General features: G+C 36.8%; 1 protein-coding gene, 1 long non-coding RNA gene and 1 pseudogene across 2 annotated transcripts; 1 reads left to right on the forward strand and 2 right to left on the reverse strand.

Annotated features, from left to right (window-relative positions):
• Positions 1–3,610: 3,610 nt before the first annotated feature.
• Positions 3,611–7,620, reverse strand: LOC105233668 (membrane-bound alkaline phosphatase). Its single transcript, XM_049450945.1, has 3 exons — positions 7,460–7,620; positions 4,153–5,339; positions 3,611–4,081 (listed from the first exon to the last, which is right to left on the reverse strand). Exons 1-3 carry the CDS (start codon positions 7,530–7,532, stop codon positions 3,752–3,754), a joined length of 1,590 nt encoding a protein of 529 aa, XP_049306902.1. The 5' UTR covers positions 7,533–7,620; the 3' UTR covers positions 3,611–3,751.
• Positions 7,621–45,474: 37,854 nt separating this feature from the next.
• On the reverse strand, positions 45,475–46,096 carry LOC125777077 (uncharacterized). Its single transcript, XR_007422085.1, has 2 exons — positions 45,892–46,096; positions 45,475–45,795 (listed from the first exon to the last, which is right to left on the reverse strand). It is a non-coding gene; the product is annotated as an uncharacterized LOC125777077 (long non-coding RNA).
• Positions 46,097–53,811: 7,715 nt separating this feature from the next.
• On the forward strand, positions 53,812–54,809 carry LOC125777069 (tigger transposable element-derived protein 6-like; annotated as a pseudogene).
• The last annotated feature ends 17,280 nt before the right edge of the window (positions 54,810–72,089 follow it).

A 72,089-nucleotide genomic window follows, 5' to 3' on the forward strand; every position in this document is an offset into this window, starting at 1 on the left:
AATTGACAGATCAAAATCAAGATAATGATTTTTTATACCCTTTTATGGTATAAAAGAGAGAAGATAGAGCTCATGCCCTTATGGGATGATTGTGTTTAAACAATCCATCGGAGCAAGTAAGATGGGCATAAGTTCGTTTGGAGGAGGGTGTTTTATATCCAGTGAATTTTGATGAAAATGTCCAAAACTTTAACAACTAAAGCCTGAGAGATAGAGTTGAAAGAATGGTAAGCTAATTTTTAAAGGTATTAAGTGGGGTTGTGTTCTAATTTGTGAGGAAAAAACAGTGAGAAAAGTTATAATACCATGTGCAACAAGTTGCACTGACCTATAAAATACATACACGGAGCTGGAGCACATTCAGCATACTCGTAGAGCTGATATGTCTACCATACTATACATTACTATACACTTGTGGCACACTGTATGAGCGTATATGTATGAACTCGTATGAAATATCATCCGTTGGAGCTTCTGGCATATTTGTGCTTGATTCTACATTATTTATGTTGGCTCCAACTGGTCAAGGATACATACATATGTATGTTACATACTCGTATGTGTTGACGCTGCAGCTAACGATGTTTTCATAATCTGCTGAATTGACATTTAATTAGATTGAGTTGGCAATTTTGCTACTCCTATGACCCATTGCAGGCCATTATACGGTCACAGTTGATGGATAGCGAAGGCATGTGGGCGTGTTAGATATACATACATACATCCATATGTATATGCATAGATATTTATTTACGTAGCAAATATTATACATATGCATGTGTTCAGTGGGACTGTGTTGCTGCAGCTACTCGAATTCTGTGTTGTTTTGAAAATGTCGCACAGACTCGTACATTAGTTATACAATATATTGTTGGTTTGTATGTATGTATTTTAAAATCTATTTATAGAGTTGAGTATTTGATATGACGGAAAATTAAAAGAAAATATATGTATGTATTTTAATTTAATTATTGCATTCCTTGATATCCTGACATTGCATTTCAACGTAATCTCATCAAAATTATGTATAGTTATATATTTAACGTATTTATACAATCAAAGAATGAGTGTAGGTCGATGACATTATCTTTTGGACATCTTTTCTGAAGACGTCATGATATTTTTTGTAAGAATTATATCAAAATTAGTTAATATTTTATGACCTCATTTATAGAGATTTGAAGGTGCTTTCAATACCTCATAAATCAAGTTAAGAATGGATCTCATTTTTATAGAGCTACATACATACAATTTATTGAGTATATTTGAAATCAATAAAACTGAAGTTAACATCGGTCACAAATTATTCTTCAAAAATCTAAATTATCTTAATCCATTCTTCGATGTGTTTTTATATTATTTTTCTGTTGAGTAGAGTGAGTGCTTTAGTAGAGTATTTCATGACAAAGAAAGTGATTGGAAAATCGTGGTTATTTCAACATATTTTGGTGAGTTGTCTGGATTTTGGTATGCCATACTTTCGCTAATAAAGTTTGTTCTTCTAAGACTAAATTGACGAGCTTTTTCATCTTTTTGCATCTTTATTTTTTCTGTGTAATTTTAAATTAAGGCCTTATCAATACACGATGGACTAGAACTAAAACTTATGCTAGTTCACAATCACAGCTGAGTATAGAAAGGTGATAGGCTTATGGCAAATTCAAAATTTTCTCTTAAAGTCCATTAGATTTAGAATGATGAATATATATACATATATAGTTTTTCATACAAAGATTGATGGTGATTTTGGCCGTAATGGAGTCGATGTCAATAATGAAATAAAAAGTCTTGGCAGTTACTTAAAACAGGTTCCTAAGTATGAACGGTATAGCATATATAGGTATACATAGTAGTAAAAAAAAATAATAAGACTTTGTTCATAATCTTAAAATTCTTTATTTATTCGTCAAAATCTATAACGTTCTCCTCAAAGTAATATCCCTCAGCCCCAATGTACTTCTTCTTCTTACCGTTTACGCGGTTATAGTCGGGTTTACAACAGCACGTCAATCGTTCTTCCTTCCCGCTGTTTAGCGTCAATTGAAGATTTCAAGTGTAGCTGGTCACCGAAATGGAAGTCTTTTCCTGCCCGCGGGTACTGCTTTGAATACTTTCAAAACTGGAGTGTTTTCATCCATTCCGACAAAAAATACCTAGCCAGCGTAGAACTATGTCAATGCCGTCTTATATCTCGTACAGCTTATCGTTCCATCGAATACGATATTCACCGTTGCCAATGCGCAAAGGACCATAAATCTTCTGCATACCTTTTCTCTTGAAAAATCGAAACGTCGACTCTTCAAATGTTGTCACCGTCCATGCCTCAGCACCGTTCAGCAGAACGGGGAAGATGAGTAACTTATAGAATTTGGTCTTCACTTCTCAATTGCCTACTCATTTCGAGGTAGTACCTGTTGGCAAGGGTTATTCTGCGTTAAATTTTGGGGCTGATATTGTTGTTGGTGTTAATAGTGGTTCCAAGATAGACGAAATTATCTGCGACTTCGAAGTTATGACTGCTAACAGTGACGTGGGAGCCAAATTGCGAGTGCGACGACTGTTTGCTTGATGATAGGAGATATTTCGTCTTGCCCTCGTTCACTACCAGACCCATTTGCTTCGCTACCTTATCAATTCTGGAGAAAGCAGAACTAACGGTGCGGTTGTTAAAGCCAATGATATCAATATCACCGATTTAGCTCCGCAGCCCTGATTATTTTCTCCGGGACTAGATTGAAGAAGTCACACGATAGGGAATCGTCTTGTCTAGAACCCGCTTTGGTATCAAACGGCTCGGAGAGGTTCTTCCCGATCCTGACGGAGCTTTTGGTGTTGCTCAATGTCAGCATAGAGGAAGTTCCTTTGCGTGCTGCCGATTGCGGCTTTAAAATAAGCGAAGAGATGGTGTCTTAAATCTACCCTAATACACTTATGCCAACGTTTTTTCCAATCCTCGAAACAGAAGGATTGAAAACGGTTTCCCCTGAGCGGTCGTTTGAGCTTACTGAATAGCCAGAAATCACGCGGAGCTAAAACAGGTGAATGCGATGGCGATGCGACGCTAAAGACGCATAACACTCAAATAGTATTCCTTGTTGACAGTGTGGCCGGTCGGAAGGAATTCGGAGTGCACTTCATCTCGATAATCGAAGAAAACTGCCAACATAATCTTATTTTTTGAATTGCTTTGATGTGGTTTTTTCGTCTTCGGCCCTCCTTAGCCACGATATTCGACCGATTGATCATTTCTTTCTAGGTCGTTGGCATCCAAGACTCATCGGCAATAATAACACGTTTCGGAAAGCATAGTTACACAGATGTTAACCCGACGTGGTTTTTTCGAAAAAATGTTTTCACTTTTCTTAGACCCAAATTATCTTTCAATATGGTTTTCATAAATTTAAATTAAATAGTCTTACTGCTGATTTAAGGAACCTCTGGTTATCTTCGATTAGCGAAATGAATTAGCAAACACTACCGATCCTCCGAGCAATCAAATGATATATGTATGTATGTAAGTACAATTTTCTGAAGTTTTTTTCATGCTGTCATAATTGAAAAATCCGTTAGTTATCTCAGGATGTGCTAACAATCTAAGCTGAACAGTCAATTCTGGTGCTTGATCCTACAATTCAGGAAAGGAATGACTTCTTTATTTTTTTATGGTTCAAAAAAGTTCAATTTTTTTATAAATACTTTGTGGTACACAAATGAAGTAATTGCAGTAAAATATTCATTTTAGACTTATAGTTTACAGATTAGCAAAAGGCCCAATATTGAGAGCGCGTGCCATCATAGCGGGTATATTTGATTGTTCATAGTTGCCGGTAAAATACTGAGCAAACGGCCCAGAAGCGAAAACACCCACATCATCACCACCATGAGTCTCCGAGTCCAAAGGCACTGTAGCCAAGTATTCAAAATTGACATTTTCGGTCTCTTCAGCGGTGATTTCGCTGCGGCCTGTCTTGTCATTGTAGGTGGTGCTGAAACCAGGTCCATTGGCATAGGATAAAATAGTGTATGGTAAACCATCATCGGCAAGCGCGTTGGACAAGCCAGTGATTGGTAGATCGCGATACTGCAAAGACACATAAATGAAGTGATAGCATTTTAACGGTATTACTAATATGTAATTGATTATACACTTACCGGGTAGCCATTTATGGTCATAGTGTGCGAATGATCCGACGTGACGACGATAAGTGTATCCTCCTCCGAAGTCATTGCACGTGCACGCTCAATGGCACGTGAAAATTCCACAGTATCCTCCAAAGATTTACGGGCACGTGTATCGTGATGTGCCATATCGATGCGCGCACCTTCAACAAAGAGGAAATAGCCATTCTGATTCTTTTGTAACACTTTAATAGCAGCCTCAGTCATTTCGGTTAACGATGGTTTGACCAGCTTGTAGTTGCTACGCTCTAAATCACCATTGTACGGGCAATGCGAGTTCGCAAACAAACCCATCAGATATTCAGTTTTATCCAAATCCACCAAACTCAAACCCTTCTTGCTCCACACATAAGCCGCTTGCTGATTGTTCGCTTCTTTATCCTTCAACCAATCCTGTATGAGATTGCGTCCATCTGTACGTAGACCAGGCAAGCCTTCCTCATCATTGACTGTTGTGTTAATGAAGTTGCGTCGCCCACCGCCCATAACAACCTTCAACTTTTTGCCCACATCCCATTCGACCAGCTGACGTGCAATATCCACATTATCCGTGGCGCTGCAGCCGTTCGCGACAACCTTGGCATCATTCTCCCAATCACGATTGGCCGTATGCGCATACACGCCAGCTGGTGAGGCATGTGTTACACGTGCCGTTGTCACTAGGCCCGCATCCTTGCCGGCATCTTGTGCCCACTTGGCAATACTCTCCACATAATTGGCTGGATTTTGACCGTCAATGCAATTGTAACGTTTCACTTTAGCATTCACACCAATCGTACCGTAGTTGGCCTTCACACCACCCAAATAAGCGGTGGCTGTGCATGCGGAATCGGCTACTTGACGATCAATGCAGTATGTCTTCGACAAGCCAAGGTAGGGGAATTGCTCGAAGGACAACTGATTTGAGCTGTCACCCATTAAATTGCGCGCAGCCGTGACTGTGTGCACCGACATGCCATCGCCCAGGAACATTATAACATTCTTAGCGACATTAGCCGTATCAGCCGTATTTAGCTTCGCTGCTTGCTGGATCTTGTCTTTGAGCGTGTCCTGTGCAAATTCATTCCAATAGCTGGCATCACGTTCAGCTTGATTAGTGATGTGCGATGCGGCGCCGAGTCGTGCTGTACTGCTGCGGGGTTGTACTCTGCGGGGATGTGCTGTGTGTGGCGTGCAGATAAATAATTAGTTATAAATTCTGTATACATGTACTATAATAATAAATGTTTAATTAATGGCGTTATGAAGTCTAAAGTAGAAGCATTGTTGAGTAGTCTGTTGATAAGCGTTGTGGCGTCTCAAGTAGTATTCCAACGTAATGATTAAATAAAATTTATTGTTATACAGGTTATATTTATATTTCCAGCTTTTTCTAATCACATTACACATATGCTGTGCTGTTTAACAAAGATCGGAATTGCAGGTAAAATAAATTAAACGCGGAAAGTTTCAACTGTTAGATAAGATGACAGCTCTAACTATAATTATTTATTAGCCTAGTTAACCAACAAAACTATCTAGTAAAGTAACTCGGTAAATAACAACACGCGAATTGACTAGAAAAGATAGGAAAACTTTTTAATATGAAGTCTGTTCCAAGCAGCATTGTATAGAAAGATCCTAAATTAGATTTTGATCGTTCGGTTTGTATGGCAACTATAGTGATATAATGATCGCATATAAACAATAATTTAAGAGAGTTTAGCGATGCATTAGATAATAGTCTATGCCAAATTTTGTGAAGATACTTTGTCATATAAAAAAGTTTACTATACAAAGATTTGAGCGTGTTCGGACTGTTTGTATGGCAGTTATATGCCATAGTGGTTCGATGGCGGTGGTACCGTCAACGGAGCAGCTTCTTGGCGAAAAGGAAGTGCGAAATTTCAGATTGATATCGCAAAAAACTAAGGGACTAGTTTACTTATATACAGACACTTAGACGGAAAGGCGGATATGGCTAAATGGTCTCAGCTCGTCATACTGATCATTTTTACACGATATACAGTTTATAGGGTCTCCGATGTTCAATTTCGGATCCTTCTAACATTGTGCCACATTTGATATATCTTGTTCAGGGAATATATATTGTGGCAAGTATAATTTAAGATCTTAATTCACCTTTCATGATACAACTGGGAGATCAATTTCCTTTTGGGTGTTACTAGTCCAATTTCGAGAACTCTGTAAGATTTAAACGATCTCTTTGTGACTAGATATGAATATTCCACTTTCGAAATCAACTACTAGCTTCTTCTAAACATTATTAGTTGAATTACCATATACTAAGACGGTCTATGTACATATTTAGCAAGTACCATCTTTCTTACAACCTTTATGAAAATTAAACTACCAAGAAAGTCTTTCGGAGATGAGTTTTTGCCTCACCGACTGTCTCTGATCACTAATAGCGCATATAGATGGTCTAGATTTGCATAGGAGATAGTTTATAGGTTACGAATATTTTCTATAAATAAGAGTAATTATAAGTGCTATCTGAATTTAAGGTGACTACTAATTTATATAAACACAAGGGTGTCCTTTTAAGTAGAAGGAAGCAACGAAAGAAGGAGTGCGAAACTTTAATCCGCTAAACCTAATCTACCTCAAACTCAAGACTCTCACTCCCATGAAACAACCTGATTAAGCATTACTTCGTAGGAGAGTAAGTTTTAAGTCTCCGCAATGGTACGGACTGATGGAGTTCGACACCCTGGATGTTAATGGGCGGCATACTGCCTTTTACTTTAGCAGGCTCGTTCGATATTGTTTGGCTATACTTACTTTTTTCTGAAAAAAGCCGCTCATTTGTCGGAAACATCAATATCGTATCACTATAGTATATAGCTGTCATATCAACAGAAGCATCAAAACGCAGTCTTTATACAACTTTCCTTTTTTTCTTAGTAAAAATTATATCAATCGAAATGGCCACCAGCGAACAAGCAATTTTTGTAGACTTTTATAATCTGATATATTTGCTCCAACACTTCTAGCACAAGTTCCAGAGGATTATTTTAAACATCGACGGCGTTATATTTTATATAGTTTATAGTTCCCTGACACATGAGTGTTCAGAATAATCCTTTAATAGATATTTAGCCAAAACTTCTTTTCTTCGCTCTAAATCCATGATGGATGCTTCTTCACCTAAATTTTGGGTTCATGATTGCATCTCCAAAAACTTACTTTCAAAAACCAAGAATTACAATTTTCGCAATTTCATACTTGCAACAACACAACTATCCGCTATTCCCGTTTAAAATCGTGCAATTCTCACCTCTGTCGCTTGACAATACCACATCCACGAAGACAGCCGTCAAGGCTAAGGCAAAGAGAAATGTTATGCGCATTTCTATAAAACACTTTCCACAACTTTGACGTTAAGACTGCGAATTTTGTGTTATTTGAGATCAACTTATGGAATTGAACTGAATGGTCAAATCGCAATAATGGCCAATACCACAGTTTTTTTTACTGTTCAGTCTTAATCTTATCGCACACGTGAAGAACATGATGTTAATAAATCAATATCTGAGACCATAAAATCGGTTTCTTAAATAATTGTATTAAACGCTCCTTTTCTATGTATTTATGATATAGAAACACAATGTTTTTTTATTAGCTTGATAACTACAATCAACGTAAAGTTGTAATGTTTTCGAGTTGTATGTTTGTCAACTTGACTGACGATTTTCAATTAGCAATTAATTTCTTATTTGAATACTATTTATTGCGATTAGGTGTTATCGCTAATCTGATTGGAAGTCTGAAGTAAAGAGCTTGATTTTGGTAGGTGAATTGTTATGACAGCTGCTGTATAGGAAGGCTGAACCGCCTTTCAGTGTACAACCTAATCTGGGTGCCGCATATATAGTAAAAGGATAGCCGGCAATTAGCTGGCCGACGAAATAGCCTGGCAGTGTCCAGGAGGCTGGGACCAGAACAATACATTGCAGTGGGGTCCCACATTATAAAGGAACTGCTCCGTGCGGAGGAGAGAGTGTTGAGAACACAGCATTGGCGGCAGCATCAGGAATGCGTCATGCCCAGCACTTTCTAAGAGGGTACAACGTTGCAAGGTTTAAGGAAATGGTTAATCTCCCCCGAGACAAATTCCGCGTCCTTCTTGCGCACTATAGGGGGCATTGCAGGCTCAGGAAGCACTTGTATGTATAACATCCGCATAGTCTCTCGAGCAAACTGCCGGTTCTGTAACATAGAACAAGAAACTCTAGAACAAGTGATTCTGGATTGCCCAGCAAGTTTGCAGTAGCAGGTTTAGAGAACCTCGGTTCCATGTACGTGGACAAAGATCACATCACCTCTGTCGCGCCCAGTAGGCCTCTGGAATTGTTCAGTGTGCTGAAGCTTTGTGACCATATGTGATATAGAGGAAGGAATAGACCATATCGCTCATTTGCAGCAAGACCGGCATAAGTCAAAAAAATCGATTCGCCAGAAAACGCGTTTAAAGTTTTCTACTTACTCCAACTTACACGGAAAACAGGAAATATATTCTCTTCTCAAGCGGAGCATATAAGAGGTATTCATATGAATTTTTCACTCAACATGAAGTATGATATAACGAACAATTCTGCAGCATTAACTCAAAAATCACGTTTTTTGATTTATGCCGGTCTAGCAGCAAATGAGCGATATGTCGCCGTGCAAAGCCGCAATTTTCATATCTATCTACATATCTGTAACAGCTGCTTGCTTTAGTAACCCGATCTAAATTTTGTAAAGATATCTTGTCAAATAAGGAAAGTTGTATGAAGACTTGATTTTGATCGTTCTGTTGGTATGACAGCTATATACTATAGTGATCCGATATCGGTGTTTCCGATAAATGAGCGGCTTTTTTCAGATGAAAAGGATCTGCGCAAAATTTCAGATCGATATCTCAAAAACTAAGTTACTTGTTGTCGTACTTATATGCAGACTAACGGATTTTGGTAAATTGACTCAGGTCGTCATTTGTATATATATTTTATAGGATATCCGATGTTTACGTCTGGGTGACACAAGCTTCGTGTTAAAATAATAAAAAAATAATAATCCGTCCAGACCAAACACTGACTTGACGTACCTCTACATAAAAGTGTATCGACCCCACTTAACGGCCCATTCTCAGGCCAAATGTCTTAACCCTTTGTGACCGTATTATTTTTATATACAAGTGTGGGTGTCATGTTGGTCGGAATTAATTTTCGTTGAAAAAACAGTAACAGGAAGTATGCAAGATTCACAATTCAAAAAAGTAAAATTTATTAATTATTTTCCAAACTTAAGATACTACATGTAATATGTATCATTTGTTTAAATTTATATAAAATCTATATTTTATAGTTCTTCATCGTGTGGTTTCTTTCAAAGCAGTCTCCGATATGAAGCTCTGGTTTTTGAGAACATGTGTCACAAAAATAGTTAGTTTGGTGTGGTTTCGCCTGAAATTTTTCTGTTTAAACATACGGACAATATTTACTTTTCACATCTTCATAGTGCCGCAATATATGGAGTTTGCCATTTAGTCTTTCCTCTGTATCTGAGAACGATGGTCTTCCGGGTTTTGAAAATATTTCATCACGAGAATCATCTACAAGTTGTTCTACCAATTTACGGACTAATATAGAATGTGACATAGGCGTCTTCTTTTCTCTTGTTGCTGGCTCCTTATATAATATGTATGCATCGATTGCGCTTATCTCTAATCCCCAGAAAAACATTTTTCTTCACCATATTATATACTCGTAATATAAAATCATTATGATTGCGCTTAAATCATGATACGTTTTGCTGTAAAGTCCTTACGGCCAGTTCCACAAGCGGATTAAAACTATGAGATCGTTTTGGCTTTTGACAGCTGGCGTTAATGAGAAGAGAAAATATGATTTCTCCTGAAATAGTGACGCTTTCGAGCGGTGAGTCTAAGTATTTATACCACTGCCCTCGTAGATAGGAAAATAAGAAAGTGCAAAGAAATACATATTGACATTTTATTGCTAATATTATAGGCATCCCTACTTTTATAGTCTCCTAAGCCCCTCATATACGAGTAGTTGCATAGTTTGATCCGTGATAACTTCTGTTTCAAAACTGTCTTACTTGCCAATTCATGTGCAACGTGTACAATGTGGCTTCCACAAACACATGTAGAAGCTTTGCAAACAGTTGTGTGGCACTGTCAGCATTACGGCTACACGTCCTACATGCGTGGGAAGTGCCATTGAAAATGGCGTTCATGCGGAAATAATGTCGCACATCCGTTGCAGCGCTTATGCTTATGACCTGTTTCTGCCAACTGCCAGCAGCTGCCATCAAAAAGACATTTTAATGCGTGAGTGTGTAGGTGACATGTGTGCTCTGCAGCTGACAAAAACATCAAAAGTTGAAGATGATGCCGTCGCCTAGTAAAAAGAGCCATTTGTGGGGGCAAAACATATGTACAATTATTCTGTGTGTGTGTGGAAGAGTGTGCCAAGAAAACGAGCATATGACAATATTATATGAATATGCGGTAACCGCAAGTGTCTGTTCAAATTTCACGAAGAAATTGGGGATTTGGTTGCCATTAAAATTTGTACACCTCTCGAAAGGCGGAGGACGCTGATTTTACAGCGAGGTGTGCGCTCAATATTCGAATGCAAATTGCTAACTGCAAGAGCTTGAATGTAAACTTAATAGGAGCGATTATTGCAGCTTTAGCTTGCATTAGCTCGTTGATATGCCGGAATATTAAAAAGAGCTTGAACTTTTCGTATATTAGACTTCAGGTACGAGTCCTTTTGATTTTACACTCCTATTTAAGCATTTTATAAAATTTTGTGTGCCTGATTTTGAGCGCAATCTATTAGACTTAAAAAGGTTAAAATCAAAAAATAATGAGAATAAGAATTTACATTCGGACTTTATGAAGCATTGACATTTTGTTACAAATTGGCGGCTAATGGCTTAATCTTCGGTAGAAGCTTTGTCAATGGGTTTTCTGCTGGCGATGGTCATATAGAGAACTCGACTTTTCAGATAAAAATTGAAGATCACTGATCTTAACTTACACAAAACTTGCTAGTAATGTACGGACAGGTTTAGCTTTATAACAAGTTTTCGCGAAATGACAGACTTGTTCTAAATAGTTTCAATGGCTGCCTGAAGTAATAATGAATTGTACATCGTTTAGTAGATAATGTGAATTTTCTGCAGATAATCTTTAAAGCGGATATGTGCAATAGTCGTGCTATTTAAAAAATGCAGTTTCTAAAAAAAATTTCCTAAAGTACATATATACTGTTAGACCTGAAGTCTTCGAAATGGCATATATTGAACGAAGAGAAACAATTTCGGAACTCTACCAAATTAGTAGTATCCTACTTTAAGTGAAACAAAAACATATTTTAATTTCCTAAAACATTAAGAACAATCCTCACTTTTCTTAAAATATTTTCCATATTCCCCCTCATTCGTTATACAGAAGTTGAAGGGAGATAAAAATCGAATTCGAGTATTTTTGGACAAGCGTTACCACATATCAGGATCACTATTTAAGCAAAGTTGTCTAGGAAAATATGTTTACTCAATTTCAAACTCTGAACATAATGAGAAGACAGGAATACCCATTGCCAATTTTTAAACGCTGAAAGAGGTCTACAGTTTGCTACGATGTTTGTAATACCCTAAAGGAAATGGCGAAGGTCCTATAAAGTCTGGTACATATATACGTATGTATGTATACAGAAGATCAGTATATAAATAATCAGCGTGATGAGGTGAGTAGGCTTAGTCATGTCCTTAAGTCTGTCCATCTGTATATAAGTGATACCAAGAAGCTCCTAAATTGTTGGACCAGCAATTTTGGGCAACTAACGGGTGATACAAGTAGAGGTACTATTTTCAATAGCCTTTTTTTGACAGACACAAGTGAGTCTTTCAGTTTTGTTTGGCATTTCATCATGGAAAAACTTACGTCTGAACAACGTTTACAAATCGTTCAACTTTATTATGAAAATGAATAGAACATGCCCAGCATTCAGTGAAAAAAATATAGCAATCGTAGCTGAGAGTGCACTCGAAGACCATGGAGAGTCGATTAGGCGTCGTTCGCAGCAACTCGGACTGACTTCCGGAACGATTTGGGCTTAACGGATGAACCATCTAAGACGTAGCAGCGACTAACATTTTAAAGAGATAATCTTCAAAAAATAAATGCCAAAGAATGTTCTTTCGATTGATAATAAATATTCTCCATTAAATATGAAGTTTCCGTGTTTTTCTTTAAAAAAGTAGGTAACCTCGAAATGGCCCACCCTAATGCACATACATGATTTAATATAGCACAGAATGAACGCCCATTGCTCGGATTATATTGCAGTTGAATTAACCCAAATTCTATTTACATGTCGTTATCCGTCATCCAAATTAAAAAAGGAGGAAAGCTAAAATAAAGAAGTCGAAAAATACTCGAGCGTTGTAAACATCATCAAATTTATTTAGCGCTCATTTACATAACTACGAATACATATAAATGGAACTATAAATAATACTTTAATATGTATGTGTGTGTAAGTAAGAGCTGATGCCAACGTTTCTGCGCCAACGTTGTTATTGTAAAGTAACCAAATAAAAATGAAAATTTTGCTTTTCTTCCTAATGGATGCCGACCACTTTCCAACCATGGAAAGACGAACAAAAGTGAAATGGAGTCGAATTATGTTAGTTCGGCAACAAAACGAACACGAAAATATGCAAAAATTCTCAAAAACACGAATTCATGTTGTTTTTGTATATGTGACGTGTATAAAATATTATATGAAAGCATTTCGTGAGGTGGTTTTTGGGACGAAAAAGTTGCAGAGTTGTTAGAAATTGGTAATAAAACACGTGCAAAGGTGTAGCCGGAAGGGCAAAAGGATCTGAATGCAGTGGGTTAATGGCTGAAAAATGTAAATTTTGTATATAAACTCACACATACCTTTATATACACGCTTATACCTACTTTTATCTGTAGGTGTGATGTTTATTAGTACGTGCTCCAAAGCTTGTGCGAGTTTTGGTACTTCGTAATTCAATTTTGCTTTGAACTTCTCTTTTGTCATGGGTGTTTTATTTTAGCGTGTAAATTATATTACAACAGTATAATCGCATAACCATAGTTACTCGCATATGTATGCGAAAATTTGGGATCCGAAAAAAGTACTAAAAATGTTGTAAAAGGATTTCTCTATGGACTTCACTGTTGATAGAATGAAAACAAAATTATTTTCGTATACTACTGTGGGCAAAAACTAGTAAGACTTTTTAATTTAAACTTCGCGCGAAATATCATTCGTCGAAATATTTTTTTTTTAGGTTGGTTGACTATCACTGACATCTGTGTCAAATGTCACATCAAAATCATTAGTGTTTAGTATACGCTTGTCTTTCTGAGGTACATAAAGTGCATTCGGCGTTGACAGAAGCAGACGATCAATTGACCGATTACTGTGGCGAAGGTGAGCCGAAACCGAAATCATAAATCAAAAATCAAGGTTATGTTGACAGGTTTCTTCGATTATCGACATGTGGTGCACTCCGAATCCTTTCCGACCGGCCATACTGTTAACAACGAACACTATTTTAGGCCGGAAATTGTGAGCTGACAACTCTTGGTTTCTACACCAAGATAATGCATCGTCGCATGCTGAATTGATTCTTCGTGAGAAGAAAATCCACAGTCTCCGTAAATGACAATTATTTGACAAAAAACTTGACATATTTGCACAACCAAAAGTATATGACACAGAAATTTCGTCGCTAATGTGGGAACGCAGTTTCTTTTTCGAATGCTTTCGTTAAGTTTATCAAAATCTATCACCACTAACTGTTGGAGCCATCCATTGAAATAACTATATTCCAATTTGAAGAACCAAAATGAAAACACTACAGAACCCACATAAAGATGATTGGCCTTATGGCTGAATGTTTGATGTCTGGAGCTCGAGACCAGCCATATTTCATTTCCATACAAGAACGTCCACTTCATTATTCTGAGTTTTGTGTTTCTGGAGATTTACGATCTTGCCATCTGTTGGAGTGAATGACTCTCATGAACTTTGTTTTTGCAATGCTTATCTCAGTATCCAGCTTTGACTTTTTCTTGCATGGCTGATAGTTTGAAGTTCAAATCGTCGAGTTGTCGTATTAGACACCATTCGATGCCTGCGTGCTTGTGTGAGCCTCATGACGTCGTTTATAACGACAGCGAAGTGATGAGGAGAAATAGAGCCGTATTCTGGTGTCTGTGGTGAATGGATTATTAATGTTTCCATTGTGCAGTCCTGACAATGTCGAGTCGTTCGAAGAAGCTTATGTCGGATTATCTTGTGGTGGGTTCCCTTTCTACTTAGTGTCAGCCAGATGGAGCTTGTGTACAACGTATACTATAAAACCAGCAGCGCCATTCCAGCAACTCCTCGACTAAGATGCGAAACGAGGTGGCTTGGTCAACACGGGTGGGGTTCAAAATCCAACGACGTTGTTGGGTAAAATTCGAAAATTTTATAAAAAAATCTTTCCTTCGATCATTCCTGAACCGACATATCAACTCTCACTTCTCAATTCTTCCAAGATAGATTATTGCAAATATTGAATCTATGTTTAATTTAAAATGTAACTTTTTTCTTATGTAACACTGGTTTTCATACAGATATGTAGGCGGAAATGTACCCACTATAGTTGATTAGTTGGTTGAAAAGATAGGCACGTAAGCTCCAGACCGTAGGCGGCTGCACAATATCTCTAAAGTTGGAATATTGAAAGCCGAGGAATATAAATATATCTTCTCATTCGGCTGCAGGCTGGGCATTCGCATAGGTAATATTCCAGCGTCTCATCATTCTCCGCGCACATCCTGAATTCCGCTGAATCGCCCTTTTTCCATTTTCTGAAGGTAGAATATTAAGGGCAGGTATCCTGTGATGACTCCTACAATGCTGCTAACCTCCCTCTTTCCAATGAGTAGCAGTTTTTTGGTCTGTCAACCATCAACACCCAAAGTAACTTTGTGGAATGCCCTATGTTCCTTCTGATCCAAGACCTAGGGTCCAGAATTTCAAACAACTCTTGAAGGAGCTGTGTTTCCAGCTGCCCCCGAGTGGGGCAGCTCGGCTACCTTTTCATCTCCTTCTATTCCAATATAACCGGGTACCCACATGATATAAACTGAGTTGCCTACTAAAGATCTAGCAATTGGCTGCTTGCATAACCTAACGTTTAGTTCCTCGTGGGTTTCTCCGCCGCATTGACATCTTAAATATTGTCGTGAACATTTTCTCATATCTTGAATGCCGGATGTCGAAGAGACCTCCTTTGTTGAAGTGGTTTTAATTACGCTTGTAATCCCCAGCAAACCGGCCCGTTCTCTTCTATAGTGGCAATACGCCACTATAGGGGTGGTAAACCCTACTTTGTGGCAATGGTTCTTCTGCAGGAATTCCATTAGAAGGGCTTTGGAAGCCCTGCTCTCAATGTATTTTCTTCAGCATAGTTTTTTATTTGGAATAACTTCGAGATATTTGAATAAGCTCTAGAGTGCAATAGTTTAATTAAAGTATCGTCCTTCTTGTGAAAACACAGATTTCTGTTTTCTCCGGATTAATAGTGAGTCCATGATCCTCAAGGGCCCTTTCTTTATGCCGGGATAAGCGATTAAGACTCAATCCTAAGCAGACGACAGTGAAGCCATCAGCTTGACAAATAACCTTGAAGTTCTCCCTGTCGAGGAGAAGTTATAATTCGTTTATCAAGGTGTCCAAAAGCAAGGCGGATAGGATGCCCTCTCGTAGTGTGCTTACGCTCACTATAATAGCAGAACAAATTTCGAGGTTTTGAAAAAATTTAATAAATTTGCACATATTTTTTTATATCAATTAATCTAATTACTTCGTTGAGCTGTTAAGTGCATACCCTTTTAATAAATTAACAACAAAATTAAATTTAAATCCAATTGACTTAAAAAATTTTTAAATAAATAATTTAAGTAACCTACAGTTAAAACGGTAATTACTTCACTCAGCTTAATTAAATATGTCCAAATAATTGAACAGAAGCCAATACCATTATCGGCGTGTGAATTGAAATGGGGGTCTGGTCTCGTGCGGTTTCAAATGTACGCGCCGACACAGTTTCCATAATTTTACCGTAATATGCATGTATATGGTACTCGTATGTGATTGTTTTGTGTGAAAATGTAAATTTAATTTAACTGATTTGTTTACTATTAGCTCGGTACATTTATTTACATTCGTAATCATTGTTATTGTTTTCATTGTTCGCATGTTCATTTGAATTCGAGTACAAAAATAACATTGCAGCAACAAAAGCGTGTCTGAGCGACATACGAGGGTTCTCCAATAAGACGATGAGTTTTTGAAAAAAAAAAGATGTTTAATGTCAGGAATGAGTTTTAAAATTGTGCTACCCTTTTTTGAAAAAAAAAACGCTTGCTAAGATAGTAATAACTCCTCAATTTAAAAGTCCACGACCTGACATAGTAAAACTATTTTTTTGGCAAAATTGGTTTTATTTTTATTCAACTAATTGTAGTTCCCTTTAAGGGTAATACACTGATTATAGTGACCCTCCAACTTTTCGTTACCATTTTTGTAGTACGATTTGTCCTCTGCTCCAAAACAAGTCTTAGTTTCGGCGACCACTTCTTCATTCGACGAAAATTTATTCCAGGTTTGCATTTTTGAGATCTGAGAACAGACAATGATCGCTGGGAACCAGAACTTTAGAATACGGTGGATGCGGAAGCAATTCGAAGCCCAATTCATGATTTTTTGGCATCGTTTTCACTGACTCTGACACGGTGCATTATCCTCTTTTTCTGCAAATAATTCCGTTTCGTCCTTCCAACAGTTTCGGCGATTTCGTCCTTAAAAGTTGCTATTGATGGTCCTTCTTTTTTCACGGTAGTCAATAAAAAAAAATTTATTCTATGCGCATCTCAAAATACAGACGCCAGAACCATGCCTGCCGACTGTTACCTTTTCCAAGTTCTGGAGCGGGTCACTCTAATGACTGTCGTTTGGACTTCGAAGCGAAGTGAAGGAGCCATGTTTCATCCATTGTCACATATCTACGCAAAAATTTGGGTTTACTAGGCTTGAACATCTCCAAAAAATGCTCCGAATCATCAACTCGTCGCGAGTTCCCGCGGCACCCAGTTTGCAAAGAACTTTTTCATACCCAAATATTCGTGAAGGATGCCTCAGCTCTCTCGAACAAATTCTCTTTACGGGTATCCGAAATTATTTGTGGGAATATTTTTTAATGTTTTTGTCGGTAACAACCTCTTTCGGGTGTCCACTGTCTTCCTCGGTGCTCATTTCGCTCGCTAAAACTTAGCAAACCACTTTTAAACGGTTGATTTCTCTGGTGTAGAATCCAAATAATGTTGTTCAATCTAAATCTTGGCCAGTATTTTTTCCCCAAAAAGCAATTCTTTATTAACTAACGGAAATCCTTTTGTTCCCTATTTTGTAAATTAACAATAGATTATAGCTAACAAAATATCATATAGATTTAATTTTTCTTTTCAATCGACCTGGCATCATGCATTCTTCGTTTAAATCCCATAGCATCATGCTAATAAATTTTGTAAGTTTCGATAAACATATTATTAGAGTTCAGAATCGATAAAATATTTTTGAGCCTGACTCACTTGGGATTTTTACATCATCGAGTGTCTTGGAAACTTTCTTCCGTACGTTCAATAAATCTGAATTAATTGCATGTTTTTTTCTGACTTAACGGCCCTGGAGAGTATTGATGACATGATAACTTTGGACGACAATTTTTTTATGAAATATCTTTAACAAATGGAATTCGGCTTACTTCGAAATATACCTTCCATTTCCTCTTCTCGCTTTCATTCGTTTCTGAATGTTTGATTACCGTTTAAAGTGTTGCTAGAAACTGCCAGTAAACACTTAATAACTCAATATTGACAACGAAGTAGATGGACAACCCACTGTTGGACACATCTGCACCGCTGGAATACCTTCAACCTTGGACACCGGGAACCTTTCGCTGGTTGGTCGTCTGATATCATTTTACTAATGTTTCAGTCCATTATGCTTAACCTTGTTTAGTTTTCTGTTTCTGGCTATTTACACTAAGTAGAATGAGAAGAAAGTTTCATTGTTAAAGAGTCCAGCCTCTGCCTCATCAAGCCAGCCTCGTATTATGGTACATTTCGTAATGAAATTACTAAACCAAAATGTAAATGCAAGCATAAATTGGCGATATTAACAATGAGTAAATTAACATAAAATTTGCAAATCCGTACACACATAAATTTTTTTATTTAATTTTATTTGATATTCAAATCGTTTATGATATATAGCTAATTAGCATATACATACATATGTAAATATAACTAAAGTCTATTTTGTGCAAATATTTCATAGCAAACTAAAAAAAATGCGAACAGCCTCCTTATACATGAATCTAAATGATAGAACTTCTTCCATCGAAGTGCTACCAGCAGATCACGCTTTTTCCATTTTTTGCCAGCTCAAATATGAGTTAAAAAATATATTCTCTTTCAAATGCTAGAAAAGTCACCATCGTCATCTTTTGGTGCTATAGCTCTTTGTGAGCTTCGGCCTCTGTTGTTGCTCATGTGCTCTCTAAACATCTCGGTAATTTGCTGTTTCATTATTTATTTTTTTGAGTTCGTCAATCGGGATATTTCCCTTGTTTTAGTGTTGTGGCACCTACAATTTTCTTCTGCGCTCTCCTGTTGGCTACTCTCGTTATATGAGCGAGCCATCTTGGTCGCTGCCCTTGAATAAAGCGTGTGGCATTTTTACTGCTTCAACGACTTTTCTTAGGATCTTTCTTTCGCAGACCTGCTGTTTAGTTTTGTCCTTTTCGTGTAGTATCCATTATTCTGCTCTATAGCATATGAGTAAAACTGGTCGAATGATGGTTTTGTGTAGGGCAAGCTTACATTGCCTATTTAGTAGTTTTAAGCTGTTTCATTAAGCCTGCGTATGACCTACGAGTACATATTGCCGGTTTGTATTCTACAAGTATCATCGATAATCAGGCTTGTTGAGTTATCGCTACTACATATAGTTGCAATTGCGTATTGGTAAGTCAGGTAACTACGTAAATCGCCTCCGCTTCAACTAAGTATCCTAGTTCGCCGAAGATAAGACTGCTGAGATAATTCAACCTCAGTAATCCAAAGCCTATAACAATGGAGGATAAAGTGCCTACATATTTCTACCTCATCCTCCTGTACCACATCGGTTATGTAGTGGCTAGTGATCCCGTTGTAACCAGGCACCCAAAGGTGTCTAATAATCTAGTAGCTTAATACTATTTCTAGTGGAAACAGACACTCCTTAACTACCTATAAGCGCACTATTACCAAGTTCGACACCAGTATTGCCGCTCTGCTGTCGAAGTGAATACCCACCTTCCTGTTAGAGACTGTCGAAGTGAATAATCCGCGTACCTGATAGAGGCTGCACTTCGAAGTAGTATATCTACCGACATCTTCATATAATAGCCACTTTTGTCTGAAAAACACTACAGTGGTCCGGTAGCCTAATACTAAAATTTACAGAGTGCTTCTTACAGAAAACTGACTCACCAATCTTCCATACCAGCCTAGACCTATCTGCGAAAAACTATTGCGTCTTTTTTCTAGTACCTCCTCCTTTTCGCGCGACTGGTTTCTGTGAGTGGTTCAAGCCGAAAACGCAGCGTTCGTTAGAGCAGAGGTGCGCGATTAAATTCTGTGTGAAAATCGATAAATCTGCTATAGAGACGCTTGATATGATAAAGCAGGCTTACCCAAATATTGCTTTGGCAAGAATAGATGTGTTTCGGTAGCACTAGGCCTTTTTGGAGGGCCGGGATGATGTCGCTTATGAAGACCGTGCTGGGAGACCTGCGATTTCGACAAACACTGACTCGTGTGCGCAAAGTTTTGAACTCAGACCATCGACTAAGTATTCGTTTAATTACCCAGATGTTAAATTTATAAAAATCTGTGGTTCATGATGAAAGTGCCCACTGACGACCAGATATTGCGGCGAGTGGAAGTGTGCAAAGAAAATTTGATCATGTGTGGAAGTGACCCCCAATTTTTGAATAAGTATGCACAGGTTACGAGTACTGTGTCTTTGAGTATGATTTCGCGACAAAGAGGCAATCTTCCGAGTGACACACGCCGGCAGAGGGGATCCAAGCAGCATGCATCTCGACTGTCATGGCTATTCCGGTGAATGCATTCCGTGACGCCTTCAATGCTTGGAAATCGCTGAACTACGAGTATGTCGTCATATATTTCGTACAGCTCATCGTTCCATCGGCTGCCGTATTCGCCATTCCGCAGAACATTCTCTCGAAAACTCATAACGCCGACTCTTCTGATGATGACGGACTTGTAGAGTTTGGTCTTTGTTCGTCGATGTGGACTTGACTTCTCAATTGACTACTCAATCCGAAATAGTTCTATTGGCAAGAGTTATTCTACGTTGTATCTCGAGACTGACGTTGTTGTTAGCGTTAATGTTGCTTCCAAGATAGACGAAAATATCTACGACTTCGAAGTTATGACTGTTAGATTCTTTCGACAAAATGGTTTTGTAATCCATCTTTTGCGTTTTTTTTTAGTTTCTTTAGAACATTTTCGAAATGCTAAGCAAACCAGATTTAAATTTTATATACGATTGTGTATTTAGGTTATTGACCACAGAACCTTGTCAACCCATCGAATTACGGTAAAGACTTTTTATAAAATATGTACACATGTGTATTTGTGTGTATGCACGGGACGTTCGATGTGGACACAATTATGCTTCAATCAAAATGCGAAACAATAAATTAATGCAATAATATATGAATTATTCACGCGCAAAGGTGTGGCACAAACATGTCCACATGTACATACAAGTAAATGTATTCCGAGGTAGAGAAACCAATAACAAATAGTTGTCTACAAATTCAGAGATATATGTATAGGTACATATACATATAAATGTCTGTATCTACTTTGCCCATATTGACTGCCATTGTCATATAGCAACCGGGTGAATCATTCTTCTTCCCACTATTTCGCATAAATTTTACATGAATCGGTAAATAACAATACCGAAGTGAGGCCGTGTCTCTATAGTCAAGTGAGGATATGGCTTTCAGCGCTTCGTACTTCAGGCAAATGCGTAGCTGTATGTTCCATTTACCATCCCAAATTAACAATTCAAATTGCAAAGAAGTAGGTCAGCGCGAAATAACAATAACAGACAGAATTGCAGAAACGTTTGATAAATACAATATATAGTAAGTCAGTAGCTTCCACCCAATATTTGCTAGATAGGCTGGGAGCTACTGAACTTCGCAACAGCTGCGGGTGCGTTCATGAAACTGGAAGAGAACGGTTTGTTGTTTTTTCATCTTATATAATTGCACCTTAATTGAAGCAATTGAAGGTAATTTCTTAGACAGCATTTGAATTATTTAAAAAAGGAAGGACAATACAAAATCTCTCTCTGATGAGTGGGCAAAGGAAGATACAATTGGCTTGTAAATAAAAAATAATAACTTCGAGTTCCCTACCTTTTTAAAGAAAAAACACATAAGCTTCAAACTTAATGGGAAGTGTTTATTATCATTTGAAAGAACATTTCTTGGCATTTATTTTTTGAAGATTTTCTCTATCAAATTTGGCCGCAGCTACGTCTCAGATGGTCCATTTTCGAATTTTCGATCACTCGTTCCAGCATTTCGACTAACTTACTGACGAATGACACGCGTGATTTTTTGTTCTAAAGCCTAAATCGAATCGGAATTATCTGCATAGACTTTCGATTTTCGCCGATCCATATTGATGGATATGTTCTCACAATTTTTGAAGAAATATAACAAAGCACACCAAACCGTGGATTTTTCTGAATAAAATGGCAGCTTTTGAATGCCTTCAGGCTGGTCTTCGTTCCAAATGCGGCAATTTTGCTTGTTTACATACCCATTTAGCCAGAAATGAGCCTCATCGCCGAAAAATTTTTTTTTCGAACTTTTCAAGTGCCCATAGAGCAAAGCGATGTCGCTTGGAAAGGTCGAGGCACTTCAGTTCTTGCATGAGTGTAAAATGCGCCAAGTCGTTATATACGTCGTCCCATATGTCAGTCCGAGTTGCCGTGAATGGCGCCGAAACGACTCTCCACGGTCTTCATGCACACTCTCAGCTACGGCTGATATATTTTCTTCACTGCGTGCTGGACGTGATCTATTTATTCGAATATTATTCAATAATGCATGCTGGGTCTCAAGTTGGGTGATAGTGTTGCGAACAGTATGCTCAGTAGGCTAATTATGTTGACAATAAGTTAGGCGAAGGACGCGAAACACCCTCTTTACAGAACGTGAATTTTCGTAATATTGTTGAACTATTTGTAAAAGTTGTTCAGGCGTTAGCGTGATCAGCCAAAAAAAGGCTTTTTAAAAATTACTTCTACTACGATCAACCGTTAATTGTTTTTCTCAGGTTTTAAAAAAATTATTTTGTCTTATCGAAAGTGAAGTTATTGGATTACCGCAGTATATATCGCTCATTTGCTGCAAGACCGGCATAATTCAAAAAACGTGATTTTGGAGTTAATGCTGCAGAATTGTTCGTTATATCATACTTCATGTTGAGTGAAAAATTCATATGAATACCTCTTATATGCTCCGCTTAAGAAGAGGTGTAAGGTTGGAGTCACCGTGTAAGGTTGTAGTAAGTTGAAAACTTTAAACGCGTTTTCTGGCGAATCGATTTTTTTGACTTATGGCGGTCTTGCAGCAAATGAGCGATATGTACTGCTGTGATCAATTTGAAAGGTGAATTTTCAGTTTCTACTTCGCGTGTTTTTCAAATCGATAATTTTTTTTTTTTGTAAATTGATAGTACTATTTTTATTATTTATTTTATTTTTATTATTTCACGTCAAAATATTCATCAGTATTTGAGATACGCGTCGTTTTGTGAGGCTCTAAAAGTAAATTGTTCGAATTTTATCTGAATTTATTGAACAAAGAAGTGCTATAATGCTCCATTTCATACTACATTGGTTTTCAACTAATATCGTGCCGCAACCATCGCATTCGCCTGATTTACCTTCGTGTATTTTCAGGCTATTCAGCAAATACGCATGACCACTCCGAGAACACCGTTTTGACTCAATTGAGGATTTAAAAAGCTGAATCGAAGAAAGCTCTAATGGCCATCACGACGGAGGATTTTTCCAAGTGCTATGATGGCTGGAATATTCGTTTGCATAAATGTATTGCAGCGGGAGGGGATTAATTTGAAGGAGAAGAAATGGACAAAATTCACCTTTCAATTTGATCACAGTAGTATTTCTAAAAGGACATTGGATTATCCAAGCACATACAAGTAGGTATTATTGTCCTGAATAAGTTAAAATATCAGAACTTCGCACTTCATATTATCTCATTATTAATTCCTCACAATTCCCATCCGAACTCTATATATACATATATATATGAATAAATCAAACTTCTCTACTAAATACTTCAGGTTTTCATCTCTAAATTTTGGTATAGTGAAAGAGATTTCACAATTTTATTAGTTAGAACAAATATTTTATGTAATTTATTTAAGATTTTACATCTATCGGATTTAATATGTATTATAAATTATATGGTATATGTACAAATTATGGATGCATTGTACAAGCGAACATACAGCACATACATACATTTGTAGATACATAAGTAATATAATTAATATGCACGATGGGGATATTAATCGGTCTTTCTTTAATTGGCAGCTCATCGATTTTATTGCGGGTTAAAAGTAATAAAGCTAGACAGCGTAAGGCAAAAATCGATTGCACTCAATCATTTTGGCATGAAAACTTGCATGCGAGCGCTTCTTTGTAAGTGTGAACGCAAATGTTTGCGAAAATTAATTACACACTTTACTTTATTTGCCCACATTCGTGACTTAATTCGACTGAATGCTATACCAAGTAAAAGAATTGAGTACAAGGGGCCAGCTTGTATGAAGAATTCAAAAACACAGTTATATACATAAGTACATAAATATGTGTAATAGACATTGTCTCTATATATATATATACTTATCTATAGGTTTACAGCTCTAGGTTGCGACCAAAATACAAATTTTATCCAAGCGGGATGTGAATGATAATACAAGGGTTCTCACAACGACTGCAGAATTTTTGGAATTATATTTTAAGGTACATTTTCTATAAAAGATTTCCCTCTGAATCCGACGACGATTGTAGTGGTCTTAAAAATAGTAAAAATCCTCACATGGAAACAAATTTGAGAGATATAAGTACATCACAAATATCGAGATAAAAGTGACCAATGTATCATATGTAACGGGTGATTTTTTTGAGGTTAGGATTTTCATGCATTAGTATTTGACAGATCACGTGGGATTTCAGACATGGTGTCAAAGAGAAAGATGCTCAGTATGCTTTGACATTTCATCATGAATAGACTTACTAACGAGCAACGCTTGCAAATCATTGAATTTTATTACCAAAATCAGTGTTCGGTTCGAAATGTGAAAATCCGCTTTTTTATCGACAAATTTTGTTCAGCGATGAGGCTCATTTCTGGTTGAATGGCTACGTAAATAAGCAAAATTGCCGCATTTGGGGTGAAGAGCAACCAGAAGCCGTTCAAGAACTGCCCATGCATCCCGAAAAATGCACTGTTTGGTGTGGTTTGTACGCTGGTGGAATCATTGGACCGTATTTTTTCAAAGATGCTGTTGGACGCAACGTTACGGTGAATGGCGATCGCTATCGTTCGATGCTAACAAACTTTTTGTTGCCAAAAATGGAAGAACTGAACTTGGTTGACATGTGGTTTCAACAAGATGGCGCTACATGCCACACAGCTCGCGATTCTATAGCCATTTTGAGGGTAAACTTCGGACAACAATTCATCTCAAGAAATGGACCCGTAAGTTGGCCACCAAGATCATGCGATTTAACGCCTTTAGACTATTTTTTGTGGGGCTACGTCAAGTCTAAAGTCTACAGAAATAAGCCAGCAACTATTCCAGCTTTGGAAGACAACATTTCCGAAGAAATTCGGGCTATTCCGGCCGAAATGCTCGAAAAAGTTGCCCAAAATTGGACTTTCCGAATGGACCACCTAAGACGCAGCCGCGGTCAACATTTAAATGAAATTATCTTCAAAAAGTAAATGTCATGAACCAATCTAACGTTTCAAATAAAGAACCGATGAGATTTTGCAAATTTTATGCGTTTTTTTTTTAAAAAAAGTTATCAAGCTCTTAAAAAATCACCCTATATATACACAGCCAATTGTATTGTTGTTATGCGTATTACAGCAATTGATAAATCCCTGCACAATTCAAGGTAAATTTTAGAAAATAATGCCCAACATGTGTCAAATATCCATTCGAACGACTTTAAACTAAAGACGATTGAGCTGGATTAGTCTGCATGTGTGCATATTGTAAAATGAAATCTAAATAACGTATACCCTGCAGAAAATTTTAACATTTAGGTAATCGTCCGTCCGTGTGCAGGTTTACACGCAAATTAGTACCTCTGCTTTTGAGATATCATTCTGAAACATTGCGCAAGTCTCTTCTCTCCAATAATCTGCTCATTTCTCATTTCTTCCTGGAAATCCCCGCTTTCAGACCACTATATCTTACTACTATGAGCAAAAAATAGTAGGACTGTGTTCATACTTTTAAAATTCTTAATTTACTTGTATTCTTCAAAATCTATGTCGTCCCTCTCAAACAGTATTCCTTGTTGACAGTTTGACCGGTCGGAAGAAACTCCAAGTGCATCACACCTCAATAATCGGAGAAAACTGTCAACATAGCCTTGATTTTTGACGTGCTTTGACGTGTTTTTTCCCAGTTTCGGTTCACCTTTGCCGCGATGATCGTCAGTTTCCTGGTTATAAGCATATATCCAAGACTCACCGCCATTAATAATACGATTCCTGACATCCTGGTAATCGGAAAGCATTGTTCACGCCGTTTTTCGAAAAAAATGAGTGAATTTGGCAATCATGCTTTCGCTTTTCTTAGGCCCAAATGATCTTTCAAAATGGTTTTCACAGATCCTTCTGATATTTCAACGTTGCCAGTAAGATCTCTGATCAAATCATCGATTCTCAAAGATCAATTCCGTTATTTTAATGGCCGTCCTATACTAAACACTAATGATTATTTTGATGCGAAATTTGGCACAGATCTCACTAACAGTCATACCAACCTAGAAATAATTATTTCAACGAATGGGGTTTCGCCCGAAATTTAAATTGAAAATCTTATAATTTTTTGCCCACAGTTACCATACAAACCGATTGAACAAAATCATGTCTATGAATTGAAAACTTTTTATTTGATAAATTAATTTCGCGAAATTTGGCATAAAATATTATTTGAAGCAACAATACAATGCTGAGACAATTTTTCAGATTGGATCACTATGGCATACAGATATATCTGCCATACCACCTGAACAATCAAAATAAATTCCTTGTATAGAAAACTTTTTTATTTGATTATTGTCTAAGGCAACACTACATTCTTTGAACGGATTGTTCAGATCGGACCACTATAAAATATAGCTGACATTCACAGTGATCTCCCCATTTCTACTATTTTATGCTATAAGAAATGCAGCTGTTAAGGGCATAAACGCGAAGTTAACGTTGTTTGTTTCTGAAGGGTTCGCTAGAGCAACCCGAACATATCGCCCAAGAAATTCAAAACTTTTTAAATTTAATTGACAACTTAAAAACTATAGAATGAACCACTCAATCGAAAATGGAACAAAGTACCAGTACCAGTACTGGACTCAATGATTTAGATTTTCCTTGCAGGTTACCTATAAAAAGCTTACATTTGACCCCATAAATATATGCCTTTTCATACTATGTACATATGTACACACTATGTATATAAAAATCTTCATACTCATATACAGTCACGTAGGTATTAACACATATTTCATGTATCTGCATTGACATGGTGATTTTATCGTTCAACTTAATCCTATTTGCCGCTACCGTTAGTTACATGCACGCAATGGTCAATCGATTGCATTTAATATACACACTTCTATATACACATGTATTTGTATGTCTATATACATACCTGTCGATATGTTAGCGCACTAAGTTATCACGTCTTTATTTGCTATTGACAAATTTCGTGCATATCTGTGACAAATGGCTGACCATTTCATGGGTCGTGCAACAAAGCAATCGAAATTCAACGTCCGTCCGGTCGAAGCCGCTCAATTGTCCACAAAAGTTGACTCGTTTTTCATTCAATCGTTAGACCTAGATTTCGATTATTTTTCTATTTTTTTCTTTGCATTCTTTTTTCTTTTAATCAATCATACACTCATTTCGGTCGTTTGTACCAATTTTACGTTTTTAAGACGATTTGCGTTGGATTTGGCAATTTACATTTCGTGCAACACACATTTATACATATATCCGATATATGTATGTACTACATATGTATGGATATGGTGAATTTGTATCACCAGCAGTGTAATCAATCTCAGTGGTCAGTGTTGAAGTGGGCGTATGTAGGCGTTGGACTTGACAGAAAACAACCGTAAAATTGCCTACAATTGTCCCACAGCCTTACAAATTTGTTAACTATACGATTGTCATTTGGCTTCATGGCCTGCTAAATGAAAATTTATTGATACATTTTCCATCAATGGGTATTTCGTATGCGTGTATACCTATACGAATGTGATTTCATTAGTTTTTAAGTAAAAAATAAATTTGTGTTTGGGTCTTAGTTTTCGGAGCGATTTACAAAGAGATAGAAAGGAGGATTTATTTGACTTAAAATTTGATGATAAAAGTTTGAACTTTTATAAATTATTATGTGAGCATAGTAGTTACATTCTAACGGTTATTATAGCAGCTTTAAGTCAACGAGAGAGATACAGGGTTATTTATGATGCAAACTATACATATGTACCATCTGATCTATATACAAACTAGTCCATTTAAACTTCTCGCTTATACCGAATCGATACAATTTTTGAATTGGTACAAACTTCGTTATAAGTCCGTGAAAAGTTGGTTAATATCAATTAGTGTGTGTTTGGCAGCTGTTTCTTTATGACCTACAAGGATTTTCTAGCAAGTTTTTACTTGAAAAAGAACGAGCAATGAGTTTGCTTTAAATTTTGTGTTTCCAAAGGAATTTTCGTTGAATCGTTGAAAATACTGCAGAAGTGTTTTCGTGAGTCTACTTAGGCACGAACATAATTATTTTACAGTAGACTTGCCTCTTGCGAGTCGGCCATGCGTCTATGTTAAGGGATACCAACATGTCTAGAAATTTGAAAAAAATATAAATTTTTGTTTTATAATAAATTAGTTTAGAATCTAAACTTCAGTTATTCAAAAATATTACCCTAAAAGCATTTCTCAAAAATTCAAATTATTTCGGAAGTCAGTGTCGTTTTAGTGTCGTGGCAACTAGTTTAGCGACTAGGACGACTGCAACAAAAGGCGACTGTAGGCCCGTCGCGTTTTCCTCTACACCACGTTTTTTTAATGTAGTCGCCAACATATGAAGTTCTAATCAGCTGAATTACTTGAAATATAGCATGAATTTCAGCGGTCCAAATTTCTCAAAAATGATGACGCCGAAAACGTAACCGTCAATGGCGACCGTTATTCTGTCATTATAACCGATGAATTGATACCTTAAATTGAAGCTGTAATCTCGGTGATATTTCCCACACATCGCATCAATCAATTCATTTAATGAGCGATCACTTCGGTGAGCAGATAATTTCACATTTTCGGTCGGTCGGTTAGACTTTTTCATGTGCGGATATGTAAAGTCTAAAGTCGGACAATCGCGTATCGCTTCAGGCCTTAGAGCAAAAAATAACGAATGTCATTCGCCAGTTACCAGTCGAAATGCTCGAACTATTCATCGAAAATTGGACTCAACAAATTGAAAGAGATAATCTCCAAAAACTAAATGCCGAAGAATGTTCTTTCGAATGATAGTAAACATTCCCCATTAAATTTGAAATTTCTGTGTTTTTTCTTTACAGAAGTAGAGAACCTCGAAATGAATCGCGCTTTATAACCTGATATCTACCTCCATTAGCTTTAGGTGGTACATGCAACCGTTAGGTGAACAAAATACTCTGTAACATGTTGCAAGAGTATGAAAATTCAATTGATAAAGAAAATGCCGGCTTCTACATTAGAATATCCCTTTAATGCCGAAAACTTCGAATAACCTACAGAACCAGTTCTTTAAAATCATAATGTTGGCATCAGAGAGATAACGGAGATCTCAACATCTCTTATGGACGGATATATGTTGGATAATGCTCTGGGTGAAGTGCGTCAATTCTAAACTCGTAGCAAAATACCTGAATCTTTTGCAAAAACGTCGTCGAATAGATATCTTGAAGGAGATGCTTGACAACGTAGCTGAGAACATTACATTCATCAAACTCATCATTACTGGTGACGAGATGCGAGTTTATGAATATGACGTCGAAACTTTTCGACAACCTAACGAATGGCGCTCCAACCAGGAACCGAAACCTAACAAATAATTTGTTGAAGGCCATTCTGGCCGAGCCTTATAACAAGAGTGTGTATGTTTATATGTTTTTACACTACCTCTCTCCATCTCTTACTCTCTATTTTACATCAAATGTTTTTCAAGTTATACTAACTTGTCAGTATCTACAGGTATATCTCTCTCTATCTAATTTCTAACTTTCGTAGAGCATTGCGGACATTTATTCACAACTTTCTGTATAATGAAGGGATTTTCAAACAAGTTAAATTGTTTACATTATAAATGAAATTATACTAAACCACCCAGCGGGATATGGTAGACATTGGTAAGCGAGCAAGGTAAACGATGCAGCATGATTGTATCGCTTACCCCGACCGATGAAAATTAACACGGCGATGTCCTACGAAAAGTAACAGATCACCTCTTTCGCTTACCATAGGGACGAAGAATTCTTCGATGCCAAAGTAAACGAAGAATTCTTCGATGCCATAGTTCACGAAGAATTCTTTGATGCCAAGGTCAATAGGAAAAATTGCATATTCGTATGAAAATAAGTAATATGTGTACAAAAACTCACCTTATAGGCCACTCACACTTTTTGTTAAAAAGAAAAATGCACTAGATTCAATACAATCGTTATAAAGGTTTTATTTTATGCGAAATACACTTAAAAATTGTTATAACAAAATGTGTTTAACTGAACTGAATTATTACAAATTGAAATAGGTTAAAAACGTTAACTACATATTATATATGTATGAATATATAAAATGATCAAAGGTTGAAAACAGCAGGTTTTAAAAAACGTTAAATATACATACTCGTATATACAGACGGGTAACTAGCGGAAAGAACCGGGATGCTGCCAAAGCGGAGATGTTGGTCACTACTCATTTAGCCATTATGGTTTTCTTTTATTTTTGTGGCTGAGTCTCTTTTCTTTTTTTTTCCAAGCAACGAGACTTGAAGAGACGGCCTTTGGCGAGCTTGATACTCTTTTGAATTTGGTGAATATACTCCGATTCGGTGAAGCCTTTAACTTTCACACATTCTACAAAAAAATTTGAAAGAGTATGTTTATAAATTTGAAGCATGTCCTTCAATGTTAAAAACAGGAAAAACTTACCAAAGAGTAACCAACTTTTTGCTTGATGATTTGACGAAATAATGAAAACATTTACTTATAAATTTTATTCCATCAATTTGTATTTGTCGTTTTTCACGTACTTACTTGACTTGTAAATATGAACACAGTAGAATTTAGCCGCATAGCTTACTTTTATGCATTACCTGGTATCGAAGAATTCTACATAGAATTTTCTTCGAAGTATTCTTCAAAGAAAAATGTAAGCGGGGAACCATTATTCCGCATATCTTACTTTTATGCATTACCTGGTATCGAAGAATTCTTCATAGAATTTTCTTCGAGGCATTCTTCAAAGAAAAATGTAAGCAGTGAACCATTATCCCGCTGGGCACTTGCTTTGTGAGAGAACTGTCAATTGTGAATTTTTTATGACTGTGAAACTTTGAGAAAACTTTTATTTAAAGAAAATATAAATTTGTTCGGGCTTAATTGTATCAACTGTGACGGAAAAGGTGTTTAAGATCTATTACAACGGTGAGTTAATGCATTTAGCCTCGGCATTGTGTCACCAAAAGTTTACAATAGCTATAAACAATAATATTGTCTAAGAAAATCCCATAAAATAATATATATTCAGAGAATTACAATCACAAAATAAAAAGTTTAAATTATGAGTTTAATCTGAGCTAAGAATACTTTTCTACAGTGTAGAATTTTATGACTAGTAAATTCGTTGTTGTTTATTGCATTAGCATGTTTGTATATTTATATTTGTATAATGATATTTTATTGTGTTTATTTTTACAAAGTCAGCAAAGGAAAGAGCTTTAGATTATTTAATATTTTTGCGATCTTATCAGCAAGCCAGCAAATTAAAAATATACTTTATTTAATATGCTTATGTACATATTTCAGTCTGTTGATTTTAGATAACAGTAAATGGTAATTTTTGATATGCCCAGTTTGTTTCCAAAGTTATATTGCCCTGCTAGTGGCAACATCTACTTGCGAGTATATATACTTTCTAATGTATTTAAAATGAAAATTGGAATAGAAAAAAAATTTAGGTCTGAAACTGAGTAATTAATACTAATAACTGTAATTTTTGCATTAGGTGTCTTAAAATCGTATTAGACAGACAATGCATTAAATAAGGTTTCTTCGGTTTTCAAACCTTACAACTTACCGAGGCATTAAAGATAAAACAGTCCAAGGAAATAGGCCTACCTATAAAAATATTTCGTAAAAAGGAATTCCGAGAACCTTCTGTCTATGGATTACTTCTTCTTTATAGGGTAGACACCACTTACGCGGTTATAGACGAGTTTACAACAGCGCGGCAGTTGTGCTTCCTTTTCTCTGTTTGGCCAAAATTAGAGATTCTAGTGTAACCATGTTCTCCTCCTCCTGATCTTTCCAACTTAGTGGAGGTCTTCCTCTACTTCCTACGGCGGGTACTGCGTCAAATACTCTCAAAGCTGTAATGTTTCCATCCTTTCGAACGAACTATGTCAATGCCGTCGTATATCTCGTACAGCTCATCATTCCATCGACTGCGGAAAGCAGAAGTAACGACGTGGTTCATGAGGCCAATAATCTCAATATCATCGGCGTACGCCAACAGCTGATAGAAAATTATACCTTCTCTATGTAGTTCTATAGCTCGAATTATTTTCTCCAAGGGTAGGTTGAAGAAGTCGTACCTTAGGGAGTCTCCTTGTCTGAAACCTTGTTTGGCATTGCAACTTTAATATCGGCGAAGAGTTGATGTGTGTCGATCCTCTTTTCACAGGTATTTTCCCAAAATGGTGAATATCTGGTTTTCCAAACCTAAAACCACACTGAAAATGACCAATGAGTTTGTTGACGGTCGGTTAATGTTCCACACAATCCACGCGATAGAACCTAATTTGCAATGTTGAGTAGGCTTATCCCGCGATAGTTGGCGCAAATTGTAGGGTCTCCCAGTTTATTGGTTGGGCAGAGCACACTTAAATTCCAGTCGTCCGATCATATTCAACAAAGAAGCTGATGCATGCTGCTTATCAGTTCTTCGCCGCCGTGTTTGAATAGCTCGACAGGCAATTCATTTTTCATAATTTGAGCGTCAATCATTTTTAAATCTCTACAGTTTCATATTCAAATTGTTACAGTTTACTTTTACCATCTAGTTTATTGAATTTACTTTTTAACCTGCAACGTTGTTGCTCGAGAACAAATATTTTTAGTTTAAAGCTGTTCTAAACATTTTCTGTTACTAGAGTTTCTACGTAGTACATAGGTTAGGTTAGTCTGGTAGGTCATTGAGCAATGCATAGACCAGTTTTGATCCTTTGCGATACCAGATGGAGTTCAGTTATTAGGTCCATGAGGAGTAGTCATCATCGCTTAACGCGAATTTCGACAGACTCTGCGGCCTCATTATCGATACTTCTTTTAGTATACCATACCGTGGAGACCGCAGAAGCTTACAGCGTTGTCTGGCCAATGTGGGACGACTGCACAATAGTTTCTCAATTGTTTCCCACCAGATATTGACCAGTTGGTATTCCGGTCAATTTGTGTACTTCCGATCGTTCGATCGGGTTATGATTTACTTTACCATGCTTCTGTCCAGATCGTTGTATAGACAATGCATGAGTTTCCCAATGTTGTTCACATTTTCGGGTGTCATCAATCTTGGCAATCTCGTCCGCTATTTTATTACCCTCGTTGGTTTTGTGATCTGGCATTTAGTAGAAGTGAAGTTGCTTGCTTCTGGCAACACTTTCCAATGCTGCACTTCTTACCAAGACACTTCTGGCCGATATGCGATACGAGGTTACTATCTTCATTGCTACTTGCCTGCCTACGTAGATGTTGCCTCTGAATTTACTTACAGGCTCATTAAAGGCCCGCTCCAGAGCTTTCGCAATAGCAAAGACCTCAGCTTGAAATATACTGATGTGAAAAATTATTGTTCCATTCGATGCCGTCATCACTTAAAGCTCATTATACACCAAACGCCGCGGAATTTGAATGTCTCCACGGTTTTCTTGCTGTCGCTCGATTATATAAAAAATATAGTAAAGAAATTTTGTTTAAATTTTAGTTTCACTAATCGCTGATTTCGACTGAGCACAGGTTTGCAATGAACCAAGCGAAAAATCAATACTTCAATACATTCAAAAATCACAAAATTTTCTTCGTCCAGTTTTTTTTTTGCTTTGCTTCTTCGATTGTTGTTTACTATTGTTAGTATGAAAGTTTTATATCCCAAAGGTGCGATAAAAAAATCTTCTGCCGCCCACTCAGTCACCACTTCACGAGATCAGTTGGTGAAAGAAAAATAATAATATTATTAAACTCGATTTCTTGCAATGAAAAACTTGCAGTGTCACGAATATGTTTCAATTTTATTTACCATTATAATTATTTATTTACATACATACTTACAAACAAACATAAAAACGGGCAACCCAACGTAACGCCTTCATAAATTATGTATGTATGTTTGCCAGGGATGTGTGCGCAGTGGACACTTTGCCATGTTCATCATACGCCCTGTCCACTCAAATTTGCATAACTACACGTGCGCACTTTTCTTATATTTCCTGCAACGTTGTTCGTCACATATGTTTATACTTTATTTATATGTTCATATTTATGAATGCATGTATTGTTTTTTTTTCACCGCCAGGAAGCTCACACACAACTGCAGATGCACCTACGTATGTGTTTACACAGGTGTTTAAATGGCATCTATATTGCTTGCCAACGACGCCGTCCATCAGCCACAGCTAATGGAACTATAAATATTGATAAAGTGCTGAGTAACCATGTTATGACAACACCCTCAAATCCCATATCTCCATAAAGCTGTCAGTGAATTATGAATGAGTTTTGTGTATACCCACACACACACACACACAAACCGAATTATTTTAATATCCTGCGCGTGAAAGTATAATGCTCCAAGGAGCCGCATAAAAAATTTATTTATACCTCATATATGCATACATTTGTACGTGTGTATTGTCACGCAATGCTCGATATTTTAGCGATATGCTTGTTGGTATTATTATAAATTGTTAAGAAAATTCTGTAGACTATTTTTCACAAATTCATTTAATAACTGCAGATAGTACTAAGTGCCTCAAGAAATGGCTGAGCATTTTAATACCACTCAAGTGTTCACTTATATATTGTTTAAATATATAAATATATGAGTGCTTACACGTGCACACACACACACATACATACAGTATTGCATTCTCCATAAATGCATGCAAGCAATTTACACATGCGTCTTAATGCACTTCTCAAGTGGAAATTTCACTTAGCAATTAATGGCGCAAGAATATTGCTATACACATACATACATACTTGCATTTATTTACATATAAACATACATGACGTAACCGCTCGTAGGTGTGCATATACTCCTTCTGTGGTTATGTAAGTGCTCTTGTGTGCGAGTGATTTAATTTTGTGTTGACCTACTTTATGCTGTGCCACTCTGTTAACTTAATGGATCAAAAATATGAGGAGCATGCATTACCGTTTTTTCCAATAAAACATATTGAATAACCGTAAGACAGGTATAGAAGTATTTTAAGCTCGCGAATTGGCATGAATATGCTGAAAATGAAAACAATAAGTAAGAAAGAGACAATTAGAATAACGGCAAGAGAAAACGTTAACTCCGGTTGCACCATGGCTAGAATACCCTACACAAATAATTAAGTTTCTCTTCAATAACTTGATTTTAATCAGTCGGTTTGTATGGTGCGAATTTGTTCGTTCAGTTTGTATGGCAGATATATAATAAAGTGATCTGATATCGGCGATTCCGACAAATTAGGTACATTTTTGGTGAGGCCTATATTAGAGTTAGCTTCTGTGGTTTGCAGTCCATTCGGAGAAGTTAGAGTCCGTTCAAAACCAATTTTTACTTTTTGCCTTAAAACATTTGCATTGGAATTCCAGTTTAAATCTATATAAACTTACTTTAATCCAATTCTTAATTTTGGCTTAAGATCGCAACGGTTAAAACTCTCTTACCTTTTATGCCTCGGCTAATTCTATTATTAAAAAAAATGTGTGAAAAATTTTAGATCATTATCTCAAAAATTGTGGCACTAATTCGCGTAGTAATGGCCCAAAAGTATTCCTCCTGGCCGTCCGACGCCTACTGGTGAAACACTGCGACGTTTAGCCGCTCGCCTCGAAGAGACTGGCACAACGCGAGATGCTGCCAGGCGTGGCAGACCCCAGAGTAGCCTTTCTGCAGAGAATATTGCTTCTGTTGCCGAGGATGCCATGGAAGCGCCGTCGACATCGATCAGACGACGTGCCACGCAAATGGGTATCAGTCGACGGTGTTTACAGCGAATTTTGGGACAAGATTAGAAGATGTTTCCGTACAAAGTCCAGATGGTGCATCAGCTGTTAGCTGCTGACCGCCAATCGCGTCCAACAAACGCTCAAGCCATCCTTCATCACCATCAAGAGGAGATGATTTTTCATCAAAAATAGTCGAGAGTGATGAGGCCCATTTCCATCTTAGCGGGTACGTAAATAAGCAAGGCTCACCCACGAAGAGCCTTTACACCTTCTTAAAGTCACTGTATGGTGTGCTGTTTTCGCTGGAGGAGTCATCGGACCTTTTTTCTTCGAAAACGTCGCGGGCCAAACGGTTACTGTGAGTGGTGAGCGCTACAGAGCACTGATCAACGAGTTGTTTTTACCGCAAATTCATGAATTGGGATGGAAAAACATGTGGTTCCAACAGGACGGTGCAATGGCACACACTGCATGTGCCACAACCGATATGCTGAAGGATGCATTTCCCGGGCGCCTAATCTCCCGTTTTAGCGATTTGCACTGGTCAGCAAGTTCGTCTGATTTGACCGCTTCAGACTTCTTTTTGTGAGGCTTTTTGAAGTCGCGGGTTTATGTTCCTATCGCCGGAAGTTCTAGCCAAATTGATGGAAAATGTCATAAAAAGGGCTCAAATGACAATCAACTGTGGTGGCGGCATTTACATGATATCATATTCTCGACTTGATGTAAAAAAATTTAAAAGACCAAATAAAAGTAATCCACAAGCAGAATCAACATTTTTCATTTTTTTTAAATTACACCCAAAAAACATCGGAAGGTTATTTTTACGCCACCTTGTACATAGAGACGGACCTGGCTAAGTTGAATCAGTTTGGCACGCTGATCGTTTAGATATAAAGGGTGATCCATTTCAAGATTCCCTACTTTTTTTAAAGAAAAAACACAGAAACTTCAAATTTAATGCCATCATTTTTGCGTAAATGTGCAGCAGAGATTCCACTGGCTCACAAACCACAATGTGGCAATTTTGTTTGTTTACATGTTTACATACCCATTGAGCCAAAAATAGGGCTCATCGCTGAACAAAATTTGCCTCGAAAACGTCGCATTTTTCAAGAGCCAATAGAGTGAAGCGAGGTCGCTGGGGAAATTTGAGCGACTTCAGTTCTTGTACATTTTCAACTACCTGGTATATTTTCTTCACTGCGTGCTGTACGTGATCTATTTGGTTGAGTATTATTCAATAATGAATGCTGGCTCTCAAGATAGGTGATGGGTTTGTGAATAGTATACTCAGTAGGCCGATTATGTTGACCATAAATTGAGCGAAGCTCGCGAAAGACATTCTTTACAGAACGGAAATTTTCGTAATAAAGTTGAATGATTTGAAAACGTTGTTCAGGCGTAAGTCTTTACATTATGTAATGCCAACCAATACTGAACAAAAATAACATGACAGCTGGACGCGACTCAGGCGTGATCTGTAAAAACAAGGTATTGAAAAAAAGTACCTTTACTTGGATCACCCGTTAAATTTTATAGGGTTCCGACGTTTCCTTCTGGGTGTTAGAGATTGCACATTACTTTATATACCCTGTTCAGGTTAATGAAATATGAAAGTATAATATTTAGCTTAAGGGTTACATAGGTCTTTCAATAATCTAATTTTCAGTTTTTGTTTTTCCTTTGTCAAAGTTCTAAGTTAGGGTTTTAACTAAAACACGTATTTTTTCACTTTAGATGATCCTGTAAGGAGTTATCCTGCCAACGCGGCAGTTTCTTTTATCCGAGGGGTCACTGAAAATGGTGTCGCAATGACTGAGTTAAAATATTTTTTCCCAAAAATTTCAAAATTTCATTGTTAATAGTGTATGTTTGTAACAATAAAAAATTCTAATAAAATATTTAATTTTTTTTATGAAAAAAAAAATTTTTGAATATAGGCTGTTATTTACCCGAGGAAACCCATGTAACCCCTTAAAAGCAGTCGTTACCACACCTATTGTCTAATTTTAACTCGTTTCAAATGTAAAGTTATCTTACAATCTTTACTATGAAATTTTATTAGGGTATTGGTCCTGGTTATTTTCGGATTTTAACCACTTTTAATAAAAGTTTTGGCGATGACCACTCTTCAAAAAATGTAAAGCACAGATGTCACTTCATACAGTGACTTTTGTTGCTTCATTTGCCGCTTAGTTGCGATATTTTATATATTTTCTTATTTAATAATACCAAATTTTATTAAAATATCTCCACTTTTGCTGAAGTATTCGTTTTCATGGATAGTCACATGTACAGCTGGACAGACACATTCGTGATTCAACTAGCTTCATAATTCGGATATCTTTGATCTTTCTATCCTTATTTATTTTAAGTGCAACAAACAACTATGGCAACTTAACTGTACCCTATACAACACACAGACTATAAAATTAAATCTTATGATTATGACATGAGAGCATAGGTTGAATTTATCCAGCATAATATTGGTGAGCAGTATATGGTGCCTGAACCATCTACACACCTAGCATTTTTAATCGATTTTATACATTATTGTCAATGTAACAAATATAGAAAATCTGAATTCTAAACTCACCTCACCCGAAATGCTCTGACGTCAATTGATCGTTAGTGAGTTGCGTCAGCAAAAAGTTGCTCACCACATCAAAGCCTAGAAAACATATTTTCTCCATGATCACCACTGCCACTCGAACCATCATCATCATAAGCATAAATAAATTTGAAATGGTTCATTAAAATGTCTTTTATTTTGTTTTATTATAATTTTTCATTTTTAACTGACAGTAGGTGATCTACCTACACACACATATACGCATGCGTATAATAAACATGTTTGTATATACATTTCTGTGATTTTTATGCTAAATTGATGCACATAAATTTCATTTATGTGCAAATAATCCACATAGTCTGCATGTGTGGCACGAAATCGGTGCGCATCAATGCAAGTGGCACGAATAATAAAACTACCATGCCACCATCACCTAAACCCCTCCTCTAGTGCTGACTAGAAAAATATCGCCATACAAAGTGTCAATATTTCACAAATACAATATAACAGGACAATTGATAAGTTCCCGGCCTCACAACAAAGATGGCGCTACTAGAATTCATTTTTAGTTAGCTATAACCTTAAAAAGGAATTTCGCGTTTATAAAATATTACTTTTTGAGGGAAAAACTTGGCTTGATAGCGAGTTTTCGGACACTGCCGCAGGAAATCAACCTTCTAGGATTGGTATGATAAGTTTAGACGTGGTGAAATGAGCAGCGAACGCAGAGGTTGTTACCGACGAAAACGTCAAACAGTCCAAAAAATAATTTTGGATGACCATAAAGTGAAGTTGTTCGAGATAGCAGGCCGCATTTGAAGAAAAAGAGAGTACTATTTCATCGAGAAAATTTAGCGTGTCACAAATCAGTGAAAACAATTGAAAAAATCCATGAACTGAGCTTCAAATTGTTTCCACGTGCACCGTATTCTCCATATCTGGTCCCTAGCGATTGCTTCCTGTTCTCAAATCTCAAAAGAACGCTCGAGGGAAGGAAGAAATTTTCGACGAATGAAGAGGCAAAGAACAAGTGGTACTATAAAAATGGTATCGAAAAGTTGGAGGGTCGCTGTAAGAGGTGTATCACCCTTCAAGATAACTAACTACTTACTATGTTTAATAAAAAAAACGAATATTGCCCAAAATATATTTTACTTTGGAAGAACGGGTACTTTACAATCGACCTCTTAGGCATATAATAGTTGTTTTATATATAATATACAAGGTGTGTTCCAAAGTAAACAGGACTTAAAAAAAAAACAGAACAAATGGTTTTTTGGGCAAAATAAATTTATTTTATTCAAAATAGTCTCCTTCTGCTTCAATACAGCTTTTTGCACGGTCCAAAAGCATGTCGAACGAGTGTTTTAGCTCGTTGGCCGGTATGGTCGCCAGTATGCCGGTGCAAGCCTTTTGAATGGCCTCTACGTCTGCATAACGCTTTCCTTTCATGAGCAAATGCATTTTTCCGAAAAGAAAGAAGTCGCACGGTGCCATATCAGATGAATACGGGAAGTAGTTAATGGTTAAAATGTGATTTTTGATCAAATAATCGTCCTTCGAATATTGGATTCTGAGCAATTTTTGGTCGTCAGTCAATTTGTGCGGAACAAACCGTGCACACACCTTTCGTAAGCTCAAATGTTCAGTCAAAATGCGAGAGATCAATGTTTTGGAGATGTTCAATTCCATTTCCATGAATTTTAATGATGGCTTCGGCTGATTTTAGATGAATTCACGCACAGTTTTGATGGAATTTTCGGTGATCACGGACTTTAATTGGCCCACATGTTGATCGTCATATATGACCGCTTTGAAAACGTTGAAACCACTCGTACACTCTGCTACGGTAGAGGCAGGATCGCCATAAACTTGTATCACCAATTAAAACGTTTCGGTAAAAGTTTTACCAAATTAAAACAAAATGTTGGTTCTTTGATCGAGCTCATTTTCGCACCGATAACACAAACATATTGACACTTAAAACGCAACAACTTCACTTCCAATCTATGAAATGCCATGAAATTCTCACTGGACAATCGATAAAGATAGCAGATTCTACCGCATCAGTCGACATATAGATGACCAGGGGCGCTAGCTTCAAAAAGTCCTGTTTACTTTGGAACACACGTTGTATGTGTTTGGATATGCAAATTCGCCAATTCACACATTTATAATATACTCGTATGTGTGTATGTACATAAAAACCCATGTAATCGCACTTTGAGCGTGCGTGCCTAATCTCGCCGCAAACTTATCACAATCTCATCTGACATTTGCAAATTGTCGTTGACACACATATTCTAATTCTTGTCAATTTGCCAAGCGTTACCAGTTTGCCAACGGCACGTAAGTACATATATATACACATACAAATATATCATTTGACGACGATTTCTAAATGCAAAAAAAACGTTTTTCGGTTCGGCTTCTGGCTGTCCAACCGAATGGTTGCTGTTCCACGCGTGGTCGCCTCCAATTGCACTTGTACGTTGCATGTTGCCATTTGCCCCAGCGATCAATTATAAATGTGGACATATCTATGCCACAGCAAGTCCTAATATTTTAAGTTTCGATGAATATGCATTTCGGAAATATATTTTAACTTTTTGTTAAATAAAAAAATGAAGCAAAAGTGTGAAAAGTTGAAAATATTGTGGATACACCCTAAATAAATGATCCAAGTAGAGGTACTTTTTTCAATAGCTCTTTATGGCAGATTACGCATGAGTGTTTGTTCAGTATTGTTTGGCATTTTATCATGGAAAGACTTACGCCTGAACAACGTTTATAAATCGTTGAACTTTATTACGAGAATTCATAATCGGCCTACTGTGCGTATGGAACGTCTTGGCGCATTTTATGTCAAGCTCTTAAATGGGAAGCGTACAAACTACAGCGCATGAACTGAAGCCGCTCGACCTTCCCAAGCGATATCGCTTCGCTTTATGGGCTCTTGAAAAGTTCCAAGAAGATCCGACGTTTTCGAACAACATTTTGTTCAGCGATGAGGCTCAGTTCTGGCTTAATGAATATGTAAACATGTAAAGTTGCCGCATTTGGAACGTAGACAACCTCAAGAAATTCAAGAGCTGCCATTTCATACAGAGAAACCAACAGGTTGGTGTGGTCATCGGTCCATATTTCTTCAAAAATTATGCCGGTAAAAACGATACCGTTAACAGCGAGCTTTACAGTCAGTACAGTAAATCGTTATACAAGGACCATGAACTATATAACTTCACTTCCAGTCCTTAAGATAGTCTCCAGGCATAAGTTCTTCAAGCAAGAATTTTTACATAATAATCTATAAAAACGGGAAAGACGTGGAGCATCATAAACGCAAATATAAAAAAACTTCAGACTATTATTTCCTCGCTATTATAAGCGTGATTGAGTTCTTAGAAACATATACTTAGCGGTTCAAGGTTTGAGTTCAAAGATGAGCACAACACTTTATAATTATAATTGCGATCTCAGAATACCATATATGTGTATATATGTATATGTATATTTATAGAGGAATATGTAAATATTATGTTATTTTTTCAATTTTCGCTTAGTCACTATTCGCCGCCTCGCGTTTGATGTCGCCAATGTGTTACAGTGTGCCACTTTGGCCGCCGACTTTTCTAGACTTGCTCTTAGCTAGTCGCATAATTTTTGTTGTTATTAATTTTCATTAGTTGCAATTTTTCTGTGCGAATGATAATCGTGTTGACAATTCCACTGCACAAAGCATAATGAATGATTTTTGTAGCACTTTGCGGGAGGCACCGTGATCGTTCATTCACTGCTGTGTGGAGCACATTGAGTGACTAGACGCTAGAGTGTACGACGGAATAGTGCGTGGGTGTATACACGATGTGAGAAATATGAAAATTAAATATGAAAATTAAATATGAAAATTTGTCGAATTTCATCAAAAGTATAAAACAGAAAAGGCGAAAAATATGATAACATGTACGTAACATATGTAATTGCAGGGAATTAATTTGTGCAGAGTCAATCACTATTGATATTAAAGAAATAGAACATAATTTTAATATATACATATATATATTTATATATGTATATTCATGTACAGTTACGAGACGAAATAATAGGAGCACAAAATCTAAAGAATATTTGTGCATACTTCAAGACTTGGTATCTAGTCTTTTTATAGCCTCTTGATTAACATGCCGTCTAAGCCTCAGTTCGTTAGATTTGCAATTTTTATACTCTTGCAACCAGTTGCTACAGAGTATTATAGTTTTGTTCAGATTTCGGGTTATATACCCTGTCAAGAAAGTATCGGGAATTTATAAATAAAACGAAGATTTTTCAATCATCATCCATATTTATTTTATCGCCTTCAAAGTAAGATCCATTTGAAGCGATACACATGTGCCAACGCTTCTTCCAATCGTCAAAACAATTTTTATAGACACATTCCGAGAAGGCCTTCAGCTCTCGCGTCGAATTTGTTTTGATGTCTTCAATTAACTCAAAACGGTTTCCCCGGTGTATACTCGTATATAAATGATCAGTATGACGAGAACAATTGAAATCCGGTTGACTGTCTATATGTCTCTCTGTCCGTTCGTGTAAACTGTAGCTTCAGTAAAAAAGAGATGTCTTGATGAAACTTGGTATGCGCATTTCATGGGAAAAATTAATAACTAATTTGGCCAGAAGCATTAAATTTTATTTGGTATAAGAAGGCTTCATGAGAGTCGGGGTGAAAATGAGACGATAGGCGTGGCATCGCCAACTTTTTGGTGAAATCCCATGTCTCGGGATCCGACCGAACGATGAATAAATTTGGCATGTAGTATTCTTCTCATATTCCCTTGTCACAGTGTGAAAATTGATGAAATCGGACTACATTCACACCTACTTCCCATATAACATGATTTTAAATTCCTTCTGTTTCTTTAAATTTCCAGTAGCAATTAATATTACGGGAAAAAACTTTGCACATATGTATAATGTACGAGGTGTGTTCAAAAAGTATCGCGCATTTTGTGTTTTTTCAAAAATTATTTATTTATTCATGAATATCTATTTTGTCCCCTTCCAAATAATCCCCATGAGATATTATACACTTGTGCCAACGGTTTTTTCAATCTTCGAAGCACTTCAAAAAATCATTTTTTTTTTATCTTCTTCAGCTCCTCCCTCGATGCCGTCTTTATCTCGTCAAGAGAAGCGTAACGTCGTCCTTTCATGGGTCTCTTCAGTTTAGGAAACAAGAAAAGTCACAGGGGGCCAGATCTGGGAAATACGGTGGCTGCGGCATCATTAGTGTGTTGTTTTTGGCCAAAAAGTCGCGCACAAGCAACGATGTGTGACCAGGGGCGTTATCGTGGTGCAAAAGCCAATTTTTGTTCTTCCACAAATCCGGGCGTTTCTGGCGGATTGCTTCGCGCAAATTGCGCATAACTTGCAGGTAATATTCCTTATTGACCGTTCTTCGATGTGGCAAGAACTCATGATGCACCACGCAATCGAAGAAAACTGTCAGCAAAACTTTCGCGATACTTTTTGAGCACACCTCGTACACAAACCAAGAAGCAATTAATATTAATTAAATAATGTATTCAATGTATGGCACCTTACGACCAAAAATAGTCTAACAAAATCTGTTCAAGCTCCTAGGTACCGCATATTTGGACCATGGTGACTTTTGACCAAAAATATCGGTCAATATGTGAGATATAGTTACAACTAAAATGCTGACAAAATCCTTTCCTGCGTCGAATCGAGTCAATACTTCCACGAGCCCCCATATACCTAAATAAAGATTTTCGAACTTCCAGGTGACTTTATGCTGGATATATCGGCTGATATTTGAATTAAATCCCACGAAAAAGAGAAAGCTTCTTTTATTTATAACAGTGTCTCTTTCTGCCTAATAGATAAATTTGACCGAAAACTTGACCTAGCCCCTATATGACTAATATCAAAATTTTCGATCATTCTGCTGACTTTACTCTATATGTTTGATTTTTTTAGTTTATGGCATGTTAATAGTAGTATGTGGTATTATAGAAAATAGATGAAATCGGGTCGATACTGCACCCACCTCCCATATATGTAATACAATATAATCAATTCGTTTTTCTAAAAAAACTTGTGCCGAATATGTCGGTTACTGTATGAGTTATATCTAGTGTATGTATAGTATATATCTTAAGATGCTTGGATTCCGAATATATCGGTTAATTTGATATTGTAAAATGAAAAAAAAATTAAAATACAACCCTCTGCGTTATCTTGTAAATTATTAATAGAAACAAAAACTTCAAAATGATCGAAGCAGTAGTTTTGATATTATTAGATTCGTCGACTGTAAAAAGGTTATGCATTCAGCCCTATTCTGCATTTCGATTACGTTCCCGCTCTACGTTCCGTCTGAATCGAAAGTAGGTATTCTGATTTACGATTGGATTGAAAGAAGAAGAGGAAGTGCTGTAGCTCTTTCGAAGTCATCTGTTTGCCTTGAAACGTGTGAAAATGAAACATAACAAAGCAAAAATACACAAATTAAGAAGAACAAAGCAATGACCCCAATTATGCTTCCATAGCAAACCGTATTAGAGACAACATACTTTCTGCTTTTTAAATTAAAATATTTTATATTCATTTTTTATTTTATTCAAAATATGCTCTAGATTACTCTATTAAATAAAAACAATTGCATTCAGTGCATTTTACAGCTCCTATTTTAAAAAAGTAAATGCTTTTATTTCATTTCACAGCTCGTTATATAAATGAATAATAGTAAAATAAATAAAAGGCTAACAATTAAAAAATGACTACTTTGAATCCGGCTTATAATTTGGATCTAATCTTAGCATTTGCATTTTTATTTCTACTTTTTCCTTCACCAGCCTAACAACCTCCTCCCAAAACTCCTGTACTTCTTCCTTCGGTCGCTTTTGGAAGCCCTGCGCAATATCTCTTTTCGTGGCCATCATATCACACAATTTTTCGTATTGCTCTGCCGTTGTTACTTTTGACCTGCAAACATATCAAAAAATATCATTTAAGCACAAACAACCAAGGACACCACCATTATGTCTTTTACAACTACTATAATCATAAAGTTTTACTTACATATTTGAGGAAATTATTTTATCCAAGTGCACGAAAATGAATATATAACGGCTTTCCGCCAACAAAACTTCAACGTACAAAAACGTAATTACGATCGGAATGCAGAATACATAGAATTGGAATTTTCGAAGTTGAATCGAAACGCAGAATACCAAAGTTCCCAATCGGAGAAAATTACGATTCGAGTAGAAATGCAGAATAGGGGTGATTAATTTTAGAAAAAAAATGAGAAACCCTACCCTCTTCTTCAAATATTTTAAAAGCAAATTTGAAATCTTTATTTTTTTTATAAAAAAAACGGTGTTATAAATCTATTCTATTCTAAATATATAACATATTTCACCTTTTTTTTAAATTTACTAAATTGATATGAAAGTTACTCATACGCAGTGTAGCACTATCTTTACATAGGCTTCTTAAAAACAAAAAAAAATTAATCTAAGTTAATATTACTCCTATGCCTTTTTATTGTAAAACACTAATTAATTTATTATGCTTATTCAATTTTTGATCTCTGCAGCCAAAAACTGTTGCAAGTGGTTTTTCACGTCCTGATTTGAGGTGAAGGTTGTCCCCTCCAAAAAATCCCATAAGGACCGTAAGTTCCTTTTTTGATAGTAAAATAATAAAATATATCAAAGATGCTGTTTTCGAATAAAGCACCAAACCAAAACTACAAATCTTACTATACAAGTATAAGAAGTTCAAATATATAACGACATGTATTAAGTCTGAAGTTGGATGTGAAAGAATTTTTGGTCAAAAATCGATTTTTTTTTATTATGAGAAACCGCCATTTTGTCAAAAAAATTTAATTCGTGTTTTCTGCTTTCTAACTATATTTAACTCCATAATCGGCCCACTGAGCGTACTTTTCGCCATCACCCCTGTTGAGAACAAACATTCATTATTGGATAATATTCGACCGAATAGACCATGCTCAGAAAATATAGTAGCCACAGCTGAGAGTGTGTACATGAAGGTTATGGCGAGTCGATTCGGTGCCGTTCGCAACAACTCGGACCGAAAAACTTATAATTTTCACCGATGCACATTTAATATTCAACAACACACTTTAATTTTTTTCTAATAATTTAAAAATGGGTAAATTGTAATATTATATTTTCATCTGAGGTTTTTGGACAATTTATACTGCTTAAATTGTTATGAAACCATATCCCTCAATTTTTCACTAAAATTTTTTAATCTTCTCTTTCTCAAAGCATAATTTTTGTCACATAAAACCTCTTTGTGTGAAAAACTCGTAACCATCCTTTGAGGTACTGTTGAGGTTTCAGAGGTGTTTTTAGGCTCAACTTGGGCTTTAACTCAAACTTAAATGTTCATTGGACGAGGTAAATCAGATTATTTTTGCTTACAGAGTATACTGCAAAAACATTTGGTAAATAAAAGTTGAGTTCAATTCGTAAAAGCAAGAAGAAAAAAACGATGTAAAAAATTAAATTCAATTTACATAAGAAAATGGTAGCTTTATAAAGCTAAAACCACTATCTTGCTACCTTTACGCTTGCAGATGAACATGACAGTGGGTCGATTTATTTAATATTTTTTTTTTTTTTTGGAAAATGTTTTACAGATCATTCTGAAAAACTTTGCCTGGGCGAATAAGAGTCCAAAAACCGGTTTGGCGCCAGCGATTTTTAAGGCGAAGTTCAAAAAACTTGAACATTTGGATGTAAGGGAGATATATGTCCGATCTGACCTAGTCCATTCCGACTAATGATCAACAGAATATCAAAATGTACTTACTTATTAAATTTCATTCGGATATCTCAAAAGCGGACGAGCAAATTTTTATGATCACTAAAAAGCTTCGCCTTAAAACTCGCTGTCTCAACGCCAGTTTTAGACGCATAGTATTTTAGGCAAGGTTGTGCAAAATGATCCGTTGAACATTACCCGCATACGCGATTATTCCACTTTTGACTCCTGTAAATCGACCCATTCTAATGTAACAACTCAATAGTCTACAAATTTGCGGTTACAAACTGAAGTACACAAAATCCGTTATTGAACCGTTACCCAAACCAGACAAGGCTTTACATTTTCCTTATTAAGCTATAAGCTATTTGTGATATCCTTCGTCAAGATATCGCTTGAAACGAGCATAAATTCCTGCCACGAAACCGTCATATTGCTTTCTTGTCTATTGTATCATCAATGCCTAAGGTATTCAAGGCTTGTACGATGTAAAAGATAAAAGCGATATGAAACCAACTGCAGCTACTCACCGCCAACACCCGTGACGTTGCGAAGCGTGTGAAATGTTCATTTGCCTAATGGCAGCTTGTAATGTAAACCCGTTGCCATTTTATATGCCACAAACAAACTTCTATATACACACATGTGTATGTTTGTGTGTGTGTGGCACAAAAACATTTGCCACATTTTCCCATAATGGCAGCTGTCAGTATATATGCGTGGCGCCACAAAGCTCACTCGTTCGCCAACACTTGTATTGTGTGCCCATGCGTTGTTAGCAGCTGAAAACCTGCCATGCCATGCCATACCATGCCACGCTTGCCATTCCACGTTCAGTTAAGTAGGACAAAAACATTCATTATCATGTGGCCTGAATTTGGTGCAGCAGCGGGCGTGTGCTCCACCGAGCAGCAATGTTGGCCAAGTGTCGACCGTTGTGCTGTTGGCTGACTGGTGCCTGGTGCCCGATGCCCGTTGTCGTTTGACAGGTGTCGCTTGGCCTAGTGATGATCCTATTTCCATTACATTGGAGACACATTGGCGCTTGTTAGTGTGTCAGTGTCGCCGCGAAGCACTAGTTGGAGCGCTAATGTAGTACGACTAGCTGGCACTGACGAAATGCCTGTGGCGTAGAACTATCAAAGGCACTCCTTAAACGATTTCGCATACCAAAAAATAAAACAACCGGAAGACGGTGACTTCGTAATCCAGTTAAGAACGTTTATACTTACATACACATATATAGGGTGATTCATTTAGAGTTTTTGAACATGTATTACTTTTTCAAATGACAAAAGCTAAAAGTTTGCAGGTAAAACTGGATAGAGATCAAAATGACAACGAATGAACGAAACGAACTGCCAAACTTTCCTAGTAGGTGAACAGAGGAAGTATTTTTGTCGAGTACTTTCGTTCATGATGTCAGCGGCTAATGTATATTTGTGTAGCGAATTTGTTAAGTGTTATTCTAGCTTGGCTCATTGTACCGTAGTTACCGATGATGTTTCCTATTGACAAGAGAGAATAACTAAACTTTGAAACGTCAGCTCACCACCCAGCTCAATAGTTAGAATTAAATTCGACACAATCAGTGCCGAGAACTTTTTAATTTTGCTATTGAATAGAAATACCTCACTTTGCTTTCGTATTTCGAAGTAAAGCTAGAAACAGAAAGTCTCGAAAATCAAAACATAGGATGTTTTTACTCAGAAAGTGACAGATCGGCACGAGATCGAAGCTGTAGGCATATTTGAGCTTTTTTCCCTTTTAGGGAGAAATGCTAGGCTTTTTTACGAATTGGTTAAGCCGACTGTCATGGAACTTCTGGTCTAAAGGCGGCCTGTACAGGCGTCCACGCATGAGGCGGAACAGAGTGCATTTACCTATTTACGCAATGCACGTATTTACGTTCAGCTCGGCTTTCAACGTCCACTTTGCAGGCACCCTTAGTAATACCAAATGCTTAGGTTAAGTTATGCTGGCCTGCTATCACGCCATACATAGATCTACTGGTCCCCTATAATGCAAGATGGAGGTTCAGCTTAATTTGAGGTGAAATATTAGTCATACACGACGTCAACCCTTTTTGCGAACTTTAAAAGAGAGAAAAGAAGATCTACGTTTGATACTTTGTCTAGTCCCTCGAACTCTGAAGCTCCTAGATAGCATGTGTTCTAGCGTTTTTCTCATGTCAACATCTCTGTACTTTCTGCATGTATCGTCAATAATTATAAATATACCCATCCGGCTGGCATGGGATGCCAGAGGGTTGTGAACTGTCAAGAGGCCAACGGCCGTTCGGTACTCTTTTCGAAACTGTGTGAGCAAGCGAGTTTTTCGAAGGGGCTCTTGCGCATGATTGCCAGATGACGAACTTGAAGAGCGTCCATTATGATACTTTATTAGGTCTTAACACTGCGAAGCCCCTAATTATTTAAGACGAGTCCTAGATATTGCTGAAAAGAAGTATAAGAGGTGTTCCAACATATGGCTACCCGGTTCATATTCAATGCCAGTAGATTGTGATCTGTTATTAGGCTAACAACAGATCTGCAGTTTTTTCAAGACCCCGTGAGTATCATTCGTTTAGTCCTTCGGTCCTTTTCATATAATTTAAGCGATCCTGCCTGTCCTTAAAGCATTCCATTTCGCCTGGAGCCGTTCGTCAGCTCTATCGGAAATTCCATTGTATACAGTTTTCAGCGACTTCGGTAATTCATGTATTGGTCGTGAGATAAATGACACTTTTGACAATCTCAGCAGAATTTTTTTATGGCCTGGAACTAAGTACAAATGCAGCCGCTTTCCGGCAGCTTCTTCACCTCTTGCTTCTAAGGACATTCTCTAACGTAATGCGAAGTGAGATTATTGTCTCACTTGTCGACTTATATATTGATTTTCTTTATGTTGTTTCCTGCGTTGTTAGCTATCTCAGCCGCTTTTCTGATCGCAAAGACTTCTCTCTAGAAGATAGTGCAGCATTCCGGAAGCTTAAGGGGTTACCTCTGTTGTTAGTTTCAGCTGAAAAGCTAGTCATGTCGCAAATTTCGTATTTCTATTTACTGGATTATCTTCGAAGAAAGCGCCTCGAAGCTGCGCTTTGACTCCATTCAACTTTTTGGGAGAGACGTGGACGAAAAATCAATTTTATTTGATAAATCGATTGATGAGTAAGGCTTCAGTCTAGTATCGACCAAACTGTTCAAGAGATACAGACAGAAATCTTCGCTGAGGTCTTGGAAGAAATAATGGGTCTCTTAAAAACAGTCGAAAAGTCGTGAAAATAATAATTGCTCTTCTAAAACTAATTCATGGAACACCCTGTAGTTCCCATATACACAATATATACACATGCGTGCGACAGATTGGCAGCCTTCTTGGATTTTCCAGGGAAGTTACATTGAGCTGTTCATTTTAGTGAAAATATACACAAACAATCATAGCAATATACGTACGAGTATATGTACAAAAGTATGTATTGTAGAGTAATTGCGCCCAAAAAGCGGCGTAAGAAAGGAAGGTGAAAGCTAAAATACAAACAAAGTCGCTTAACTGTACAAAAAATCGACCGAAACAAGGACGAAACAGCGATGCAGCAAAAAGTTCGCTATGCCGAAAAAACTTCCAAGGTGGCACGATAGTACAAACGCATACACGCACACATTCATGCACAAAAATATAACGTGAACGCAGGGCCTCGGTAACCGTGCCGCCGCGAGCGTGAACGGCAGGTGTCGGAACGGCGTGGATTCGCCCTGGGTGTGTATGTATAGCTGTGTAGGTGCGTGTGTGTGTGTTCGTACTAGGTCAGTGGGTGGTGGTGAGCTCATTATCAAATCTACTGTATAAATAAAAAAAAATTATACCAACTTTTTTGCCAGCTCATATTTTTCCGCACGCGTATACAGTTACAAAGAAAACTACATACATACAAACAAACAAAAACACACATATAAACTATGGTGCACAAGTACAAATTCGTAAATCGGGTGTGTCATGGATATTTCTTTTGTTTGTACTTTGTTAGAAATTTTTACACGTGAGCTATGAGTCAACCTTCCGGCATCAAGGATCCGGGCAACAAATAAAAAGCACACACAGGCAAGCTTAAATGCACACACACACGCATAAGTAAATGACAGGAAACTTCTTAGCGTAAAACTTTCATTGTGTGCCACACGCATATTCTGCGCGAACTTATTGAATGTACATAAGTAAATATGTATGTGTGTGGGTATTGTTTTTGGGTGGCCCCATTTAGTTACCGTTAGCTGAAGTAAAATTTCGCGTAATCAACGATGAGATCAGCAGGATATAATACCACCTATTTACATTATATATACAAATATACAGATATCCAGTGTATATATTGATTTTTGCCCTTACCGTTAATGCTTGTATACACACTAATAGAATTATGCAAAGCTCCCCCGCTTAGTGTTTTGATATTTGTGTTCTGTATTCAATTACCAAAAATGTGTATTTATATTGTAATCCATATTATTCTGTTAATTACGCTGTTGTGCAATCCAATTTATGAATAGAATCAATATTATTTGTGGTTGGATAACAAGAAGAAAATAAATGAATAAAATATGTGTAAAGTATACTTTTGCAAAAAAGTCAAATTTTATACAAAATTTGCATCCTCAAAGTTCAATATAATACGATATTTACGTTATATAATATATTTTTTAAAAAAGTTAATGAGTGATATATAAAACTTTTTCGAACTGGTCACAGAAGCTCTCAAATAATTCAGCTATTGATCAATAACAGTGCGCACAGTATCTACTGGACGTGCCTGTTCGAAGAAAAGATTTTTTGAGGCTCTTAAAATTTTTGTGAGGTATTCGACAGACTATGTTCTCCAGCTCTGATCACAAACTATAGTCCAATGGATTCAAATATGGACTTCCAGGCGGTCAATCATCCATTCAGAAAAACCTGAAACCAGGAATATTACTTTTAAGCCACTGTAGCGTAGCTTATGATATATGGTTGTTTTAGTTTTTGCGGTTTAGGAATTATATACATTAAACTTACCAGATAACGAGGCCACACCCACTTTTTAAAACTTTTTTGTCCACAGCTACTGCAATCCCCTGTGCCAAATTAAAGTTCTATATCCACTACATAGTTATGGGTCTTTATACATTTTGCATTAAGGGTGTATTCTACTCTAGAATTTAAAAAAATTCGATTTTTTTCATATATTTAAAGTTTAGACTCTTAAGAACATATCCTCCAAAGGACTTTTAAAAATTAAAATTATTTTAAGAGCTACAGTTACTTTAGTGACGCAGTACCTAGCCCGGTAGGTAGGTAGACTCACTTTTTAAACGCGTTTTTCTCGAAACTACTTTTTTCCACACGGTACTGGCATTATCTCAAGTTCTATACAACCGATACTTGAAATTTTGTGTGAACCTTCTTTATTATAATCCTTTATGCTTTATCTTTATATAATCCTTTCTTTTTAATATTTAAAAAAAAATCAGGAATTTCAAAAAAAAAGCGTAAAAAATTATTTTTATTTTCAAGCAGTGGCCATTTTTCAAAAGCATTTTTTTTTCATGTTGCCTGAGGTAGGGACTATAACAGCATCCTTACTGATTAAGAATTTCTTTTGATTTTTTTTTCAGACCACCAGGAGAGTCAGGATCAATGTCACCAGGATGCACCATTTTATTTTCACCTGTCTCTCCCCTGGTGTGGCAAAAAAATTCAAGGTGGATATTTCAACCATCCATCGAATATGGAGGAAGCGCGAAGAAATTGAGGCGGCTGCCTCGAAAACTAATTTAAAACGCAAACGATTGGGCTTGGTACATGCGATAAAGTAGAGGAAGCTTTATCAAAATGATTCAACCAGATGCGATCATTGAATGCGACAATTTGTGGAGCTCAAATTGCACAAAAAGCAAAGGAATTCGCACTTAAAATGGGCTGCGACTTTGAGGCCAACTGCTGGTTGGATGTGGCGTTGGCAGCGACGTGAAAATATTAAATTTAAAAAAATTCAAGGCGAGGTAGCAGATGCTGATACTACGGCGGCGGAAAACTACCGCAATGAAGTTTTAAATACCTTAATAAAGGACTAGGGGCCAGGCGATATATTTAATGCGGATGAAAGTGGTCTTTTTTACAAGGCTCTTCCAAGCGGAAAGGCACAAAAGGCCCGCCTGACTCTGTTATTTTTATGTAATTCAGATGGAACCTTCAAAAAAGTTTTTGCAATTGGAAAGTCGAAAAACCCGAAGTGTTTTAAGGGAAAAGTTGTGCCGCTGCCGTACTATTCCCAGAACAAAGCTTGGATGACTGGATCTTTGTGGTCAATGATAATGAAGGAATTTGACAATGAAATGGGAAAGCAAAAGTGAAAGGTGTTATTAATAGTTGACAACGCAGCCTGCCATAAAGTTGATGGTTTGAATGTTGAGAATGTAAAGATTACATTTTTGCCACCAAACACGACATGACTGTTGCAGCCTCTCGACCAAGGGATAATACACTGCTTTAAAGTTTATTTCAGACAAATAATGGTTCGAAAACAAATACTTGCCATAGAGAACGGCTTGTCAATTAAACAATTTATAACATCGATTTCAATACTTGATGCCCTTAATTTTATTAAACGGGCGTGGTGGCTTGTTAAAAGCGATACCATAAGAAATTGCTTTCAAAAAGTAAGTTTAGCTCTTAATAATTATGTTTGAACTATGAAAAGCAAAATATTGCAGGTATGTACATATTTAATTTAAAATTCTTGAATTTCGTTTTGTAGGCCGGATTTCAAGTAGAAGATATTTCGTTCGACCCTATCGAGGAAATAGTAGATGTCCCTATTGAAATACATAACTCTGATTAATACGTTGCGTGCGACAGTGACATTGATTGCTTTGGTGTTCTTACTGATGAGGAAATAGTAAAAGATGTATTAAATGAGGCTGATGTTGAATCATCAGAAGAATCTGCAGTTGATGCCGTAACTGACCCGCCTTCCTTTGCTGAAACTTTAAGTGCTCTTAGCCTTATTAAGAAGTTTGTAGATTACAACAATATTGACGCCGAAGAAATTGAAACTTTGGAAGAAAAGCTTTTCAAAAAGAAATTTCAAAATCTTCGTCAGAAAAAAATTACTGATTTCTCTTTTTAAATTGAAGCGAAACTACTTTATTACATATAAATAAGTAGATAAGTAACGGGTGATTTTTTTGAGGTTAGGATTTTCATGCATTAGTATTTGACAGATCACGTGGGATTTCAGACATGGTGTCAAAGAGAAAGATGCTCAGTATGCTTTGACATTTCATCATGAATAGACTTACTAACGAGCAACGCTTGCAAATCATTGAATTTTATTACCAAAATCAGTGTTCGGTTCGAAATGTTTTTTATCGACAAATTTTGTTCAGCGATGAGGCTCATTTCTGGTTGAATGGCTACGTAAATAAGCAAAATTGCCGCATTTGGGGTGAAGAGCAACCAGAAGCCGTTCAAGAACTGCCCATGCATCCCGAAAAATGCACTGTTTGGTGTGGTTTGTACGCTGGTGGAATCATTGGACCGTATTTTTTCAAAGATGCTGTTGGACGCAACGTTACGGTGAATGGCGATCGCTATCGTTCGATGCTAACAAACTTTTTGTTGCCAAAAATGGAAGAACTGAACTTGGTTGACATGTGGTTTCAACAAGATGGCGCTACATGCCACACAGCTCGCGATTCTATGGCCATTTTGAGGGAAAACTTCGGACAACAATTCATCTCAAGAAATGGACCCGTAAGTTGGCCACCAAGATCATGCGATTTAACGCCTTTAGACTATTTTTTGTGGGGCTACGTCAAGTCTAAAGTCTACAGAAATAAGCCAGCAACTATTCCAGCTTTGGAAGACAACATTTCCGAAGAAATTCGGGCTATTCCGGCCGAAATGCTCGAAAAAGTTGCCCAAAATTGGACTTTCCGAATGGACCACCTAAGACGCAGCCGCGGTCAACATTTAAATGAAATTATCTTCAAAAAGTAAATGTCATGAACCAATCTAACGTTTCAAATAAAGAACCGATGAGATTTTGCAAATTTTATGCGTTTTTTTTTTAAAAAAAGTTATCAAGCTCTTAAAAAATCACCCTTTACATTCGTGACTTTTCTCCCACGTCACTGTTGACAGTCCAAACTTCGAAACCGTAGACAATTTCGTCTATCTTGGAACTAAAATTAACACCAACAACAGTGCCAGTCCCGAAATTCAACGCAGAATAACTCTTTCCAAGTCACTAATAATCCCCGTGCTATATGATGCAGAGATAGAGGTGGATAATGGCAATATCTGATGAGTCGGCGATACGAGTTTTCGAGAGAAAGGTCCGCAGTCGATGAAACGATGAGCTGTACGAGATATACGTCGACATTGACATAGTTCAGCGAATTGAGAGACAATAGCTAAGCTGGCTACGTCATGTCGTCCGAATGGATGAAAATAAACCAGCTTCGAAAGTATTCGTCGCAATACTCGGCGGGTTAAGCAGAGGAAGAGGAAGACCTCCACTCCATTGGAGAGATCAGGTGGAGACCTGGATGCACTTGGAATTTGGAATAACCACCAAACGGCAACAAGGAGGAAGGCATAAGCGTTGTCTACGCCAATAAAGAAGAAGAAGAAACATAATAGTTATAAAACATTGATTTATCAATTCATTACCTCCGTGATATGAGCAGTTGTTAATTATTGTATCATTGCTTTAAATACAATACTAATTGAGGTTTTATGTTTTTATAACGAAGTAATGTTCTTTTTAATTGAACAAATTTAAAACAAATTACCTTAAAGCGTAAAGTAAGAAAATTTTATTTAATATGTAAATTATACATTTCCAAATTTTTTCCACAAGTATTATTAATACGAAATACAGTTTTTCAGTAATTTTTTAGCTTATTTGTATTCATATGTATAGTATGTATATACAAATTTTCAGTGCATTCATTTAATTCCAACAATTTATTTATGTAATTCCTAAATGTGCTCATACTCATAGTTGATGCCAGGGCATGTGTCATAAGCGTATTTTGTAGTCGTGCACAAATGTCGACAATTGTTGACGATGACACAATCGCCTCGCATGTCAGATGTCAAAGAAGAAAGCAAGCGCCACTTAAAAGCAAACAATTGCCTATTGTCCAGTCGATGCTAATTTTTACAAACCACAAAGCTATTTACTATTTTATTTTCCTACTCATAGTATCATAGTATATAAATATGTAGGTGGTGTGTATAAGTATGTATGTAAATGTGATTCAGTTGTATGCCATCATACTTATTTCATATAATTTCTAATTCTTCTTAAAGCTATTGCTTATATAAAGGGTCCATCAACAAGAACGACGTGAAATTATAATGAAACATGAAACATTCAAATTTTGTGGATCTTCATTTTGTTGTGCGTATAATTTTATGTCATTTATGATTTGAACAAAATGTCGACCAAATGGCCACAACGGCTCTGTTTACATATCTCCATTTCATACGAAAATTTTCAATGAACTGGTGCAGAATTTCGGCTGCAATTTTGGCTATGGTGCGCTGAATATTGTCTACGAGCTTCTTGAGCGTTGATTGGCGTAAGCCCTTGAGTTAACATACTAAAATAATAAAATAAACTAGAGGCTTTAAATCGCATGACCTTAGCGGCCATTTGACTGGGTTACCGACTTGTCCAACTTTGAAAGCAATGTGTTCATATTTAGATGTAAAAGAGGAGACGGCGCACTATCTTGTTGGAAATAGAGATCGTACGCATCGGTTTCATCGAAATCCGGAAAAATTTCGGTCAACATCGTGTTACAGTTACGATGGTAACGGCAAAGGCCCGATAATGCCGCCATATCACAATTCACATCAAATGGTCAATTTTTGGGGAAGCGATTGTGTTTGCTGAACCAAATAAGGATTTTCTTCTTCTTCTTAATTGGCGTAGACACCGCTTATGCTAAAGGGTGATTTTTTAAGAGCTTGATAACTTTTTTAAAAAAAAAAACGCATCTCATCGGTTCTTTATTTGAAACGTTAGATTGGTTCATGACATTTACTTTTTGAAGATAATTTCATTTAAATGTTGACCGCGGCTGCGTCTTAGGTGGTCCATTCGGAAAGTCCAATTTTGGGCAACTTTTTCGAGCATTTCGGCCGGAATAGCCCGAATTTCTTCGGAAATGTTGTCTTCCAAAGCTGGAATAGTTGCTGGCTTATTTCTGTAGACTTTAGACTTGACGTAGCCCCACAAAAAATAGTCTAAAGGCGTTAAATCGCATGATCTTGGTGGCCAACTTACGGGTCCATTTCTTGAGATGAATTGTTGTCCGAAGTTTTCCCTCAAAATGGCCATAGAATCGCGAGCTGTGTGGCATGTAGCGCCATCTTGTTGAAACCACATGTCAACCAAGTTCAGTTCTTCCATTTTTGGCAACAAAAAGTTTGTTAGCATCGAACGATAGCGATCGCCATTCACCGTAACGTTGCGTCCAACAGCATCTTTGAAAAAATACGGTCCAATGATTCCACCAGCGTACAAACCACACCAAACAGTGCATTTTTCGGGATGCATGGGCAGTTCTTGAACGGCTTCTGGTTGCTCTTCACCCCAAATGCGGCAATTTTGCTTATTTACGTAGCCATTCAACCAGAAATGAGCCTCATCGCTGAACAAAATTTGTCGGACGTAAAGCGCGAAACACATTTCGAACCGAACACTGATTTTGGTAATAAAATTCAATGATTTGCAAGCGTTGCTCGTTAGTAAGTCTATTCATGATGAAATGTCAAAGCATACTGAGCATCTTTCTCTTTGACACCATGTCTGAAATCCCACGTGATCTGTCAAATACTAATCCTCTTCCTCTACTTCCCCAGGCGAGTACAGCTTCGAATACTTTCAGAGCTGGAGTGTTTTCGTCCATTCGAACAACATGACCTAGCCAGCGTAGCCGCTGTCTTTTAATTCGTTGAACTATGTCAATGTCGTCGTATATCTCGTACAGTTCATCGTTCCATCGAATGCTATATTCGCCATGGCCAACGCGCAAAGGGCCATAAATCTTTCGCAGAACTTTTTTCTCGAAAACTCGCAGCGTCAGATGTTATCATCGTCCATTCCTTTGCACCATATAGCAGAACGGGAATAATGAGTGACTTATATAGTTTTGTTATTGTTCGTCGAAAGAGGACTTTACTTCTCAATTGCCTACTTAGTCCGAAGTAGCCCCTGTTGGCAAGAGATATCCTGCGTTGGATCTCGAGACTGACGTTGTTGTTGGTGTTGATGCTGGTTCCAAGATAGAGGAAATTATCTACAACTTCAAAATTATGACTGTCAACAGTGACGTGAAAGCTACGTTGCGAGTGCGACGACTGTTCGTTTGATGACAGGAGATATTTCGTCTTGCCCTCGTTCACCACCAGACCCATTTGCTCCGCTGCCTTATCCATTCTGGAGAAAGCAGAACTAATGGCACGGTTTTCAAACGGCCAATGATGTCAATATCATCATCATACTCCAGTAGCTGTACACTCAGAAGATTGTACCTTCTCGGTTAAGTTCTGCATTTTAACAACAGCATTTTTGAGTTCTATGGCAACGTTCTCTTTGTTTTTCTGTTATTGGATGGAAACAAACCTTCAATCATCAAAATCTGACATATGTACATATCTTACAACAGCAAACTGATAAGTTCTTATCACATTTACTCAATTTCCATATAATTCGCTTTTACATGCTGAGATTAATGGCAGTAATTTACCCGAGTGACAAAATAAACAACAATTGAATTATAGAGATCAAGAAAAATCAATAATAAGGTAAGCTGATATAGGCTGATATCATCCTCCTAATAGTTATTCGAAATATACAGAGTTCAGTAATTTTTGCTAGCTACCCCAACGGACCGAAGATTTCAGATGAAACCGAAACCATGCGATATATACGGTTACCCATTAAAGCCCCAGCAGATGTACTGCAGCCTTCCTCCGAAAAAAGAGCCTTTATTACAATAATAGGGCAGCACTAACGAGTATTGAGCTCACTGCTTGTGCGCTTGACAACGGAATCGATATAATAGTAAAGCTAATAACCTCGGAAGTGCTCTGTACTCTTCGCATAACTTTTTACTGACTTTGTGAGCTCCACGAGACTAATAGTACTTGCTCATTTGGAAGATTCATTTGGTCAGATGAAAATCGATAGTCATCTAGTGTGCTCCTTATCTTCAGTAGTAAGGATTTTAACCGACTATCGTAGAACTATATCAACATTTTATTCTTAATTGTATTGCCTCGTTGAAACGTTTTCAGACATCCCGATTAACTTTAGAGATGAGCGTAATATTTGTGCTGGATTCATAAAGGACTTGTCTTTAACTGTTTCAGTATGATTTTCGTCTCAGAAGTCGTAACCACATTCTACATTTATTGATGGACGCCTGTCACTTGATTTATCCCAGAATAAGTTCATTAGACAATTTTGTATATAAAACCTAAATAAATAATTTCGGATACGTTTGTTCAATCAATTATACTATTAAGGATCTAATGAGAACTTTTGTCATCAGTTTTGGCTTGGTACGTGAGTAAAATCGATCCCCTGGTCATCTGGTGGCATCCGAATAGGGTGGTACCATACGGTATACAGTGAAATTCTCCTTTACAGACAATCCTTATAGCCACCTTCCATATCCGGACAAATCTTATGAACAACGTTTTCAATAATATTTTCGTACAAGACCAATTTCTAAAACCGGACTGCTTGAACCATATGTAAAATAATTTTTTCTGATAACTTCTAAACGAATGGCACTCAGAGAACTTTCCTCACTTGCGTGAACTTCTCATGGCTCCATCCATCATGATATTAATATCGTTGGCATCAACAAACGCGCGGTAGTTCTGCTTTATCCTGAATGGATAAGTAAGCAATGCAAATAGGTCTAGTAGTAAACGAGAGCAAGAAGATATTTCCTGTCATTAAACAAATAGTCGTCGCGACTTGGCTCCCGCGTCATGACAACATCTGATGAGTCGACGTTACTAGTTTTCGAAACTACTAGTCTGCGAAAGATTTGTGGTTTTGAAAGTTTTAAGTTTTGGAATGATGAGCTGTAGGAGATATACGACTACAATGACATAGTTCACCGAATTAAAAGACAGCGGCTACGCTGGCTAGGTCAAGTGTTCGACTGGACGAAAACACTCCAGTTCAGAAAGCATTCGACGCTGTACCCGCCGAGGAAAACAAATGAAGATCTCTCTGGGGAAGAACCTAAGTTCGCTTCGAATCTTTAATTGGCTCCAAGCAGCGAAAAGTAAGAACAACTGGGACGCTGTTGTAGCGGTGTCTAAGCCTATAAAGAAAAAGATCTAATTTTGTTCTAACTCCTATTTTACTCTTAAAGTATCATTAAATGCCCATTCATTTCCTAATAAATATAAAAGGCTTTTACCGGAGAATACGGGTTACTTTTCAAATGTCATAACCAGGTCTAAGAAGGAGAAAAAAGCAGTGCCTGCAACACTAAAAAACCTCATGGATATATTCAATCCCCGCCACAGTTGTCGCACACTTTCTCCCACTTTATCGTAAAAAATGTCACATGCGCACAAGCTGACTGCGTTCACTGAAATGACAGTAATGCGCGCAGAAATTATGTCCAATAAACTTGCATGATAAGGACATACACGCACATACATACATATGTACATAGAGACCGACATAAATGCGTGCAGGCATACGCAGCGCCATGTCGGAAGTGACTTTTGCAAAAACATATAATACTTACATGCTCTGCCTATTGCCATTTTCGCACGCAAATGACATACAAACTGTATATTTACAAAAACAACACAAGAAAAGCAAAACAAAATTATGTACTTATATTTACAGAACGGCATGAACTTGTTACAAACGACATGATTCTTACATTTCACAACTTTCCACTATGCGCATTCGTGCAGTGCTTCGTTTGTGTTGGTCGTTTTCAGTTTTTGCACTCGACGCATTGCTTTTGGCCTATCAAAACTTTGATATCACCACTGCTTACCTGTCTGACCGACAGCTCAAACCGTCAATTCGCCGCTCCGCCTGCCACTCCTCGCTACACTTAACGCCAAACTATTCGCCAGCGCTTCTTTGCCAGTTCATAGGTGGGTTTGGATATATATTTACATATGTATATACATATGTTTATATATAAGTGACATTTGCTTTTGGCAGATCAACGATTGTCATTTTGCCTGTCATTTTTGTAACTCTCAGCGTTGCGTGGCTTGGCAGTTGTAAGCCATATTAACAGAAACGTGCTAACTGTTTCACCATACATAACATACTTATGTATATGACTGTGTGTCTAAGTGTCTATATAAACGCTTTTTTGTTATTGTTGTTTGTCATTTATTATTACAATACTGGCATTGCCGTTGTCGTTATCGAAATGACTCTGCGGCACGTAGTCTCAGTGGAGATTTCGCCATACCGATTTCAATTCCACTCCTTGTGTAAATACACTTAAGAATACTGCGACTATATAAAGCGGCTTTATACATAGGTACATGTGTATATAAGTGCTAAAAATATGAACGTTCATATACTTACATACAAACAGAGTAGTTTTTATACCCTAAACAGTATGCATTGTGACAAAAAACTTATGCCAACTATTTTTCCAGTCTTCAAAGCACTTTTCATAAGCAGTTAATGGCCTGGCCTTAAGAGAGAAAAGATCACAAGGAGCCAAATGTGGGGAGTACGGTGGTTGATCGATGGTATTTGTTGCGTTTTTTGCCTTAAATTCGGTCACAATCGTGGCTCGATGTAAAATCCACGAATTGTTCTTCCACAATTTCTACCGCTTTCGACGAATGTTGTCACGCATAAGCCTCAATACGCCCAAATAGAGCTCTTTATTAACCGTCTGTTCACCCCGGAACAAATTTATGGTGTACCAAAACCACGAATATTGAAAAAAACAATCAGCATCCCCTTAGTTTTTGAGGGGCTTTGGCGTGGTTTTTTTGGTTTCGGCTCGTTTTTTCACTTCATTCCGGTGATTGCTGACTTGTTTGCACGTCAAACTCATAAGCCCTTGTCTCATCGGCAGTTATAATGCTCTCCATGAATGTGGGATCGGATCTCGGACGATGAAACATGTCCAAAGAGATCTGTTTACGGTACTTTTTTTTTAAATAATTCAGCTTTATCGGGACGAGGCGAGCAAGAATGTGTTTCATACCCAAAATATCTACCAAAAATATTCGAACGGACTTGCAAGATACATATGTCGAGCTCTCTTGTCATCTCTCTATCACATCATTACGATTTTCAAGCACTACATTCTTCACTTTTTTAATATTTTCATCAGTTGAAGAGCTCGAAGATAGTCCAGAACGAGGCATGTCTTCAACGATCTCTCGACCATTTTCCATGCCTCTTTATGAAAAGCTTTTTTTTTTTACAAAGTATCGTCACGAAATGTGGCAAAGATTATTATTCAAGGTATCAACTTCCGGAAAGTTTGTCCAGACCGCACCACTATAGCATATAGCTGTCTTAAAAACTGATCGATTAAAATCAAGTTCTTGTAAGGAAAATTTCAACTTATGAAGGGTATTACAGCTTTTGTGTAGCCGTAGTTAACGTGTTTTCTTGTTACAAAGTAATCTTGGCATTACGTTATGCAAAAATTCCTATAGTAAACATGATTTTACGTAAATATCACACACACATACTTACAAACACACTTGAGTACATATAGACCTATTATATTTGTTAGTATTTGCACGAGCGCTCGCATATTGGCTGACGGAAAACTGTCATAAAACGTGTGTACGTCCGCTTTTCATGGACAACATTTGTGCAAATGACTTTTAGCACTCACGACGACGCCCGAGGGCGGTAACAAATGCAATATGAAGGGCTATAAAGGAAAATATTACATGGGTCTACCGTGTTTTCGTGGACTTAGATGTAAAAATTTAAAAAACATGAAATAAAATAACAGATACATATATTTATAATGTCAGTTTTGTTTCGAAAAATACATATAGACACATCGATGTAAACAGAGAGACAGATGTCGAAAACATATATTATATCTTAACAAAACCACTTTTTTCTCGTTTTAAGGACCAGCAGTCCATTAACATCGATACATCTTCCATAATTTCCAGATTCTGCTATCCTTGGTTTTCAATACAATTTCCTAAATTATCCGAGAATGAATTCAGATGATGCAAGGATAGTCTAACTTGATACTTATATTTGCTCTAAAAGTGTATAAGCACATTTCGCCAAATTTCTTTATAATAATTTACTTATAATTAGCTAGAAACTTTTCGATTTATAAACCCAACGTTTTCCAGGATTCAATTTCCAGAACAATCATAACTTTGATAAAAATCTGTTGCTTTCATTAACTGTTGTACCAGTATTTGATGGTACATATTTTACCCTTCAGTGTACTAAACTTCGAAATTTTCTAGCAAATCAATTCATACACCATCCACTAGCCTTGATAAATTGCTTTATGTTTCCTAACTTGATCACTTACTAAATCACTGTGCTCATTTTGAAAAAATACCTTGGCGTAGGTATTTCACCCTCTCATTCACGTAAACTGCTGGGCTATACCGTTTTCTGGTAATTTGACGACGTCTTGGTTTCTCAAAGCATATGAACTACTTTAGAAACGAAAACGAAATTTTTATGAAGTAAAATAGGACATTTTGTAAACAGTGGTTGTTTAGTAAAACCTTCACATCATGTGTAGAACCCTTTCACGGATGACATTTTTGAATATCGCTAATGCCAACTAATATTAAATCAGATACCAAGTTTAGGTTACCTTTTACATTTGAGAATCGATGGTATGCTGAATCCCATCGAGATCGTAGATCGCTCTAAGACGAATTTCGTAAAGGTCGTCGGAAATCAATTGTTGTTACTAAAACAATTGATGCTTTGCGTAAACTGTAATTGCAAGGTCGTCATGTGACCTATCGTGAGATTGAAACAGCTATAGACATATGTACATGTACATACATCCCAAGCAATTTTCGATCACTCAAAAAAGACTCGTCTCGATTTGATAAGCTATCCACCGTATAGCCCTGACTTGGGACCTAATGACTTCTTTTTATTTCCCTACGTAAAAGTTAAACTAAGAGGTCAACATTTTTAGTCACCGGAATAGGCAGCTGATGCGTTCAGAACGTTTGGGGGATAATTCAATTAGAGTGGCAAAAGTGCTTTCAGAATTGGTTCAAACGCACGCGAAGTCCAGGCAATATGTTTAAAAACAATAAATTGATATGTGATGATTAATATTTGTTTTTATACTCTAACATACTTATATTTATTTCCCTAAGACTAAACTCTGAATATAATATTATTTTATATTTATACACATATTCGCCAAAGGCACTCAACATTTCCTTTGTCTACATAGGCTGCTATATATATTTCTGGACTAGGCAACACTAAGTGTTGCCAGGTGCAATCTGACATTTCCATTGGAAAGTTTGACATTTTTTAGCATAACATCACTCAGAACGTTTTATCATTTAATAGTGAATTGTTTTATTTACAGGGTATTAAAAAATTCATCTCGGCCAAAAAATGGAATTAACTCGTGAACAATTTCGTGCGATCATTTTTCACAACTTTCGACGTGGATTATCACGACAAGAGTGCATCGATGAACTAAAATCTGTGTATGGCTATGAAGCACCATCCTATAGCACTGTGAAAAACTGATACAACGAATTCAATCGTGGCCGACGCTCGCTCAAAGACGAATTCCGTGAAGGTCGTCCAAAAACAGCCGTTGTGCCAGAAAACATCGATGCCGTACGTGAACTGATAATGCAAGACCGTCATTTAACATACCTTCAGATAGAGGCATGCCTATGCATTTCTCCCACCAGCATACATTCGATATTGCATGAACACCTGGCCGAAGGTTTGTTCTCGTTGGATCCCGCACAATTTGACAATCGCTCAAAAAAAGACTCGTGTGGATTGGTGTAAAGAAATGCTGAAAAAATACGATAGGAGTGCTTCAAAAGACGTTTATTAGATTGTCACAGGTGACGAATCATGGATCTATGCGTATGAGCCCGAAACAAAACAGCAATCGACCGTGTGGGTCTTCCAAGACGAGCCAAATCCAACGAAAAAAAAAAGTTATCCTCTAAATTATTTTTACCCACACAACGCACTTCTTCGATCTACAGGTAACGTAATGGAAATCTGTCGAACTAAAGAGTATACTTTATTGACACAGCGTATGCTTAATATTCAAACGATGAAGATGGATACCTTTCCAGGTTCGCACTGAAATATTTAAATTGCACAGCTAGCGAAAACCAAAACTTGAAATTTTGGCAAATCGAACAGATGGTTGAAAAGTGTTTAGTTGAAACTTATTTGTGAGCAACTACATAGCTAATGCATTAAACTATGAGCTCATAAAGCTTTCCACTTGGGTCATCTCATAGTTACCAAGGCGATCTGGAGAAAGAGTATTTTATTCGTTCGAAGATAGAACTACTTTTTCTTTGCTTATATTCTCTAGGCTTATCGTGTTTGGATGCAAGAACTCGTACAAAGAATTTCTGACCAAGCTGTTATTTAACGCAAAACTTTACTAATACAAAATATTTGATTGACTTTTTTAAGTAACTATATGAGAGATAGACGTGATTTGGAAGAAATTCGACATTAATCGTATGTATTTTTTTCCTGCTGAAACTGTATTCGAAGGCATTCGGTGTTGATATAGAACCACCGATCCTCGATCGAATGTTCGATCTTGTTTGCCTTTTCTTTTCTTCACATGTGTGCATGGCGCTAGTTCCATGCAATATTTCCCTGTTCTCCATTTATATCTCAAGCTTTCCATTCATTAATTTGTCTCCTAGAAAATCTCCCCACTATCGGAAAAGAATGTAGATTACACAAATCTTAATTTCTTGGTCACGTGCTCAAACAAGTCGTAGTCATATAAAAATTCGATTCCAAAGCTAACTCGGAATTAGAACCTAGTTTACTTTCGGTTTAAACTTTTCGTAGATCAAACCAATAACCATATTATTCTCATAAGATCACTATACTAAAGCGTAGCTTTGTACTGTCATTGCATATCACAAATCACAAATAAAAGTACATAAAAGCTGTAAGCTTCAATTAAGTATAATCATATATAATTTGTTAGTAATTTCGTTACATCCAGAGAACTTTGGACAGGTTTGACAAATTGATACCACTTAACACCCTCTGGCCACCTATGAACTAAAGTAAACTATCTCAATCTTTGATGAAAACAGTAATTAATTACTTTTATGGAATGTGTCAGAAAACATTACATTTACGCATACATATACAAGTACATATTTTTAAAATTACTCCTGTATCACACCAAAAACACTGTATGTATATGCGTGTGTGTATGTTGAAAACTTTCATCGGCTCATATCTGGCCGTATCATTGCAGTGGAAGTAAAGCAGTAATAAAAGTTTCGACTAAGCTTCGGAACTACACTACAGTTAAAGCTAGCAAGTTTAAACGATATTGCAGTATGTACTTAGGAATTCCGCTCACGTGCAAAACTTTAACGAAACATACCGCAATACTGTATGGGTATCAAGTACATATGTGTAGGATATATGAACATACACTCGTCTGGTTGAATCTATAATATTAAATTGTTAGTACATATGTACGAGACACTTTTATATAACCTGATGAGAAATCGAATGTTTCGAAAGAATTTGTACTTAAATCTTAAGTTCGAAACGAATCGAATTTTTAGAACGTTTGGTACGGAAAACAAGTGAGAAAGGGTTAAGTTCGGGTGAAAGCGAACATTTCATTCTCTTGTAACTTGCCATGATCAAAGCTGTCGAAATGTCTTCATGCACATATGATTTGTTAGTTATAGGGAGTCTAGGGCAAGTTTCCACAAGTTTTATTCATTTTAAGTACAAAGAAACATTGTTATTCGAACAATACCTTCTCTCTCAATATTATTAAAATAACTCCCACATTGGCCGATATACTACATATATGGTATAAACTTTATACTATAAAGTCAACTAAAAGTTCGAAAATCTTTATATTAGGTATATGGGGGCTTAAGGAAGTATTGATCAAAATTAACATACTTTTGACACAAGGGTACATTATTATCAAAGGAACATTTTCACCGAATTTCAATAATAAATCTTACAGATTGACTGATTTTCAGCAAAAGTCAGCCCCAAGCACTGGGATCCACATATTCGGAATGTCGTGGCATGAACGGTTATGGTTCGATTTTGACAGATCTTAGACTTAAGGTAGCATACCGAAAAGGCACTGTTTGCGCAAAATTTTATCCGAATATATTCGGTGGTGCTTGGTGTGTGCACTGGAAAGTGGAATATAATAATGTGTCAGCATATATGGAAAGTAGACACGGTTGTTGTCCGATTGCGTACATTTTCACAATGGATCGGATAATGTTATTTGAATTTGTTTGAAATTGGTCGAGTAAGTCCGGAGATATGTTATTTCACCATCGTCAAATTTTAACTCCTGCTCTCTTATATAATTTTCTTCCTTTCCTTTTCTTTTAGTAGTTGTTAGTTATAGGGATATATAATCCGACTTCATCCATTTTTACATGCGATACGCATAATAAGGGGTTACATGGGTTTCCTCGGTTAAAAAACAGCCTTTTCAACAATTTTTTTCTCATTAAAAATATAATATTTTATTAATTTTTTATTTTTACAAACTAATAGTGTATATAAAGGAATTCTGAAATAAATATTTTAAACTCGGTCATAGCCACGCCATTTCCGGAGACCGCGTTTAAAGACGGCGCACTTAGCCTAATTAGCCTCGAGCGAAATTTTGAAAACTTAGAACATTATTCTGGAGGGGGTTCTAGAATTTAATAAGACAATAAAAAATTCGGTTTTTTGAGACCCTTAAAGCTATATAACTCCTTCAACCTATTAGAGGGCGTGCCACTCTCTTTGATTGCAGTTTTGTATCTTATTTTAGTGCTTAATTAAGGCATTTTATACGTTTTCGTTTTATGGGTATAACAATGAACCGATAACACTCGTCTTTATCGCTTTGACGAACAGACGAACCGACGTGCAAACAGACAGTCTCTCGAAATTCAACTCCTCCCGTCATCATTTATATACCATATGTATGTACCCGTATTACAGCTTCGGTGCAACAGAAGATAACGTTTTTTTTGTTGTTTTTAATTCATTTCTTTGAGCAAAATTTGACACAAATATCGGTAGCTTTTCTGCAGGGGTTCTACGAAAGCTTTTTACAATAGTTACAAATATATGGATATACTAACATGTATACTACATTACATACATATGTATACATACATATGCTTGTGCGGATTAGCTACAAAGTTTTCCTATTCCTAAAAACTCACAATAACTTTAGTTTCGGGAAAAAAGTTCTAAGTACGTCGTAACGTGAGTTTTTATTAAATGCAAAAATGCGAAATATGCTATTAAAATGGATATCACATTATATAATATTTTTTTGTAGAAGTATAGTGTTTAGTTATGTGCAGATGAGGCTACTTATTACATACATATCCACACTTAGATTTTTTTACATATTGATACATAGTACTTTTTACTTCAATATCGTTTAAATTATAAAAAATATATGAGTACTTAAAACTCAAAAACTAGACGAAATTGTCTACAACTTCAAATCTAAGACTCTCAACACTTATGTACATGTGAATGTTATGACTGTTTGCTTGATGACAAGCGACAGTTTGGAGAAAACAGTTCTAACGGCGCGGTTTTCAATATCATCGGTGTACGCTACAGCTGTACACTCTTACAGAAGATTGTACCTTCTCTATTTAGCTCTGCAACTCGTATTATTTTCTCCAGCAATATATTAAAGAAGTCACACGATAGGGTGTCTCCTTGTCTGAAACCTCGTTTTATATCGGAGTACTTGGAGAGATCCTTCCAGCTCCTGACGAAGCTTTTTGGTGTGTTGCTCAACTTCAGCTTCCACAGCCCACAAGCGTATTAGCTTTGCGGCGACACCAAGTTCAGGCACAGCAGCATAGAGGCAGTTCCTTTACGTGCTGTCGAAGGTGGCTTTAAAATCGACGAAGAGGTGATGTGTGTCAGTCTTTCTTTCACGGATCTTTTCAAAGATTTTGCGCATGGTGAAAATCTGGTCGATAGTCAATTTTCCGTTTGTTGACGGTGAGCCACAGTCTTTCACTATCCTCGACAAGACCTTATGTGCGATATTAAGGAGGCTTATCCCACGTTAATTGATGCATATTGTTGGGGGGATCCAGAGCACCTTCAACCCTGTTAGCTTTTCAATTGTCATGTTAGACTGAGGGATTTAGTTTCCATTTAACATTAATAATTTTAATAAAAAGGGGAATTTTTGAAACCATGCCACACTTTTGGAAGATTTACTTCAGATAGGCAGCATGATCTGTAATGGATATAACCAAGGTAAATAGGCAGGTAGAGTGGCCTCTTAACGACGCACCTAACACTTTAGTCACTCTATTGTCTCTGAACCACCCCGTGCTTCTGATGAAGTTCATCAGTGTAAGAAGTTTTATTTTTTCAACCTCTGAAACGTCGTTCAGAAATCTTCAACCGATAGTTTACGAGTATTTTTTTGTCATTGTTGTATCTGCTCTAACTAGATTAGAATACGAGTACACTGCAAACGGTAGTCGGTTTTGGTATCTAATTTTACTCATAAGACGCCACCTTCAGCTCGATTATCTAGTTTGGACTCATCCGTAGAGACGCTAATCTCTAGCTGGCCTCTCTCCCACTCTTGTCTAGAAGTGAGCGCAATATTGGAGACAGATATTTTTCAACTCTATAAAATTTCGAAAGTCCATGGTAGAGGGTAGAAATGGGTAATTACTAAGTAACATAGAATAGAATACATACGTAAATTGCCACAATCTCGTACATAACAATTGCTTTCTCTTTCAGTAATATTGTAGTTATTCCGTAAGTGAATCGATCGAAGCTAGATAATAGCAAGCGTAGCAATTTTCCTCCATAAAATAGTTTTACACTGCAATGCCAACAATGGAAAACATTTCATGCCGCCATTTTATGGACGACTGGTTGAGAAAATTACACACACATACTCATACATAGCGACTTACAAAGGTACAAAAGCAAAGTGCAGCGAGGTTCTATTAATTGCGAATTCTCTAGCTGCTTTGCAAAATAAATAATAAAAAAAACTTCATTAGATCAGAGCTGTTAATGTAAACTTCATTCGTAGGTATTTATTTGCAATAGACAAAGGCACATACATATGTCTGTATGTATATGTTGTGTGTGAAACATCTCTATACACATTTCATGTGTGAATATAAAAATAGTATATCTGGCAGATATATAAATGCGTTTTTATTTTTAATACGCTTTTATTAGCTTCACTTGTATGTATGTATGTATGTATGTATGTATGTAAGTATGTATGTATGTATGTATGTATGTATGTATGTATGTATGTTTGTAACTTTTTTAAGTGGTACTGAAACGTAGAATATTTGAGAGACACTGTAGGAAGGCGACAGTAAGTTTAAGCAGCTCACCAAAAAGATGCGCTTAAAAGTATGCAACATATATATAAAACTAGTTTCGGTGACATTTAAATAGCATACCGAAAAGTATGCAACATATATGTATATATAAAACTAGTTTTGGGGACATTTAAATAGCATACTGAGTTGGGCGTCGATCGTTCATAAAAAGCAAGGTTGTACAGTAGAGCATGCAGTAATTTATCTGGGCTCTCGACTGTTTGCTGCTGGACAAGCTTATGTAGCACTTAGTCGTTGTAGATCTTTGGACGGTATTCGAACTGAAGAACTAGACTGTTCAAAGTTGACAGGTAAAACCCCATGTAACAGTGAAGCTTTAGAAGAAATGATTCAATTAAGAAGTAATAATTCGTAAAGTCGTCAATAGAACTTGGTCGCAAATAATGTAACAATTAGTCAATGAAAGGTTACGAGTAGATATTAAATTCTGCCTAATTATCGATTTACTTAACCAATACTACATGTCATAGTTCATATTTTAATAAATTTGGGGTTTCTCGCATCAAACTAAAAAATTAAAAATAAATATAGTTTAAAAAACTAAAAAACACGCTTTTAAAGCATATCAAACTAAAAAGTGAAAAATAATTCTTTGTATAAACTAACAATAATAATGAAAGAAAAATTCTTGCATTATTGTGAGAAAAGCGTGGGGTGCTTTGTGACATATTTTTCATATATCGAGCATGCCACGCTTTTCTCACAATAATGCAAGAATTTTTCTTTCATTATTATTGTTAGTTTATACAAAGAATTATTTTTCACTTTTTAGTTTGATATGCTTT

Source organism: Bactrocera dorsalis, chromosome 3, assembly GCF_023373825.1.
Source record: "Bactrocera dorsalis isolate Fly_Bdor chromosome 3, ASM2337382v1, whole genome shotgun sequence".
NCBI lineage: Eukaryota > Metazoa > Arthropoda > Insecta > Diptera > Tephritidae > Bactrocera > Bactrocera dorsalis.

Coding starts and splice junctions, on each gene's coding strand:
- LOC105233668 (XM_049450945.1), bottom strand. CDS start 7,532: ATGCGCATAACATTTCTCTTTGCCTTAGCCTTGACGGCTGTCTTCGTG. Junction 5,340..7,459: donor GGTATTGTCAAGCGACAGAG/GTGAGAATTGCA, acceptor CGCCACACACAG/CACATCCCCGCAGAGTACAA. Junction 4,082..4,152: donor TGACCATAAATGGCTACCCG/GTAAGTGTATAA, acceptor GTGTCTTTGCAG/TATCGCGATCTACCAATCAC.